Genomic DNA, 71,855 nt, shown 5'->3' with positions numbered 1-71,855 from the left:
ACTCCCAGCACAAACAGAACGGGCAGCGTAAGTGAGAAAAAAAAAAGTGGGGACCCTTTTCGTTTATGGCAACCAAAAAACACAAATTCGAATATTACTTTTGGGAAAATGTGCATAATCCTCAAGAAACTTTAGAATTCGCGGGAATGGTTGGCATTTACGAGGCATGTGCTTAAACATCCTCAGCTGAAGCTAAGCTACAAGAAAATTCTGAAGAATTCGCGTTTTATATTATAAATACCAGATTTCATTGAGAGAGGCACACGTGTAAAAGTCTCAGGAAACTTAAGAATTCGCGAGCATGTTTGGCTCTAATAAGAATTAGGACTCTAGACATCCTAAACTGAAGCGAAAAAACATAAATCCTGAAGAATTCGCGTCTTATATTAATACCAGATTTCATTGAGAGAAGCACACGCGTAAAAGTCTTAGGAAACTTAAGAATTCGCGAGCATATTTGGCTCTAATAAGAATTAAGACTCTAGACATCCTAAGCTGAAGCGAAATACATAAATCCTGAAGAATTCGCGTTTTGTATTATAAATACCAGATTTCAGTGTGAGAGGCATATGAGCTTTTGGAATTGAAGGACTCTGAAGTATAATTTGTTATAATAAATTTACTAAAATTATATTATATATAATGATATATTATAATAATGACCTTTTTCGCCCCGCATAAACGCGAGCTTATCTTTGACTGGCGCCTGCATTTGCGCCTTGGTCTCGGGACAGGCCCAAACAATTTGTCGTTGTCCTGCGGACTTGGCAGTGGATCCTGTTGCTTTCGCTGTCCTGTCAGCTGCTTTTCCCCCTTGTCCCCTTGTCCCCTTCACCCCTGCCCTCCGATTGTTGTTGTCCAACGGGAGCAATCGATTTTCCCGGAGCTTAAGTTGAGTAAGACTCAACCTTAAAAATGCGCTTAAGTTTTATTGTATTCCAATCTCATTAACTTCTTTTATTATTATTTGTGTTTTGCTTTCCTCTTCCTCTTTTGTTGTTTCTCTTTCGGATTTCTTGGGTTTTTTTTGGACCAATTTACGCGTCTTCAACTTTGTTGCTTTGCCTGCGATTGACGTATGTAAGCCATATTACATATATATATTGGGCTATATGGCCAAATATATGTGCTGTGTGTGCGTGCAAATAAAATGGCATAAAATAAAGCAATATCCTTCACTTATTTGACATTTTGGGCCTACATTAATGAGGCCCATCCCGTGTGACCGGGCCGAAACTTTAGCTTGGAATGAGGATGAGGGGGAATCGGTGGCAAAGGTTAGGGTTCTGTATATATAAGAAGGGTTTTTCCGGTTAAGACACTAATTTTGAAGCACTTGAGTGTGTGCAGAAATAATCAAGATTATTTGGATTAAAGGCACTCTCTTTAAAGTCTCAGGCCGCCCTTCGATATATTTATTAGGCCTCTGGGTGTCGATTCATTGAGACTTGGGAATGTTTTTCGTAGGCAGTGTATTATGATTAATGAGCATTCTGGCCATGACCAGCCGAAAGGAATGGAATTTAATCAGATTGCCATGAGTTTTGATTTGAGCTCGAAGGCCAGGAGGCTCTTAAAGCTGAATATCTGCACGGGATTATGCCTTCTCCATATCATTCAATATGTATATATATACATATGCGTGCCTTCCCTTTTCGTTCTGGTCCTGCTCAAAGTCCCTGACATCATTAATGTCACACAGCTCCCACTTTTCCCCCAGATCGGAAAAACCCGGAGGTCAGGGGGCCTACACATTGTCAGTCGTGTCAGCTAACTGTTGACACACCACCCAAACCACCCATTCTGAGCTCTCCTGTTTGCCTTTTGTTGCATTTTGCATGTTGTACTTCGATTTGCATAATCTTAATCTTTTGCACTCGCCAGGGATTTTGCAGGAAGGAGAAGGCCCATGTACATCGAAATCAGAGAGACGGAGAAAGCCAGAAAACGGAAAACAGAGACATAACAAAGGGAAACTGACTGCGATATCATCATCTGGCTAAGCCCATTGAAACACTGTCCGGTTTCGACTTGGCTAACAGGGCTGGCCAACTTTGCGTACATCTCGTGTGGGCAGTGCAACTGTTTTTCTGACCAAATGAAGACCCAAAATTCCTGGGACCAAAATCTGGGAAAGTGTTTTCCATTAGGAGCTCAAATGGGATGTAGGAATTTTGGTAAGTTGCAGTCGGAATGATGATTATATCGATATGGTGAACATTTTCATGAAATTCAGAACAAGTTCCATCTAGATACGGGGTGTATGACTTTTATATGTTCGCCATCTTACTTTTTGCTCTCTTTTACTATATCGGAAAGTTTCGAAAATTGCTGGGTCTCTCTATCGCAGAGTAATTTTATGTGCCATTCACATCATTCTCTCTTCTCAAGAATTACCATTCCATAATTTAAAATTGACATAACTTCATGGTAAAATCTACACTTAATAAATTTACCATGCGAGTGTTTAATAGATCTTTACGGGTTTTTTTTCTGTGTAGGTCTTCTATGAGCGCATTTGCCCTGGACAAACAGTATCGGACTATATTGGGTCTTCCGCCTTGGAGTTTTGTCTATGAATGGAGTGGCATTTAGTCACAGGCCAAGGAGTCCGTGTGGAAAGGACATCAAAGGCAGACTCCTGATGCCTGCTCATTCCAATTGGGTGATGATGAGCCTTGTGTCTGGGAATGTGTGTGCGATGGGCCCTTTGGGTTCTCGGCATATCGGTCTTGTAGCGATTGGAATCCCCTTAATTAATGTGGGCGGGCGGATATGAAAGAGAAACATTACAAGGAGCTGAGAATTAGCTGCAATCCAGAGCAGACAAAGGCTGCCGCCGCCCACGCTTGTTCAACATTTAGACACGGCGGCCTCATTGTTTTCGTTTTTCCCCCGTCCTTTTTCCCCACTCCCCAGATTTTCCCCACCCCCGATTTTCCGACGCCTCAGGGCTGCGAAACGAATCCTCTTGGGTGCATTCGGAAATTTACTGAGCCATGCGCTTTGTTGGTTTTCAATCAAGAGTTTGTTTATCAATGTTTTGCTGGCAACAAAAGCTAATGGCTAATAACAAGCTGGCAGCAATAATCCCCGATCCGATCCCCCTGGAAATATGCTGCAATCATCGTGCATCGCAGGCAATGAACTTCATCGGTACCTCGGAGCCCCAATGCCAAGTCGATCCGAAAGCGAGGCGCCCCCGTTCTGCGTTCATCTGCACTTGGGGAAAATCGATTGGAAAACTCTAGGTAGCATATTGATTAATTTAATATTTTAAAATATAATTTTAGGACAGTTTTAAAACTTGAGAACGAAGAGATGCGTAAATTACATACACATTAATGAGAAATATTTGAAAACACCCAAACATACATATTTCTCCCTGTGTATCCAGCAATCAATTTTCGAAATGTGTTTTCCTATTTTGTGGCACTTGGCACTGACCCAATCCCAATCCTGTGGAATCTGGAGCACAACTTTGTTGAAAGTTTTATGCTGCTCGTGGGAAAGTTGGCAGTGAATCCTGGGTCGCAGGGAGTTTCTCCAGTTCTCCAAACTCACGCTAATTACTCAACTAAAGGGGCAACTTGGCGATGGCATGAATAGTTGCAGTTTCAAATTGCATCTAAGAGATACAAATGGTTGCATGCGAAAACGTAAAGGTCAAATATGTATGCTGCAGCCAACATTGTTGGCTGATTAAAAGGAATGGCTGATTAATTTTAATGGAAGGGTGGGCAAGATTATTTTAAAGCACTTACCCATTTGGCGCTTTGCGAAAGTTCTTGTTAATTTTAATGGCCGTTTCGGGTAATGAAATATGCTAAGTTAGTTTTGAAGTCATGGTAAAGTTTACAACATACAAAATTTAATTTATATGAGCGGCTTTTAATAAATATGTTTACCGTAGTAATATTTTCAATTATTCAGGGGTTTCTTGCAAAATTTTTTTCTTTATTTTCCACAGAGACTTAAACCCTTTCAAATTACATGTTTTAAATACATCTTGCGACAATCATTTTTCTTTCAGTATGCCTTTATACAAATTTGCTACTTTTATTATACCTGTATGTTGCTTGTTCCTTAAGAGTATTAAAAAACGTTCAAGTTGTCTTATGACTTCTTAAATTGTTAAAGATATGTTTGAAAAATATTTTCTCTGTGGCATAAATACATAACTGATTTAAAATCGCATGTTTCGTTTTTAGATTAAAGCAAATTGTTGTTTGACTTCTTTAATCCCTCGGGAAAATCCCAAATTTATCACACCTGAGCGACAGTTGTTGTTGGAAACTTAGCCTGCTGAGATTTGGTCGGTAATCATTTATCTGTATCTATGAACATCTTCTATTTTCAAGTTCTACGTGGGCTGGCCGTAAAAACCTCGGCAAATTACCATAAAGAAAAGTTTGAAAAAAAAGTTGAAACAGGAATGCGGGATAGGCCGTCGCCTGATCTGGAGCCATATACGGATATATGCATGTACATACTTTATTTATATATATGTTTACGTCCACAAAGAGGGAGTCTGGCAGTGAGTGCTGGCACGCAGCTTTCAAATCACAGTGGCATTTAATGGCAGCACGCAACCACGCTCAAGTACACTTAAACTTAACTACGATTGAAAAACTGCACAAAAAGAGTATATTTTTCTGCAAAAAAGTCAGTGTTTTGGCTGTCAAACTGCAACAAATGGTCAGATTAAGGAATGTCATACCTCGTTCAGCTCGTCATTCAATTTCCAATATATTGACATTCAAACCTGGAAATTTTTATATTTTTAAATTTTTCGCAAAAAACTGATGTTAGCCCTTATAAAAAATGCGAAAATTAGTCAAAAAATAAATTTCCCGAAAAGTGACGGGGATCGTTAGCCTAGATTGTTAGCTGCTCAAAACAGTCGGTCTTTTAGGTGTACGCCTTGATTTGGATAAACTACGATAAAAAAAACGCTAAAAAAAGAGTATTTTTTTTTACATATTTCTAGGTCCTGTTTTTCTGCAAAAAAAGAGTTAGTGTTTTGGCTGCCATACTGCAACAAATGGTCATAATGAGGAATGTTATACCTCGTTGAGCTCGTAATTAAAATTCCAATCGACTGGCACTTAAGCCTAGAAATTTTTTATTTTTTCCATTTTTCTCAAAAAAACATTACAAAAAATGAAAAAATCGTTAAAAAAATTAATTTCCCGGAAAGTGATGGGGATCGTTAGCCTAGGATGTTAGCTACTCAAAACTGCCAGTCTTTTCATTCTGCGCCTCGATTTCACTAAATTACGACCGAAAAACGGCTTGAAATAAACGTATTTTTCGTCCAAAAAATGCTACTCCCAATTTTTCTCCAAAAACTATCAGTTTTTTCGCCGACATATTGCGAAATGGAGCCAGAATAAGGAATGTCATACCTCGTTGAGCTCGTAATTAAATTCCCAATCGATTGGCATTTAAATCTAAAAACTTTTTTTTTTGAAAATTTTTCGAAAAAAAATATGATGCAACCCCTTAAAAAATGCAAGTTTTGGTCAAAAAATAAATTTCCCGAAAAGTGATTGGGATCGTAAGCTTAGGTTGTTAGCTGCTCAAAACAGTCGGTCATTTTGTTGTGCGTTTCGATTTGACTTAATTACGACTGAAAAACTGATAAAAATAAGGTATTTTTCGCCCAAAAATATATGCTCTCTATTTTTGCCAAAAAAATATCAGTTTTTTTGTCGACAAATTGCGAAATGAAACCACAATAAGGAATGTCATACCTCGTTGAGCTCGTAACTAAATTTCCAATCGATTGGCATTTAAACCTAAAAATTTTTTTTTTTTAATTTTTCGAAAAAAAGATTGTGCAACCCCTTATAAAAAATGCGAAAATTAGTCAAAAAATAAATTTCCCGAAAAGTGATGGGGATCGTTAGCCTAGATTGTTAGCTGCTCAAAACAGTCGGTCTTTTAGGTGTACGCCTTGATTTGGCTAAACTACGATTGAAAAACGGCTAAATAAAAATATATTTTATTTTTATATTTTTGACTTAAAACCTCAAACCTAAAAATTTTTATTTAGGAAATATATAAATGTTTAATTATAAATCTACTGCCTAATTTGGGAAATATACATGTTTTTTAGAGTGTAACCACTTTTACAGGCACACAGACAGCAGCTGCGCTTAATGTCCTAGAATCTTTGAGAGTGTGTGTTTGTTAGGGGACGTTTTAATGGAAGGTATGGCGAAAACTTTTTCGGTCTGCCGGCGAAACAATTCAATTAATTATTGTCAAATTAAATGCGAAATATCAAAAGTTTCCCACGATGCATACAAAAATTTGATTAAACAGATCGTCTACCAGAGGGGGGGAGGGCGTGGCAGCCGCCCACCTGGCGGAAGCGGAAGCAGCCGAGGAAGTCGTTGACATGTCGTCACTGTCACAAGTTGCCCAGGAAGCCGAGCAGACGAGCACGGTGGCAGCGCATTCATCATCGCTTACAAGTGCCACGCCCACACAGCCGCCGCCCGGGGGCGTTCATCATCGGCGGCAACAGCAACAGCACCAGCGACACCAACAACATCCCACCATCAACGTCAACTCTTCTGTCAACGCGACTGAGTCCTGTCAACAGACTCAGCCAAAAGGCAACAGCCAACAGCAACAACAGGTGCCAGGGCACACGGAGAAAAATGTAGGTAAATAACTTACAATTAGGATAAAGATAATGCACCGTAAGGAAATTTTACAAAGGATTACACACGCTTGGATCAAATCATGGTTAGCCTTTATATGTTCGAAATTCTTCAGTTCGAATATCTCTTTATGCTTGTTTCTTAGAGTGTTTTCTTATTTAAAAAAAGAAAAATATTTATTAAAACTATAATTAGTGATCTTGTTGTCTTTAAACCTGGTATATAAAATTCGATTTTTTATCACAGTTACTAATGCATTTTTTTCTGTGCAGAATACCTGCCTTGTCAGCAGCAAAATATGGTCATGTTCCCATGTTGCCCCATTGCTGTTGCACTCAACGAATTTTGTGGCTTAAAGCTCGGAAAGAAATAGTAAATAAAGTCTAGAGCTACAAGGTTTCTCCCAGCACTTACCATAATTTACAGGATAATGGAAACTACTCTAGTTTAACTTAAAGTTTCCTTTTAAGTTGTATTCAAAGATGCTATTAAAAATGCAAGTATAATTATAATCCCTTTTCCATTAACCCAAAAGATTAACAAATATATAGTCTATACTGATTGAAAGTTTTTTAAAACCTCACAGATTTTAGCTTTAACTTTTCCTGCTGAGGCAACCTAGTAGGAGCCCTCCAAAATTCATAGCTGATTGTAACACCCTAGTTTCCGCACAGACCCTAATTTGATTAACCGAAGGAGTAGCTCCTCGAATTTCTTGAGTGTGCTTATTGGCCTGATTGCTCGGCGGTTCGGTGGTTCGGATGCAGCCAGGACTCATAACATCGATCTAATCCCTCACTTTGGCTCTATTAGCGCTAATAACTTGATGTAGTTAGACACACGGCGGTGCAAGGGGGCGTTCTAGTGGGTGGCTAGTGGGGCACACATGCCATTTGCATGCCTGCCAAATGGGGCGGTGAAAGGTGAAAGTTCGAAAGCCATGCACGCATGTCGGACGGCTTTGCCCCCAGGCCTTTGTCCACTGTTATTCGAGTAAGCGAGTGTGTCGTATGACAGTTGAAAGCGGCTATTTAGGGGGCATGCGGATGCTGACGTGGATGTGAATGTGGCTGTGGATGAGGCTGTGGCTCCGGCTCACTCGCCTTTAATTATCTGGCTAATTTGATGAATGAAAGACAGGCGTTTCAAGCTAAACAAAAGGCAGCAGGCAGCTCAAATACCATGGATTCAATTTCAATATCGATTGGAAATTATCATAAAATGAAGCTCACTGAATGTGGATTTTGATTTTCTTCACACTGCTGAGAATAGCGTAGTAGATCTATACATTTCATTTCATCCATTGCGGTTTTGTATATGTATATTTATTTATACTTTGAATATGTTGATGAAACACATCATGTCTTATATATTCCACCTTGTCTAAAATATTTTTAAATTAAATTATGCAATTACGTTTTGTGCTGAATATTATGTTTTTGTATTAATTTCAAATACTTGGTAAGAAGTTTTGATCTTAATTAGCAGATATTTATTTAAATTATTCTATTTCCATATCAGTGTACACTATAAGCTAATAATATGTCATTAATTAATGTTTCCTTCTCATTTAATTCTATAAATCTTCAAATAATTCCTAAATCCCAACCGAAAATCAGTGAAGTCCCCAATTGATTTAACCAAAATGTGTATTTAACGCTTAATTAAGGTCTTCCTTGTGAGCCAACTGGTTTTCCTTTGTTGGGCAACTAACTCGCCCACAATTGATTGGGGCACTTACAACATTGCTTGTGTTTCCCGCCGGACTTTGAAGTTTATGCAAAGGGTATGCTCTCTTTTTTTGTACTGCCTTTCCAGCAGAAATTGTTAAAGGTATGGTGGCGTGGGGACTTCAAACATCCCGCCATTTGTTGGCCCTCGAAAAGTTTTTGTGGCAGCGTGTTGCCTGGGGCATACTTTGCCAAATTGTTTTGGACCAAGAATGTTTGCCCTCCCCGGCTTCCATGCACTTTTCTTTGGTCTTTTTGGAGCTGCTCTTATCGGTGGTGCAACTACTTTTTGAGCTGCATTTGAAACTGTCTAGTGGCTGCTTACTGCTCACCATTTATCAACACACGCGGCGTATGATTAATGCGAGCTGATACACAGGAAGAAAAAAGTGGATTTTAAACATTATTATTTAATTAAAAAATATTTAAAGTGAACAATGTTAAGTCTTTATACTTAAGAATATCTATTTAATAATATAAATTCTAAGTGAAGATAAATATCCATTATAATCGAGGGAAGAAAGAATTTCAAAATGTTTATCTATCTTTATATTATGTATTCCCATGTCAAATAGATATTAACACCGTGAAAATCAATTTTTTTATTTCTGTGCTGATTTCGTTTTGGCAATTAGATTGCGTTGCGTGCCGCGGGTGGTTGAAAGGATGTCCTGGCATCAATCACGGACAACGCGGCGTATGCGTGATGCTAATAACATGCAATAAATTATTTGAGGGCGTGCGATGCTGGCGACAGCGATTTGTAAGCAGAGGGATATCAAATCCCTCAAGGGATTTGGCGCGACACCTCGTCCTCGTCGTCTGACCCCATTGATTCGCCATTAGTCACCTGGCCGGCAGAAAGGTAGATAGGTGGAAATGAGGGGAAATCAGGGGAAATCAGAGAGTACGGGCGGCACAGGATATGGGGGATACGAGAGCTGTACAGGATATATGCACAGGATATCGTTAAGGACAGCACGAGTGGCTGCCTAATTACACATTAGCATTTAGTCCTGGGTACCTTGGTATTTGGCGATTTGCTCGATGACATTGCCTCTCGCTCCATTGATGGTTCTTACACTGCAAAAACATATCTATCCCATTTAACGAAAATTTAAATAAGTTCTTTATCATAGGCTGGTTAATTTTTTAGTTCAGATAATAGTACATGAAACATATTGTTAAATTTGTGTATTACTTGAATTTATAAATCACTTATAGTTATTTTGTGTGTGACCCAAAACCCTGTTCCCAATACGAAATGCCCCATGCCCCATTTTCCGTGTTCCCTGTTCGAAGTTCGATGTTCGATGATGGCCCCCCAAGAACGTTAAGTCTACAAATGGGAAACAATTCCGCCTTTAGGGCGTACTTATGCGATGAGAAGCTGTGGATCCCCCGCAGCCCGAACACACACACTGGTTACAGGGGTCCAAGTGAGAGGCCTTGAAAGCCAAGTGAGTGCTTAATGTTTCTAAAAATAATTACAACTCCGTGCTGGAGGTGTGTTTAATAAAATTGAAGCCATGCCAAATAGTGGTTTCATTTTTAATGGTCGGTTAATAGACCAACAGTTTAAATAGCACGGCAACTACTAATTACGCAATCTTAATTTATTACCGCACGTATTAGTTGGTTTTACCTTTTATTTCGTAAGTTTATGGACAACGGCTTAAGTGCTTTTATCACAATCGCCGTCGAGCATGTGAATTGTGCACTCAATGCTCTCCGCTTTCTACCCTCGAGAGGCGTAAAAGAGTGCTTTTTGGCCCACTGTGCACAATGGGCTCCAGACGGGACACTTTTGGGCCTTCAAGCCGAAGCTCACGGCGGTGCTTAACGTCCTTCGTCCTTCGTATCTCGTATCTTGTCCTGGTATTCTGCTATTTGGCTTGCAGCTTGGCCAAAATAAAAGCCTCATCCTGCCACTCGAACCACCACACACACACACACACACGCAACACCATTTGGAAACTGCCGGAAATGGCTTGTTTGTACGCACACACACATAGACACACGCAGACAGACACACCTGGGAGGAAACACTTACACTTACGCACACATGGCTCACTCGAAGGGGGCGTGGCCCACGCCTTTTTGTTTTTTTTTGTTTCTGTTTTTTGGCTCTCCCTTCCAAATAGTCGGATATTTTGTGCTGCCTTTTTTCTGGATGATGTGCTTTTCGATGCCCTGCTAGGAAAATGGATATAACTGGAGATTAAAGGTTTTATATATATTTTAAATAAATATATAACTATTATTGATAACAAAAATATGTCCAAAAAGCTTAAAGTTCCTAAATTCAGAATCCCATTTTCCAAATAATCCATTATTCGAAAAAAAATCTAAAAATAAGTGAGGGAGCTAAATATATTTTGAAGGTAATGAAATTGTATTATAATATATTGTTTTTATATATTATTATCAGATATAACTTCTCCACAGAAACATGCTTAATTTATAATGCAAAAAACAACAACTACCAATTCAAATACATAGCTCTGAAATATTTCCGCGAGTGTGCTGTCTTCTCCCCCTTTTTCGCAACCCCAATCCCGAAACCCACTCTAATATCGGCTTTTCCAGGACTAGAGACACGTGTCCAGTTTAACCGTGTTTTCTCCTTTCGCTGAGCCACGCAGTTTGGCGCCCCAACTTTGGCCAAATCGCTCTATCATCAACACCTGTAAGAGATAGCCATAAAAAAAGGCAGAGAGAGGGTAGATATAATGCTGGCCAAGTGATATGGGATTTACCTTCCTTTTCGGGGTCCAATTTTGGTACTTGGCATCACCTCCCCCCCACCCCCCACGATTTGCATTGATATGTTTGCTCAGTGCTCCATGCGGTTTTTTTTCGAGTGTATGCTTGGCGGTCCTTTGTTTGCATATTTCTTATGCGCATTTCCACGCGCCTAAAATAAACGGCAAAAGCCGAAGAAAGCGAAAAAAAAACGCAAATTGCACGCAGTCAAACAAACAAACAAAAAATGGAATTCCAATCATCAGTCCCCAGCAAAAATTCCACCTTTTCAGCCCACCCCATCAGAACTTGCCATCTTTTATCATTTACATTTAGAGGATGAAAGGGGGTTTCAATTTTCGAGTGTCATATTTATTTAGCGTCTTGCTCACGACAAATCCCAATCCCTTTTTCTATCCCCCCACCGAAAAAGACGCGGAAAACAAATCCAAGCTGATGCCACAAACGACTTTGGAATTTAAAAAGGAAATTGGCATGGGCAACTTAACTTGGCTCAACTGACTGAAATCGAGGGGAATGGGTGATATAAAGTAGGCAATTAACTAAAAGACAATTGAAACAATTGGCAATAATTGAAATTGGTGGGCTTCAATGGCGGGCAATTAGCTTAGCCGAAGAATATCTTGGCTAATACCAAGGTAAAGAAGTTCCCACCTACATAAAGCATTTGAATATTTGTCAAATGAATTAAAGAGAAGGAACCAAACACTTCACAAAATAAGACACTTGAAGTTCTGCAGCATACACACATCGAACTTAATTGCTCACATAAGAAAACTTAACCACAAACGATATATATTTACAAAAGTTATAATACCCGTGGGGTGGGGGATGTGTTGATTGTGTTTAAGGTAAATCCCCCGGCTTTACCGATTGTGCTTCATTACATTGTTAATTGAGAGTAATTGTACTTCAAAGTGATTTTGCGACCCCTACAAAGAAGTTTTCAAATCGATATAAAGATAATCACACCTGTATATGTTTTTGGAGTTGTTGGGGGAGGGGGGGATGTTCTTTGGGTTTTGGGTTTCGGGTCACCCAAAAGGGCAGCACGAAGGAAAAGGTCCCGGGGATTTATGGGGGTTACTTCATTGAGCAGGAAACTCGTAAAACAGGCGGACAGCAACCCGAACTTAAAGATACAATTTGGGATTAAGCACTCGAAGGTTTCCCTTCTCCCTCCTCTTTTTAGGTGGCTTAAAGGGAACTTCAACCTTTTGGCTGCCAGGGAACTTCAAGCCAGACTCTCCTGTTTGACTTGGCCTGTGAATTTGCGTTTTGCATTTTGTTTATTCTTGCAGTGGATACACCTGCACTTGCTTAAAAAATCAAAAAGGTAAAAAACGGAACGGAAACCACCATCTCTGCACTCAAGAGAGCTGCAATAAAAATTTTGTTGGCGCCAGGGAGTTTTTTGCCCCGCTGGCTTTTCCCGTCCATCCTTGGCCATTTATTTTTTTTTTATTTGGCCTGTGACCCAATGACTTGGTCCTCGTTCTTATTTTTGGCTTGGCCCAGACTCGCTGGCGTCGCCATTCAGTTCGTTGCACTTTTGTGCCCCAGAAATCGGTGGTTCGATTGCTTTCTGTATTTTGCAGTAGTACTTGGTACAAGCAGCGGGAAGGATAGGACATCTGTCGCCACTCAAACGAATCGTTTTGTATGTTCCAGCTGCGAATTAAGATGCATTTGAGCCAGGCGAACGGAGAAAGTGGGAGAAAGTGTGGGAGTGAGTGGGCACCAAAATCACCCACATATTCCCACATAAATTATGCGCCATTTCCCCTTTGCAAACAAATTCAGCATATACTTATTCAGCACAAGTTTATGCGAAGTCTTCAAAGCTTGGTAATTCGAACTTAAGCTTCGGTTTTGGTAGTTGTCGCTGCTTAAGACCCAAGCTTTATGAGCTGATAGCTTGGGTAAACTTTTGTGATCAATGTTAGAGGCCAAGAAAAGCTTTATCTAACGACCAAGTATTCGAAAAACTACTTAAGATACTAACGTTCTTAAGTATATGAAATTAAAACATAGTGAAAATCATCACATAAGTTTAAAATGGTAATATCTTTAAGAAGTATAAGTAAGGATTTGTAAACTAAATATTTGTAAGATTTATTTGTTAAAACATCTAAGTTACTAAATAGGTTTTTGGATGACGACCTAAGAATAATGACATTTCTGTATCAGCACGCAGAATGGCTAAGAGGTTTAATGAAATGACTTCCTAGAGGACAATACTTAATATTTTTTAAATCCCTTTTAATTGATATATCTTCTATTTATTATTATATTATATTCTGAATATTAAAATTTGGGGGGTTCACTGCTAGCATAATACTTAATATTTATTATATCCCTTTTTGTTGATATATCTTCTATGCAATATTACATTCTGGATACAAGAATTTGAGAGGTTCACTGGCTCCTACCGTTTTTTCCCATCCCGTGACAGCTAATTACCGGCAGTTAGCAGATGTTTGCTTAGCTCCCACATTGTGGCGACTGGTTATATAATGCCACAGATGAGCACCCACATTTGTGCATATAGTTGTATATACAGAGATAACTCCATATGGGTGTCCTAAACCTGCCGACTCACGTTTGCCGGCGAGACAGGTTGAGTTGCCCCATTAGCCGAGAGTTTCTTTCGGATGAAGCAATACTCGTAGAAGAAGTGTGCCTGTGCCCCACTGGATGCGGATTCGGATTCGGATTCGGCTTTTGGATTTGGAACCACCAAGGCACCAAGAGGCAGCACTGAACCCACTGAACCCACTGGATATGTGTGGTTGCGACTGCAATGGCGGTGTCATCATCATGGTAACTGGGCAAAAAATACAAAAATACCAGGCATAATTCGCAGAGCATGATTTCACGTGCTTATCTGTATATGGGCATCATTTGAGGCATAAATTTCATGGAATTATGCAAAGCATGCGACTTGTATTCCAACGGTTCGTGGGATATCTTATCCCATTATTTATGGTCATTTAAATAAATAAATAAATAATAGGGTTCTTTATAGATTATTCTTTATAGTTTGTTTTATCCACTTTCCAAATACTTCATAGATTTTCCCATGTACGTGTAAACGCCATTCGCCGGCTTCGTTTGATTAGAGCGCCAAACAAATTAATGACGCAAATTGGGCAAACAAAAAAGGTGGAAAATAGGCAGCTTGAAAAAGCCAAGGAACACGAGACCAAAAACCAACAAACATACCAAGCCATAGAAAAAGCCATAGCCACTTGGCTAGACCAAAAATTCAGGCTGTCGAGAGTCATTTGTGGCTTAGTCAGCGATCTCCGGGGGGAATTCGAATTTGGAACCTAATAGATTTGCATGCGATCATGCCAATTGCACTGTGGTGAGAAGTTTTGGCGCCAAACTACCGAAAAACACACACAAAACCCTGGTGAAATATCGATGGCAGTCAGGCGATGGGCTTTTATTTTATCTACACACAACTTAAAAACTACTTTCTCTTTCACAGCATGATAGTAAACTATAAAGTTTGGATAAACATTATTACACATGTTTTATGTTTATGCTTTTACAGTCGATACAAGACCACTCACAATTTATTTAGAAATTATATTTGAAGTAAAGCCTTTCTTTTGATTTTTTTTAATGGGACTTTCTCGATTTTGTTTCTAATACCCTATAAATGATCTACAACCACTGTGCGGAACCAGAGGCTCTGGGTAATTGCACTTCATCCATTCAACCATTGTCCGCCAAAAAACACATTGCAACAGGTTCTCGGATATTTTGGCTCCCTCTCGCTGACTTTTAATTATTTCCATATTTCCACAATTTACATCTGAGTTCTCCCCTTTGAATACACATATAATCCAGCCCCCAGACTTTAGATTTCTGCCAAGGGTCTCGAGTGCACAGTGGGCACACTTTTTAATTGCTTTGACAGCCATTCACTTTTCGCGTCCGAGGATCCTTTTGCAATCGCACTTCCCACCTGATTGCCCAAGAATATGTGCTGCAGTCCGGCTATATGGCTTGGCCTTACTATATCTAATATCTGGCGTCTCCTTGGCAAACACAACTTAATTAAGCTGCCTTGCTGTGGCCGCGGGCAATTGCTTAATTTGCATTTGTCTCTCGCAGAATTGCGCTTCAGCAGCCAGTTTTGGATGCCCAGACACCTAGATGGATAGATACGCGAACAGGGAGATGGATGAACAGACTCTAGACGTTATATAACTCGGAAAAAATAATCTAAGAAAATTCTGGCAATGGTTTTTAGGAATTAAGTGTTTAACCGCTAACCAAAAAGTTATATAAAAGTTAAAGAGACTCATTTGATACATTTTATTATAATATTTGTACTTCTTTTATACTTAAAAAAACCTTTTCTTTAAGTGCAGAAGAATGGATAGTCGGAGATTCAGTAGGTAGACAGTGCTTGAACTCGCCGATTTTCTGATGGAATTCTAATTGAATTTTCAACACTTTAAGTGAGCAACAACCGACAATCAGATTTTTTACATGTTTCTGGCAATTTGCAAGGAAAAATACATTTGTTAATTCTTTTTCTTCCCAAGAAAAATGTTTAAATATTGTAAACGACATCATGTTATATCTTATCCCATCACAATAATAATTCCCCAACGTTTCCAAGTAGGCCTGTCCCTAAACTGAACACTTTGAGCAAATGATTTGTTTACTTTTTTGAATCACTTCGCCTTGCCGAAACTGTCAGTATGTGGACTTAGTTCCCAGCAGCCAGATGGCAAAAAATCAGTAGTAAAATCGTCTCTGAGCACACAAAAACACACAAAAAAAACTCGGAAAAAATTCCATCAGAAATCTTGACAAAATTTTACCGATTCGTTCTCATTCAGATCCAAAATTTCCTTTCGGCTTAACTTTAAGATAGAGAGACAAAGAAACGGTGTGTCGAGTGTGTTTAAAATTCAAATCGCGTTTAACTAATTGGTGAGTGAAGTAAGATATCGCGGCAATTATACGCGGTTAGGTTTTGAGAGGTATACCTCGTGGTGTTTCTTGGTCGATGGCTTATTGTTGAGGTCGTTAAGCAGTGGCTTAGCTTATTTTATTGCTAGAATTCAAAGGTTTCTTCGGGTTCTTTTGGGCATTAAATTCATATATTTAAAAAAAAAATATTTTTAGCTGACATTAAAGCCTTAGCACATTTGGTTTTTAAGAGATGAACCTTTAATAAGCCATTATATATAGCTTTTATGTAGTATTTCTTGGTAATGCCAATTTAATTGTTAATCTATGAATGCCAATGCATAAAGCTAGTTTTAAAGACAATCTTTTGATATATTGATAGATTACAATCCAGCTTAAATGACATGTTCTTTTAAAAGCTTTGTTCATTCGATTACCTTCAGTTATTCATTATGCAGGCTATTAATTACATCTTATATATTTACTCAGCTTACCGAGTGTATTATGTGCCCCTTTGGCTCGTCGCTAACCATTTGCAAGTGATCGAAGGCGATTGCAGAGGCGTTTCCAAGTAATTCTCTCGGGATCTAGATAGTCCAGTTAGACCGGAAGTCGCAGAGGAGCCACAAGCCCCACCGCAACCATGGGCAAGAAGGGCAAGGGCAAAGGCAAAAAGGGCAAGGGAAAGAAGGGCAAGTCCATGATGGCGGCGGCCCCCATCGAAGCACCACCATGTCCGCCGTGTCCGGAGCCACCCAAGCTGATGCAGCCGCTAGACGCCTGTCCAGAGTCCACCGGGCCCCACGATGTGCTCCGGGCCCAGCCGAATCATTATCCGGCGCTCCTTCGCATCCCGGAAACGATGGCGGTGGTGGGTTCGGAGAATGGATGCTACGACAGCATCTGCAAGCTGCTGAGGGCCGGCTTCCGGTGTGCCGAGCGGGTCTTCGTGATGGCCCCATGGGGCAACTACGTGGTCTTCCGATATCACAACAACAATGACTTCATCTACTTCCTGTTCGACGGATGCACCTGCGATGTTAATCGGTTCCGATACTTGGATCTAAGCTGCGGCACCGCTGGATTCCTCTTCTTCGATAACATGCACGACGTCATCAGCTATATCATCCAGTCGCGAAAGACGCGTCTTTATCTGGAGAATCTGAACAAGATCGCCATTGATCAGATTGTGGAGGAGTATGGCGCTGTTACCTACACCCAGAAGGCCAAGTGCATGCGGTTCGCTTGAGCGGGGTCACCCGTGGTGACCCATACCTGACGAAAGGAAGAGGAAGCCCCAAAAGCACTACGAACTGACCACAGAACACCCCACTTTGTCTTAAACATGGCACAATATTTGGCACAGATATTTTTCAATAAATTATTCGGAAATCAGTTTTGGTCTCGGAACTTGTCCTTTCATTATAATAAATTGAAACTTTAAAATTAAGACTTAGATTTTGTTAACTTTGGAGATACGGAACATGTAAAAATATTCTGAATATTTGTATACAATATAGAAATATGACAGCTATGATATATTCCTCCAATTTTTACACAAGTTATGTTATACCCCGGAGTAGAAGTAAACAAACTACTATCATAGATCTTTACCAGAGCCCCAAACTGTTTAAGGAAACTACATATGTGTGATTAATATTTTAATTATAATGTAAATATTGCATGCGTATGCTGACGATTGGGCTAACAAATATGATAAGACCCATTGTACTCTCTCATTGAGCTCTGCTAAATATCCTAAATTTCTTCAATTTTCCAAAATAGTGATACGATTTTGATGTTCTGGTAAAACTGCCGTATACTCCTTGGGAATACAAACTTCTGGGACAGAGCACTTCACTTGGCCAGCCAAGCCGAATGAAGATTGGGCAAGAGACCAAAGCGCAAACAAATTAAACGGACTCTGACCACGATTGTTATCCAGATGGCTGCGCATTCGCTGAAGCATGGAAATGCAGCGTGTAAACTGGAAACACCGACTGCGATTGGGATTGAACCGGGAAAAGTCGGCTGATTCCGAGGGACTTCTACGAGAGTCGCCGAAAGCGCAGGAATTGCATCACGCGGCGCACCCAATTTCCATGAATCGAGTCCGGGTTCCATTGCTCTTCACCATCTTTCAATTCCGGAAGGTCCACAATCTCATCGATCTCACTGCTCGGTGTCCAGGGAATACTGTCTTCAAACATCTGGAGGCTCAAACGTCGTAGACTCTGAACTACGACCTCGGGCTCGTCCAACGGCTCATCCATGAAGCTCCGATCACTGTCGTGCATCCTGAGGACCTCGAGGTGGTGCTCCTCGCTATCCATGAGATACAACTTGCGTAGTCCAGTCACATCCTCAGCGCACTAAGTTACGGGAAGGATTTTTATAACTATATTATTGATAACTTCTGAATAATGCAACACAGAGAAGACATGCATAAGATATGATGATCATTTTGATGACATTCAGTATCAATGATATCTACATCGCATTATAACCTCTCTATAAGCTCTCTTTCCCTGTTTCAGAGAGTATCGAATACTCCTTTCTCGCTCTTACCCAAAGTTATTTCGCTCTTTTTTCTCAGAGAGAGTTTTTAAAGAGAGAAAAATGATTCTTTATAAATTAACCATGCAAATATCTAAATGATTCTTATGTGTTTTTTCCTGTGTAGGAATTCTTACCAGGATAAAAGGTGCCTCATTTGCTTGCTCATCTTTTTCGTGTTCTACTCGCTCCTTTTCTTTTTTCAGTGCAATTTCGGCACGTGCCATGTCCTCCTCCAGTTTCATCTGCTTCTCATGCAGGCTGGCCATCATTTCCATGTACTCCCCATAAGAAGTTAGCTTCTGATTCGGATTCTGGGTGGCCTCTGCCCGAAAGTTTTTCCCCTGGCGAAGACGAGATGGGGAAAATCTGCTTTCGTGGGTTCTCGCCGTTGATCGGAACTCCGCTTGGCGACGCAATCGATTTCGCTGGCGGGGATTATTCGCCACCTTATTGGCTCCGGTGCGGATTCCCCTCACAAAGTTCAGGGTGTGCAAGAAACTGGGATCTCGCCAACGGAACAGGGACATGGTTGATGTATATTGATAGTGGTGTATCGGGTTTCACCTTGAGTGCAGTCTAAAATGATTAGTCCAAAATGTTACGCTACACACTGTTTAAAATTTACAGAAATTTTTGTAATGCTAAAATGTATTCAAGTTAAGACGTTGAGCCCGAATGAGTTGACAGCGCACACTAACAGATCTTGATTTAAAACGGAGAGTTCACAGTTCAGGGACTAGTTCGACATTCGCACGAGTAATATCTCTATCTCCATTAGCTGGCAAAACAACAGCTCATCACCTCAGATCTGCAAGCATTTGTTACTAAGACGGCACTGGAAAAAATAGTCCAGTACTTACGGTAGAGTAGACCCCCAAAGACTATTATAACTAATAAGCTCTTCAGAGCGATAAATACATTTTATGTTTGTTTTCTTAATTTATAGCATTAAATTTAATTTAGTTTAAATTTAGTTGCTGTGCCAAGTATCTTATCGTTTCTTCTTGTGTACCTGCAGCTGTATCTATATCTTTGGCTCCGCCGTCGATGCAAGAACAACCTTGAATCGGTTAAAGTGTATAGTGTATGTGGTGTATTTTTTTTCTGGGACAGGGACAGGGACAGACAGATGGCTGCGTTATGTAAAACCTTAATAAATAATTATCCAAAAGCGAATGCCGAGCGAACAGGCGAACTCGCATTTGGGCTAATAAACAAGCTGGCACAACTGGCAACCGTATTGAGCATTTGGAGCAGCCGTGTTCAATGTCTCTAGCAGATCGCGGAGACCCCAGATTAGACAGATGAAATCCAAGCCGAAGTGCTCAAGTAGATCAGCCCCATCAGTAAAAAATACAAGAAAACAAAAACAGTGGAACAGCAGCAGCACTTGGAAAAAATGATAATCAAAATGTCTTAGTTTCTAAAATATTTATAGACTAAACTATACATATAGAAAATTTTCACATCACATTTTTTGTGGTAAGCTAAAATTTATTGGAGTGCTTTGAGAAAGTTCTCAATTCCATTTCGAGTCTGAAAGCCGTATCAGCCATGTCATCATCACAAACTGAAATCTTTACACAAAGCGGTGCTATCGAAATGATGGAAATGGAGTTGGAAATGAAGGAGTTCAATTCCTGCGCTCAATCGGAGTCCAATTTGGATGACCAGCAGAGACTTTTGGATACCCAGGCCCAGGTGGACGAGGTGGTCGGGATAATGCGGGTGAATGTGGAGAAGGTCCTGGAACGCGATCAGGCGCTATCCGAACTATCCGAACGAGCTGACCAACTGGAACTGGGAGCCTCTCAGTTTGTTCGACAGTCCGGGCGATTGAAACGCAAACACTGGTGGGCCAATGTGAAGATGATGGTAATTCTGGGCATAATCACAGTAATTCTACTCGCCATATTACTGGTTTACATTTGGCCAACTGGCAGTGGCGAAGTAGCAAAGGTCATCACCAAAGGACCTCAGAAGTAACTGCTGTTGGATGAAGAAAACGGAACACAGCAGTCATGTCATTCTTAGAACTTTATGTTAAAACTAACAGATCCACACAAGTGCTCATATTTTTCCCAATTTGAAATACAGAACCATATTACACATTACACTAAACAAGATGAGAAATGATCCGTTTTTTTCCGTGCAATGGTGCATGGCTGTGGAAGCAATTGATTTCGAGCCGAGCTCGTTAATTAAAACAACAATCACTGCACACACAGAAGACAGAAGACTGAAGACCGAATACCACAGACCCCAGAAGATGGGGACAGAAGACCGTAGACAGTAGACCGTAGACAGGCGGTACTTGGGCAAGTGGAGAACTTGATTGGGATATTCAATTTGGAAGAGGCATACGATTCTAAGATGCGTGGGCTGCACTGCAAGAACACTTGTTAATGGCATTCATTTGCCGCACCGCCGAAAACCTTTATGACCACAATCAAAATGCAAATTTGTGACTGCTGTTTTTCGGATCGGTTGTTGCTTTATAGCGACGTTCTGTTCTGGCAATCAAATGGAATCCGAATCCAAATGCGAATCAGATGCAAACAATGTCAAATGTTTGCCACTTGATTTAGATGGAGAGATACGGCTGACATGCGCACGAATAACTTGATTATGGGGTAACTAGAGGCAATCAGCAGTCTGTTTTTAGAGATCCAAGATGAAGAACTGGTTCTGTTTTGGAATCAAATGTGCATTTGACTTGGAGTCAATTCCAAGTTAATTCGCGAAGGCTTCTTCGGAAATCTTTGGGCGACTTAACCCTTTATTATTTCACTAGCTTTCCCCCGCTGCGACTTTGCTTGCTGAAAAAAAAAGGCACTGGAAATACGGAAAAATCGATAATGAAAATGGGTTAAAATTACCTTGAGAGTATGGTTTTAAAATTTAAATAAAATAAATCTAGTCCTAACATTTGCTGATTCCAAACTAAAGATCTTAGCCTTTAGATGGCCCTGCCAATTAAGCTTTTCTCTTGGGCTTTTTTCCCAGCCCAATTTACAGACTTGGCCAAGGCAAAACGGAAGTTCATTAGGCTTTGTTTCTCCAAACGATCATCGGATGAGATGAGCTGTCGTAATGGGCTAATTAAACATTAAAATTCGTGGCTGGCTCCCATGCCGATAAAGATACTCGCAATAAAATGGCAAATATTTACGCAAAGTCCCCAGAGAGACATTGAAATGCAAACAACAAAAGCTGGCAGCAAACAACCAACAAATGCTGCTGTTGCAAACAAGAAAAGCAACAAAAATAAATAAAATAAAGCAAAGAAAAAATACGAAAATTATTCAGCAGCATATTGTTACAAATCGCGATAAGCGGTGGTCCAAAAAACAAAAAACACGACGTTTGGATGGCGACAGAGTTGCGGCGCTGAAATATGAAGAGCAACATTGCCGCTGGCAACAAGCAACATGCAACAAGCGATGTTGTTGCAGTTGCACTCCAAGAAAATACTCGTCCACAAGTGCTCCTTTTGCAGGAGTATGAGTCACGGGAGTTGCACTGCAAAGAATTCTTGTTTGATATTAAAGAAACATAAAAAAATGTTTGTTTTTAGTTTAATATATTTTTAAAATATTTAATATAAAAGAGAATAAATATTTAATATTTTAAAACTGGAATATACATTTTTCTTTAATATATTTATTTAAATTGCACTGCTTTTTTTCCCAGTGTCTTTTAATGCTTTGAATGCAATGATTTGCAATTGTTCGCATTTCTTGTTATGCAAATTTATGCAGCAATTCTGCAGCAGTCATCATCATCATCATTTTCGTCCTTGACATGTGACAGCGAAAGATATATCCTCTGGATCGGGGAATATGCATGGCTATATCTGGGGATTGTTCAGTCAATCCGTCAGCCAATCAATCAGCGCATAGGTGTCGCTTGGCATGCATAATAATAAATAATAAACGATTGAACGCGATTGCGCCAGACGCAGAAATTCTTGGCTTGAATGCCCAATTTTGCCATGGAACTCAGGGGTTTTTCTACCCTTTTATTTTACTTAGTTTTTTTTTTCGGTTTTTGCGATCTTTTTGATTATTCCCCTGACGCTGCGTTGGCGTTGCGCATAATTTGTCTGCGAATTTGCGAGTTTGGAACTCTGATTTTTGCCCAGTTCACTCGAGTCGCAGTCTCGCTTCGTTTCCTCACTTGAAACTCTGTGGCTGGAAAAAAAGAGAGAAGCAAATTGCTTCCTTATTTGTGTGCAGCATACGATCCGAGTTCGACTGCGACTTTGGCCACATGCCACATGAGTGTGTTTAAATGGGAAACAAATTGAAACCAATCGACCGGCGACGCCAACACACAAACTCCTCGGGACACAGTGGCTCCGGGAAGTGTGTGGACAGCGCACAGTCAGCGCAGGAAGGAAGCTGTCGGCGGTAGATCGATGGGGCACTGGGTGAGCCAAGACAGAAACTCGAAAAAAAATATAAAAATCATTAAAGAAAATATGAAAGAAATGTAGAGAATGCCAAACCGGTATTAAAATTAATAGTACTTTAACAAGCATTGTAATTTTCTAGTTGTCAAACTTGTCAAAAACATACCGATATTAAATGAATAATGAACCACAAGCCGGAACTAATTCACTGAATAAGAACCATTGTTTAAGCATAATAATCCTATTTTCGACCACTGTCTGCCTCTGAACTATGGAATTTTTTGGCCCAAACTTCTGGCTCCGTTTTTGCCAACTTCTGCTCCAAAACTCGTAGTCGGTTTTAATTTTCTGTGTCTGGGCCTTTTGGCGTGGGCGTTTTTGCTTTGCTTTTGGAGCTCCGTTGTTTTTGCCCAGTTCAGTTCAGTTCAATTGGCCGCCCTCTAATCTTATCGCTCGAAATTGATCTCCATAAGAACTGCTGGTTTTTTTTCGTTTTGGGTGCGCCGAACTATGGTAGCCCCGTCAAGCGTCTCATTCCGCGGATATCTTTCAGCCGGATAATGGTTAAATGGACAATAGATGCTGTGGGGATTGATTATCAAGCTCTTTGAGTGGGCCTCTCTGGGCTGTCTTATCGCCGCAATCTTATCCATCAATCAATCACACTCGACTCCAAAAAGCTGGGGACATTGGTCCCTCCGAAAAGTGATTTCCAAATATGTGGCCGATTAAGCGGCAATTGTTGGTAATTTGTTTCAGCTGTTTGTTTGTCTGGGTTTCAATAGCTGATATTGGGTGACGAATCGCATTGGAAATATAAGTCGGGAGACTTGAGATTGGGGTCACCATTTGGGTCACCAAACATCATCTTCAGAGCTTTATACCTTTTGTTGTACCTTTCAAAAAATTTACCTTTAAGAACTTTATTTTTCTTAAAAATCCATATGATATATAACATATATATATTTTTAAACATTAATAATATGTGCTTATTTCATATAAAAGATAAAGCTACCATAAATATTTAATGAAGTCTGCGATCGTCACCAGATTTTTATTGCGGTAAGGAGTGTTTTTTATAATTCTCGCCTTGAGATCATCGATGGTGTGGCTCTCATTGAACAGCCCCGCCCCCCCTGATCAGCATTATGCCCCCACCCATGCCCCTAACCCTCCCCCCCCCCCTTCGAATCATTTTGATCCGTTTAAAATGTACAATTTGTACGACTTGTCCAATTGATTGACTGCGAATGTTTTTCTGTTTCGCTGGCTTCTTTTGTGTGTCTATTTATTTACTGACTATTGTCTTTATTTTTTATTTATTTTTATTATGTGCTTTGCATGTCCAAGTCATTCCCCTCGCTGACATTTTGGTTTGAAAGTCAAGGTTAGGTTATCGAATGCGGTCCATGTAAGCCCCCAATAATAAAAATTGTCAATTTGATTTTGTGACTGGGAATCCGAATCGATTCTCGGCTGGTAATGCCATTTGACCGATTCGATAACCGAACTGACATTTCGATGGCATTTGACAGTCGTAGGACATTTATTATGCGATCGGCGATCACTGATCCGAGATTTGAGATCTGAGATATACGATCTTTAATCTTAAGTCCAAGATTTGCAATCTGTGTGGGGCGGCTGTCAATCGGTGTCCAAATGCCAAATCGGATTGATCAGCAGCATTCGATCGATTCGATTCTTTTGAAATATGATGATCGATTCAATTCAAATTAATTCGACGCAAAATCGTTGCAAAAACGGCAATGACTTGCAACATTTGTGGCATTGATTGGTTCAGAAGAATTCATCAGACGATCCCAGCTTGGAATGCAAAACAAAGCCCTAAAGCTATTACTTGCCATAAAAAAAAAACAAATAATAAAGAAGAAACCCAACAGAAACAAGGTGAACCCACCAAATAAAGGGTCAATTTTTTTTGGAGGCCCGCGAATTGCGCAAACCGAAAAACATTTGCAACAAAGTGCCAAACAATTTGCCAGGCCACACGATTTTTCCTCAGTTTAACAAACAGTCGACTGGTGAATATCCTTCGAAGGTTTTTCATTAAAATGGGTATATTTCAAAGTTCAAGCAAAGGATGGAATTACTTATATTAATATATAAGCAGCCAATTTATCTAAGAAAACATTTTTATTAATAAAGAATTCAGTTCAACGTTTAAATTTCTAACTGAAATTAAATGTATCAGTTCAACAACTAATATTCTTACTGAAAAATACCCAAAAAATCATAAGCACCCTTGCTACCCTCTTAAATTTGATGACTTACCCAGGGCACCGGGTTTTTTTCTGAGTTGCAGGGGCAAGCAACTGTCTGTCTAATAACCCATTTTGTCTCGCAAATGTTTGTGCCACCGTGGAATGCAGCTTTGTTTTTCGGCGTTTATGTTTTATATATATTTTTTTCGTATTATTTCACTGTGATTCTTTGGCAATATTTTTACCTGACATTTGGCCGGGCCAAGAGAGAAGGCTCGGCTGGTAAGGCGAATGCTTTGGCGGTGTGGCAAGTGGCAAGTGGCCGGTTCTCCTCCTCCGAAAAACCCACTCGTGCACCCTCTCCCGTACTCCTCCCAAGACCCCCAGACCCCTTTAACTATCCAAGCTCCTTGGCCAGTCTTGCCTTTGTCTTGTCCCATTTAACATTTTGGCACGCCGAGTGGCGCATCGAAGTGGCAGCGCGGCATTTTGAGGCCCAATCGATCGGAGGAGCGAGATTAAGACACGCAGAGAAAATATATAAAATGTTTTAATGATCCTATTAACTTAAAATGCATTTCCATTTTAACAAAGAATGTCCAAAAGCTAATAACATAAACAAGAATGCCTAAAAACAATGTAAGTATATCAAATAAATGGTAATAATGCTGCTCAGAGTGTACCGCAAAATAGAAACTTACCATGTATAGGTGTGTTTTATAGAAGATCAAGCATTAGTATTTAAAATATTTTTTCCAGTGTAGCTTGGGGGGGGGGGGGGGGAAGAGACGCAGGTTGACAGACAACGACGAATGTTTCTATTTTCGGAAAAATGTCTGTGTGCCCTTTCACGTTTGCCGACAAATGTCAGGCTACCATCGTTATAAATGCACACCCCACCCACTCAAAAATTAATCGCAACTCCCAAAACTATTTACCCGTCAGAAATCCCCGCTTTTTGGAACCCAATTCAGCCCCTCTATTGAAATCCCCCCTCAGATGACCCTGTTTCAACCTATTCACATTTCGAAGATGTCTGCTGAACGGCTTTAAATTATAGCCGAGCCATCAATGCGGGGACAGCCGTTACACTGCAATAAAAAGGGTTATTTACAGATAAGATAAAATAAAAATACATTTTCATTCACATAAATGTCTTCCATTTTATGTACTTGCTGAAATCTATATAAAATACTTGTTTTTTTGTTAACTTTTAAATGTGTGGCAATTTTGTTTGCTTTGATTTCTTTCCCAATCAATGCTGAGTGCCAAATTTTATTTATCCTTGCTTTTTTAATGAATACAATACCGAATTTTTTTTATGTGTGGGGCTGGGCTGTGATCATCCAAAAGTTGGCAAAAAAAACTAAGAAAACGGCAGCAGCAACTTGCAACTACGGTTCTATTGTTTCGGTTTCGGTTTTGGGCTTGAGTTTCGTTTCCATAGATTGGATTTTTGGTTATTGTGGTTACCTTTTGCCAGCTTTATGCGCTTCATGCAACATTAGTCAATGACACTCGCCGCTAGTTGTTGATGTTGCTGCTGTTGCTGTTGCTGCTGTTGCTGTTGCTGCTTAGCTGCCGATGTTGCTGCCAGCTTGCAACATCATCTTGCGTCAGGCGCTGAAATGATTATATATATTTGGCTTGATCCCTCCTCCTTCCGCACTGTGTGAATATTTATGCAATATCTCATTGTGTTTTCTAATCTTCTTGGGTTCGGTATTCATGTTAACAAAATCGTTCCTTCCAAAATAAACATATACACTTTAAATCAATTGCCTTTATAAAGGGTCTCTGGGTGGCAATTTGTTAAACCCACAACAAAGGGAGTTAGGAAGTAATAGCATCCTATCCCTCCTGTTGTGAAAATGCTGTGCAAACATTTGTTGGCCAATCTCCTGGTGTGGCAAGCAGCAACAGCTAATTAGCAGTAGCAACAGCAACAGCAACACTCAGCTGCCACAGCATAATGCAAATTCAAATTAATTGCACATTAGCGAAATGAAATCAAATGACAGGAAGCCATCGACATCAGCAGCAGCAACAGCAACAGCAACAGCAGCAATTGCAGCAGCAACACGGGCAACACCAAGCACAGCAGCAACATCCAACTATGACAACGTGTTGTCGTCGTTATCGTTTCTCGTTCGCTGATGTCATCGAAGAAATTCAATAATTGCAAATTGTGAAAAATTGCTAACCAACAGCAGCAACAACATGCAACCAGCAACAGCAACAGCAGCAACAACCAGCAACATCAGCTTCGAAGGAGGGGGCACTTTACGCGCTTTCGGCCAACAGGAAACTCGTTTGACGCAATGCAATCGAAGCGAATTGCATTGCTTTGAGTTTGAGTCGAATGCAATTGCAACTCTCGCTTCTCGCTTTCCTTTTCGTGTTGCGCATTTCACTTGTTTCTTCTCTTCTCGCGTGCACTTCGCGAAACTAATAAAAAAACAAATTGCATCTATAACTTATCCCGAAAAATCAATTACATAAATGAACATTAAATGAAACTATCGATATCAACTCTGAATGAACTCTCAATGAATAACTTAAAATGAACGATGAATTCTTGACATAACTAATAAATAAATGAACCAATTAATATTGCATGAATAAGAGATAAATATCAATAGAGAGAGAATGAATCATTAAAAAAGAATGAATTCTTATCGAATAAATGGCTTATGACTAAAAATTATCGATGAATTATTATAATAACGATTAGAAAGTAATGAAAAAATAATCATTGACTGAATAAACAATGAATAGCTATGATTGTGAGTGGTAATGGCTTATCATTAAAGAAGGAAGGAACCATTATATAAGGATTGAATGAACTCTTAAAAAAATAAAACTAAATGGATAATAGGGAACAATAAATACTATTAAGTTAACCATGAATGAGTGATCGCATAAGCAATAAATAATAAATGGAAGTAGATAGTAAAAGCCATAATCAATAGGTGCTTAATAGTAACCATCAACCATTTAGCTCAAGTCACTCTATTTTAAATATAATTTTTTCCAGTGCAGTGTCTGGGTTGACACATCTTGTCAATTGCCATGATTATGTTGTCTCTGCTGCTCTCGTTGCAGTGGCTGCCTGTATTTCTATTGCTGTTGCACTCATAACTACGAAACTACAAAACTAAAAAACTAAAAAACTACGAACTCAACGCAAATGTATCTGACTTGGCCGGCAAGTGAAATTGGTTTCGCTTTCCAGCAAAAGCGTGTGACTTTTCTTTTTTTGGTGTCGACCGCTTGTTGCTTTTGTTTTTCCATTTTCATTTTCGTTTTCGGTTTTCGGCTCTCGGCCGACGGTGCAACATTGATTTCCTCTTTCATGGCCGGTTGCGGAGATCCGCGATCCGCAATTCGCAATTCGCGACTCCAAGAGCCGCAAAATGTTTCCTGCTCCGCAGCAAATCGTGCACTGCGGGGAAAACTTCAGCCCCAAAACACGGGGGCCTGGAAATTGTCAACATTCGGCGAGTATTTTTCAATTTGCATGCCGACAACGACAACGAAAACGACAACCATGAAGACAATTTCACTTTCGCTCTCTCCAATAACCAGCATCCAACAACTTCTGCTGGCCAAATTGGCAGTTTTCTTGCTTTCGCCGACATGAACACAACCCTTATGGTGCTGCTCCATTGGATAACCCAATTAGATTACCAAACGAAAATCTTGGTAGAAAGTTAAATGCGAAATGGCAAGGCCAAAACTATTTTAACTCGAATTCTACGGAGTTGGGAAAATGATATAAAATATTTAAAACATCTAAAAATTAGATTTTAAATTTTAAAGAATTCGGAAAACAGAAAATGGTATTTTTAAAAATATTTGAAATATCACAACTGAAGATTTTCAACAGATTATAAACAAAATATGATTTTACAATGGCCTATATAAAAATGATTCCTTCAGATCCATCATTTTACAGCCTATCAACAGCAATAAATCGCTGAGCAAAGGGAGATAAATAAGGGACAGTAAAGCTCACAGGTAATTAAGATCAGGGGCGATAAGTTTTATGGCGCAAAGCCACAGAAGTTCGGCCAGAAACAAAACCAAAGTTCGTGCCTTAAGTCTTTCGTTTTGCGAAATTTCCTCTGTGTCGTTGAATTACAGCAGCAATTCCCCCAAGCAAGTCGAACAAAAAACGAGAAAAAAACCGATGGCAATAAAGCACAGCGCATCTTCAATAAATTTCATGCAGCTGCCGACAAGATAAAGCTGTAGAAATTATACAACAAAATCAATTGCAGTTCGGTTGCCTCCGTTTCGCTGTTTTTATTTTTTCTGCTTCTGCTGTATTTTTATTTTTTTTGTATTTTGCTGGCTCTTTGAGGCTTTCGCCGCATGCCGACAGCTGTCTTATATAATAATTGACATGAGTAATCATTATGATCGCTTGTTTGAACAATGACCATTAACACTTTGCTGCCTCCTCTGCCTTTTGTTGCACTCCGAAGAACTGGAGAAAAGTTTTGCGTAATGGGTAAATTTTCTATATTACAAAAAAATCAAAAAAACATAACAGAATGGTTATTAAATGAAGGATTGTTTTACTGACTGAGATATTTTTAAACACACTTATGTCATTTTTTGACAGACATATTTCTTGACTCCAATAATCCACTTAGAGCAGCTGGTCAAACGCACTTTTTTCTCGACACGTGCTGCCAACTAAGTTGGCAATCGATCGAGTATCCGATTGACTGATTGTCCGATTGACTGATTGACTGACCGACTGCGCGCCTGAGTGACTGACTCATCGAGCTGTCAGATGGGAAAAACTTGTGCAGCCAGCGAGTCATCCGAACATCTGCGACATCTTAAATCTACAATTCCAATTGCACACAAAAAACACAAAGTACAATACAGAAAACTGAAAACCGAAAACAAACGATGGCAAATGGCGGCCGACGAACAACAAAAGAATGTGTTGCAATTGAAAATAATTGTTTATGCTTGGCATTAAAATCATTACAAAACGACAAATACAACGCAGTCGCGTCGGTTGTTGAAATTTTTCAAGTTTCCAGCATTAACATTGACAGTTTGCCGGAGAGAGGAAGCCGTGCAAAAATCCAAATGAGAACGGCAAACAATGAACGGTAGCTGCAAACACTTGCAAAAACCGAAGAACACGCCGAAATTATCCTTAAAAGGAGCTGCCAGTTGGTTGCCCTTCTAAAAATATCACTTAACGAGGCAACGATTATGTTCAAGCAGTGTTGGAAAACGGTATTAAAAGCTCAGATGATTCTAGTATGCCTATAACAATTATTTTATTTATATATTCTTTAGGTGCTAGGCTATGAATGCTGACAAAATCAATCTAGTGCATTTGCAGAAAAGTTAAAAGCCCTTTGAAGGGCTTGAGAAATAGGCAAAAATAATTTTTCAAAGTGCATTTATGCAATGAATGCACAGGTTACATCCGCCACAACATTATTTCGTTTGAGGGACACACAACAATCGCTTCCTCGGCGCAAAACGGCAGTCTCCTCTAGGTTTTTCTGCCACTTTGGTGGCATAAAAAGGCAGCCAAGCCGAGGGACTTGATGAGCCCGCTTGACAGGTGACTGCTCACAATTTATTTGCATTAGTTGGCAACTGTGAAAGGCTAAAAGGCTGAAAAGCCACAGACTTCAAAGTGGTTAGGCAAACAGAAGCCGCCGGCGGCAAGAAAAGTTTGAGTCGATGATGGGTTCGCAGAAGTTTGATTGTAAATATTTGGCCACCAAATAAGAAAAGGGTCTGACAAGAACTCGAATCGATGGTAGTGGTCATGACTCACCAGTGTTGGAAAGGGTACTTTGCATAAGTACCTAGGTAGGGTAAAAGATCAGCCATTAATACAATTCGAAAATAAAGAATTTCTTAATAATACAATTTAAATAAAAATCAATAACTAATGGTAAAACAAAAAATACCAAGGAAATACTGCAAGACTCATTAAAAAATAGAGAATTTTTGATAAATTCCTATACACAAGCATCAATCAACTGGAAAACTTTAATCATTCTGCAGACACTTTATAGATTGGCCAGTTCTGCATAACACATTCAAATGGCCACACATATCCACCCACCATATATCCACCGATTCTGTCACTCAGCCGTCGCCTTCTGTCAACTTAATGAGCGCTTAAATGCCAAATTAAAAATTGGCTCCCTTCTTTTGGCTGAGAAACTCGTGACTTCGGTGGGCGATTCGGTTCGATTCGAACTCATTTCGGATTCTCTGGCGTTGTTCTTTCGTGTCAAGTGGCCATAGTTCGGTGTACCGGCCATAATTTTGTTTTCATTAACAATAAATTTCAATTAAGCTCACGATTTGGATATTAATAAAGTTTTCAGCGGCACGAAACGCAAATAGCCCGAAAAAGCCGCACCGAAAATAAGGCCACAAACGGATGCCAAGTGTGTAAACCTTATTTCTATATTTTTTTTTGGCTTTTTGGAGGTGATTTCTGGTGATTTTGCGCTTGTCGCCAGATTTGTAGACCGAATCCGTGGCTTGTACAAATTTTCATGGCCCGCGTTTATTGGCAACACAGTTTAAGACAACAGACATTGGATCGTGTGGGTGCTTGACTGGATTTTCAACTCTCTGGATTGGTTCTGTTTTCGGTTTTGTTTTTTTTTTTACTTTTTGGGGGGGGCTCAAATAATTTTCTGATTTTCAGTTTCTAATTTCCGTCGAATATTTTGGCAGGGCGCGTTGACAAATGGCCGCGAAAAAAGATTGAAAGAGGAGTGCCAGTTGGCCATTCTTAGCCATGTGACATTTGTTTAACCTGCCACTTGATTGGCAAAAAAAAATTCCCCATTAAACCAATATACGTCGTTAAAAAATCATAGAAGACTTAAATTCATTTTTTCTGAATTTAATATTTTGTATTTTTCCGAGTGGAGTTCATAAGTTCGCCATTCATCATTTGCACACCTTTCCCACAGCCATAATTGCCGTTTATTGTGCATATTAATTAATTAAGGCATTTGCAAGTCGAATCCGATTGATTTGAATCGCTGGCCAACCCATTATTAATTAGCAAATTGCTTAAATGCCGCACATCAAGCATACGCCGCGTGGGCCCGCGATGAAGATGGCAATTTGCGGTTGATTTACAGCCAAATATAGTGGGCGCCCTAAGTCAGCTATTTATTGTAACTCACAGCTGTCGCTATTTTATTAGCCCGGCGATCAAATAAATTCTTTGTTTACCTATTCGGATTAATCTGAATATATAGTTAGATATGTATATATATTTTCCCACGATCTGCAAGGGGCGGCAATTGCCGCTTAATTGAATTTCTGTCAGTCCGGAGGCGTGTCAGGGAGTTTTTGTAATTAGTTTTCTCAGTTAATTAAAAATACTTAGACCAGATGTACATTGTACTCACATAGGTCCATTCATTACGCACTGCAAACAGATCTCTCTCTCTCGACTTTGGCATTCATTTATACCATGTATACCGCATATGCAGTACTCTAAAAACGACTGGGGGAACTAAGGTGAGGCCGTAAATTAAGTGCCAGCCTCCGAATGTCAAAACATATGCCAAAGTCGGGAATAGATAGACAAACGCAATGCAAAACCAGCAGCAAGATCAGTGGAGTCGGTAAAGTCGGCCCACAGCAACAAGAACCGCTAGCGGACAATGACCATGACTGCAGCGGTCGTAGAAAGATATATACGACTCGTATGTGAGTATATCTCTATAAAAAAGTCGGTAAGACCAGCAGCAAAGCGTTACCGTTAACCATGACGAACGGGGCACAGTGGGCCAGAAAGAGCAGCCATAAAAGGTTGGTAAAGGGGCTACCAAAAGCACATAAAATCGGTTAGTTTTTAGAGGGCAATGAATGGGAGAATTTAATGACTTTATAAAGGAAATAAAGTGCAATTAAGATGTATAGTTAGATGTAAGTTAGAGCAAAATAGGAAAGTTGGTTTTAAATATTGTGTGAGTATTTTAGTTGCTTAAAAATAGGTATCTCTAGTAAAGGTACTAAAATGTAAAGTTGTCTATAAAAATATTACAAAAATCTAACTTAAACCTATCTACCATAAAGAGTAAACACTCATTCCATCAATATTTCATATCAACACATTTTAATATTAATACACTTATTAGTATTTGTTTTTTACCTTACATATTATTAAAATATAATGTTTATCAGGCTGACAACATCATAATTATTTAAAGCCAAGTATGGCATATTCACTTGTATGAAATATTACTTTTAAGAGATCATAGATTGTATATTCCTATATTTTTAAAATAAAGTTCTAGACCCACGGTAACCAGCATATGAGTGTGAGTGGTGCGTTTGGCGGTGGTGCTGGGTGCTTTTTTAGACGGACAGTCGCCCCGGGCGTATAATTAAATCATTTGCTGGCCAAGCCGACCAGTTTCACTTAGCCAAGTTTCTCCGCTTGCCCGGGGGCGCTAAATTAACTTGTATTTAAAGGCCCAATTAGGCGACAACTTGAGTTCTGGCCAAAGTTTTTCCCGGCCAGCCCCCGAAAATGTTATGTTTTTAATTGAACTTCTTTGATAGGCAATCAACACCATCCTTAGTTTCCCAGCCCTCAGTCAAAGGCGAAATGTCAAAGCTAATCGAGGTGTTTCTGGGGAATCTGTGGACGCAGCGCTTCACCTTTGCCCGCATGGGCCTGGACTTGCAGCCGTATAACAATGGCAAAAAGGGCAAAGTTCTGCGATCTCCGATGCTTTATGGCATTATGTTTCTGGCCACCGGCTTTGAACTCTGCACCGTGTGCGCTTTTATAGTCCAACATCGCAACCAAATCGTGCTCTGTTCCGAGGCCTTGATGCACGGCTTGCAGATGATCTTCTCGCTGCTGAAGATGGCCATATTCTTGGCCAAGTCCCACGACCTGGTGGCCCTCATTCAGTTGATTGAGACGCCTTTTACGGACGAGGATCTTGGCGCTTCGGAGTGGCGATCCCAGAATCGCAGGGGCCAACTTATGGCAGCCATTTACTTTATGATGTGCGCCGGCACAAGTGTCTCCTTTCTGCTGGTGCCAGTGGCTATGACCATGCTGAAATACCATTCCACGGGGGAGTTTGCACCAGTCAGTTCGTTTCGAGTTCTGTGAGTTGTATTTCAGATTTTAAGGGTATTCACAACCCTTTAAATCTTACCAAAGAGTCTTAAAGTTATGTTCCCAAATGGTTAAGTTGGTATTAAGATAGTTATTTTAATGTGTTTATTCCAGTCTTCCCTACGACATAACTCAGCCGCATATCTACGCAATGGACTGCTGCCTGATGGTATTCGTATTGGCCTTCTTTTGCTGCTCCACCACCGGAGTGGATACCCTATATGGATGGTGTGTCCTGGGCCTGAGTTCCCAGTACCGTCGCCTTGGCAAGCAGCTGGTGTGGATTCAGGAGCACTCCGATCCATCTCGTTATGATTTGGGCTTAAGTGGGCTTTTTGCCGAGCATGCTCGTCTTCTAAGGCTAGTCCGATTTTTCAATGCCACCTTTATGGAGATGGCTTTCATTGAGATTCTCGTGATCTGTGTGCTCTATTGCTCCGTAATTTGCCAGTTCATAATGCCGCATACCGATCAAAATTTCGCCTTCCTCGGTTTCTTTTCGATGGTGGTCACCACCCAGTTGTGCATCTATCTTTTTGGTGCAGAACAGGTGCGTTTGGAGGCCGAGGGATTTTCGAGGCAGCTCTACGAGGTGATTCCTTGGCAAAAACTTTCACCACAACACCGAAGGCTTTTACTTTTTCCCCTTCAACGAGCCCAATGCGAAACTGCTATAAATGCCTATTTTTTCGTGCTGGGAAGACCTCTAATCGTCTGGGTAAGCATTTTAATAATATTTCAAATTTCCATTAAAACTGTTGTATAAAAATTTATTTTTTAGATATTTCGCACAGCGGGTTCGTTTACAACTTTGCTGCATGCACTGTATGCAAAATACGAGAGGTCTTAGACACAATAAACTTACTTTTATATTGGAACCCCTCCATTATAGACCAATAAAGGCATGTGTTATTGTTTTTTTTTATTTCGTTTTTATTTAGGTTTAAAATTACATTTAACATTTCTCGTTTTATGTACACACACATAATAAAATTATGCTCAATTAGACAAAAAATAATTACATTAGATACGCGTATAAGACATAAAGACACATATATATATATATATATAGATATAGTAGACTACGGGCTAAGTTTAAGAATTAACAAACGATGCGAGACAAAAAGCAGACAGACCAAAAAAAACACTGATATGTGGCATATAGTATGGGTATAGATTTTTGCAATACAGGTGTTTCTGTGGAAATGAACACTAAGATAAAGGGGGTGTGGCTCTTCTTTTCTTTTGTGGTGGCTTGCATTCATCTCGAAATAAAATAAATAAAACTAACAAGGGAAAACGAAAGTGGTGATGGGTGTTTTTTAGGTTTTGTTTGTTTTTGTTTCTATTTGTTTTTTAATAGACGCTTAACTGAGGGCCAATAAGGGCTCTATTTCCAGGGGATCCTGGATTTTGGGACCCGCCTTCTTGCGGTATTTCTTCTGCAGCTTTGTCTTGGACAACTTCGACTTGTTTTTGGATGAGGTTTTCGGCTGGGACTTGGCCTTCTCCAACTCCTTCTCCCTGTCCAGCAGCTCCAGCTGCTCGAATATGTTCTTGGGATGCGGATGTGAGTGCGGAGCAGTGGCATTCTTGGCCGCATAGACAACCACAAACTGCGAGAATGCCGAATCGGCGGGTGTATTGATGTCCGCAAAGTCCCGGAAATTGGCGAACTGCTCCTCCGGATAGGTGTACTTCTGCACGAAGCCCTCGGAGGGACGTCCGTGGCCATTGTTGGCATCGCCATAGATGTAATCACTGTTGTCCTCGGGATGGTAGGGCATCTCCTCCTCCGGATAGAAGGTACCGCCTCTCAGGACACCGAAATCCCCGCTACCCAGTATGCTGGCATCGAAGTTTCGCTGCTGGTTTGCCGGCTGAGGTTGCTGCTGAGGTGCGAGAAGTGGCAAGGGCAGGTTCAGGGGAGTGGTCTCCGAAACGGGAGGACCATGACCGAAGTAGGGTCTCGAGTGGCCCAGAGGTGGTGCCTCGTGGTAGAACGGTGGATAGAAGTTCTGGGCAGCCTGCGTATGCGAATCGCCCACTATTTTCGTATTCGGATTGGCAATGGGTCGAAATTGCTCCTCTTCGTCGGGATTTTGTTGGGTCGCCACTTGAAATTGCCTGGGCTGTGCTCTTGGCTGAATTCTGGCCTGGACTTGGGGCTGAAGTTGCGTAGTCGGCGGCATATGAAAGTGTTGCTCATGCGATCTGAGTACGGTGATTGGCGAGAAATCATTGGGCTCCATCAGCATGTCGCTGTCCTCTTCCGGGAATTCAGCTGAAAATATACAAAATGAAGAGGAGAAATCAGAAATCAGTCAAAGAAAACCACTCGAATGCTTTGAGGGCTTCGGTGTTTCGAGTTTTTGTTTTTCAAGGAGCCCTTGTGCGATGTTCAGACATCGAGTGGTGAAATGTGTTGCCGAACATGCGTCTCGAGCTTATCAGATCACTCGATGGAGCAGGAAATGCTGCAGAAGATGACATTTCCTCTGGCAAATGTCGCTCAGGAACCCTCTACTTAAATCAATAAACTTTGCAAGGTTTTTATTTCCAAAGAATAACTCATAGCCACAGAAATATTTCTAGTTTTTTATAGCTTAAATATATTTATCAAGCATAAAATTAAAAATCATTCAAGAACATAAATTCAAAGTTATATAATACCATTATTTCACGCATTTAATAACCATATAAATACTAAAATTTAACAAATTTGTTCATAATTTTTTTAATTATTAAAAAGCTTGAAAATTATGGTTTCTGAGTTTGCCAACGGTAATAATAATTTTATATTATTATTTTCTGTAATTAAACATGAGGTTAATAGTTTTCGAAATGCGTTAAACACTTTTGCATTGGCCTGCATTCTGGCACCTTCAATCTCCACATCTTTCAGGCATTTCATTTCGTGGCCACTGGATTTTTGGGCCAGATTCAGTTAACGCGATGCGAAGTCGTATGCCAACTCAATTACACTCTAGTTTTGGCCCGAGTTTTGGTTTTTGAGGTCTGTTTTGCAGTTTTTTGTCCATTTTTTATTCGTTTCTTATTTTTTTTTGGGTCTGGCTGGGCAGTCAAATGTCGTATCGATAAAAGTCGATAATAATGTGAGCCGGGCAGCTGGCATAAATGTTGTGTGCTTTGGCCTGTGTTCTAGGCATAAATGTTTTGGCCCCTGCAGCTCCCGATCTCCCCCATATAATAGCATATATTTAAGACCCCACCCTCATCAGCCAAAAGCCTTTCGTACTCGCATGCGATTTTCGTTTCAACACAATTGCTGCTGCTGCTTGTAAATATTTTTTTTTTTTGGCTTTTTGAAATTTTTCAAAGTTTTCACTGCATGCTATTTTTTGTTTTTAGCCCAACACCCGCTGGTAGTTTTTTTTCTTTATCTTTCGCTTCGACTGGCAAATGCCGAACATAATGAGTTTGTTAAGTGTAATTGGGTTTCGTCGACTCTTGGCTCAAAGCAAAAAGTCTGTTTTCGTCGATTTTTGGCTCTTGATAGTGACTTGCTGCCAGAAATGGGTCAAACACACGCCGATATGTCGTGTGGTAAGTATAGATTACTTTATTATTTATTTGAGTGGGGGATATTTGGTGGCACGATTCGGCTAATTTACGAAATTGCCCCGATTTGCTGCTGGATAATCGATCACGTACCCAGGACACCCACAGCAAATGGGGAAAATTCACACTGATGGAAAAAGGTATGTGAATATCAATTGATTGATACTGATAGATTGATTAATTTATTAAGTCTTTTAGGACTTATTCAAGCAATGATTAGACTTTCGAATGGCCCATTTGGATATTAATATTTATTGATAGCTAAAACACAGAGATTTTTCTCTCTGCATCGGCAAGCGTTTTCCATACATCAATATCAAATGATACAAAATTGTCGAACAGCTCAACTCAATTGGCGGCGATTTGGAGTGTCTGTCCGTGGTTCATCAATCATCGTTTTTGAGCCACAGGCTGGCAATCAAAAATGAAATGGTCTCGATTTGGAAATCAAAGCAAATAAAATGACTTTCTCTCTGGCCCTTTGACTATTTTCAGGGCTCTTTTGTAACTCTTGATAAATAAAAAACTATGGAATACAAATATTTGATTTCGTTATTTTTTTCTCAATGGGTAGTGATCAGTTTTCTTAAATTTCCATTAAAGCACTTTGTATAATATTAAGAAATTAATGCACATACATAACTGATTAAAAATGGGAGCAAGTTTAATGAATCAACTTTTTTAAGTACAAATATGTTTACGTGTTTAGCTCTGTGCATCTTAATTAACTTGTTAAATTGAAGGTGACGTTGCTCAGGCATTTTGATGGATATTATTTCAGATTGAAAACAAAATTCCAAAGGTTTTATTTTTTTTATGAGGATTAAAATTGGTACAATCGTACATAAATTTTGTCACTCACAATGTAAAACCTGTGGCAATTGCTTTATTCATTATCCAATTAAAGTTGCCTTGCTCACTATTTTCTTTGTTTTTGCCTGCGAATTATGAAAGTGCCAAAAAGACAGAGCGCCATAAAATCAGCCAAAGGAAAAGTGGAGTGAACTAGCGAAATGAGATCCAAGGCAGATGATATATATGGTGGGTAAACATATATACGAGAGTACTCGTAACATGATGACCCTGATGGGATGGCGATGTAGATGTTCGGGTAGATGTCCATGTGGATGGTGTGGTACAATGGGGCGTATGCGTTAAATTGAGCGCGTCGTGCCCACAACAAAAACTCCTGGGTGTGTGCTCAAGTATACCTTATATACATGAATATATATATATACTTAACCATATCGGTGTGCGATCACCATGACATGAGCAAGTCTGCTTAGTCACTTACAACAAAATTGCACACTGCGATCGTCATTGCGAGTTTTTCTCCACGGCTCTTCTTTAATTTTTCAGTCCCCAGTCCCCGCCGATTGTGTCTGATTATACGAACGATTGTATCTGATTGCGACGTGGGCGTCAGCCGTATAATTAACACATTGTTACTGGATCCGAGTATCTGTGTGCGTCTGCCTCTGCGTCTTCGGCTGTTGCAATGAGTAATGGTAATGGTAATGGAGCAATGGGAAGCGTGTCTAAGTGGGCGTTAAATGGCCGCCTCAATGCGTCCATCATAATCATTATCATCATCGCCATCATCTTTTGGGTAGGCCCACTTATCGCGCCCCACCGAAGTACAAAAAATAATACGAGAAATAGCTGCCGCACGATAAACGATCGCTGTAAGTGCAGCGAAAAAATGCCAAGTGGCGATCCCAAGAGGCGGCTCTTCAATCAAGGCGACAAAAAGATGATGGGGCGGTGAGAAAACACGCTTAGACAATGTTTTTACAACACTGGTTGGTATGCTATTAAAAAAAAAGGCATTTTAAATTAAAAACAATACAATGTGGGTCATTGGCTTGTTATTAAGCAAAGCATCTAACTTAAAGTAGACAAAAACAAAAATATAGCCTATGGTTATAATGATTCTGGTATAGTGGCTTAAGTTCTGAGCATTACCAACACTACAAAGGAGTTTGGCTGTAACCGTTGTATAATAAAGCCATAAAAGCCATAATAAATGCCTTTAAATTAATTTCCAGGTTTCCTTAATAAATGCACATAAAAGATCTAACAGCCCACAAATATTCACCCAATCTCGCCCCGACTTTTCCCAAGCCCCTCGATCACTCACGGCACTCCACTCATGATATTCATTTCATTCCTTATCCATTTTCCCCATATTTTCGAGGCTCTGGGGCACTCCCCATTTCGCAGTCGCGACTCGCAGTCACCACCTATCCCCCGGGCTTCCCAAATCCCCATCTCCTGTGGCAACTCATCAGCGGTGCTATGAAATTTTCCGGCACTTTGTTGGCACTTACAGCGGCGCATGCGTGTAAACACAGATCGGGTCGTGGGTTGTGTTTCGTGTCCACCTCCTCAGCCTTTCAGCTTTTCCTCTGCACCTCATAAATTTGCAGCCAAATCAAAAACTGCAAGCGCCATTCGCCACTTTCACAACAGGTTGGATGCAATTGCTTTCGGGGATGGATTATAATGGCGGAGTCTGGGGAGATTGGTTTAAATCAAGTCTGTGGCTTAGATCTGACCCTTGGGTGTCAATGTCGCACAGAAAACTTTCTTTTTTTCGGGGAGGGGGACTAAATAAACAAAGGTTTCCTGTCACAACACCACAATATTTAATGTTTATCATGAAAAGTCTCTAAAGCAAACCGCAATCAAAATGCAACCTCATTCGGTCTCATTTAATAACCCTTTCAGTTCTGTTACCAACGTAAGTATTTTAGTAACCTTTGATATTTCGCTGGCAATCAGCAAGTGTTGAGGGTGTTGGATTTTCACAATGACAGTTGTCGTGTGGGTTATTTATGAGGTCGTTTCAGCAGCTTGCATACATAACTAAATGTTTGCAATTAGCTGCTTTTTATGTTACATTTTAATGACAGTTTTGTCTGTGTCTCTATTTCAATTTGCTGTTTTATTTCTGTCAGTTGGTTTTTTTTTTTTCGTTTAGTTATGGTAGCTCCCCGCCTTTTTGTCATGTTTTTCCGCATTGAGGCGAGGCAACCTTGGGGCAGCAAGCCAGCCACTTCATTTGTCTTCATTTGCAATTCGATTGCACTTGACTTGGCCGAAAAGAATCTGGCCAGCTCCATGGCATGTGATGGCTATGCTGTAAGCAAAATGCAATATAATGATGATGACTCAGCTGCAAGTTGAGTTTTTCGAAGTTTTCAACTCAGTTAGCCGGCCGGCGATGCAGGCGGTCAATGTCAGTTGTTATTGGGATGGAGATGGACATGGGGATTGCGGGTGTTGGGGAAGGGGAAAATCGTAGAACTTGGCTGAGAAATATCCACTCGGACGAGTCGCCGAGAATCGCATTTCAAGACTAACCACTAACCACTTGGCCAGCACATGCTGCCCATTAATTGTCAATACACAGATAGAAAAATTGTGTCATCTTGCTTTTGATTCCTTTTTTAATTTTCGGCATTTTTCATTATCACTTTAACATTTTTCAATTGTGCAAACTAACCGTTTTTGTGAATAACAATTAGTCTTGTGAATTCTAAATTCATCTCTAGATTTTTTTCTGTTCATTATCATTAGATTTTAGTATCAATTTTTCTTTCTGTGTAGTAATTGCGCGCAAAAGATGCTTACACGACTAACACGGCGTATACTCGATGCTATAAATTATCACCCGGAGATCGGGGGCCTGAATGGTTGGAGTGGAGATGGCGATGGCGATGGAGTGGGTGCGCGATCATTATGTTAGAATAAATGGTTTCTATGCCATGGTCTGGGACAGCTGGGCAGTGCCTCGTCGCAGTGACACCGAAACCCCAACAACAACGGCCAAATAACCAAATTAATGAAAAGTGCAGAAACAACGCTAGACAACAACGAACTAAACAAAACAAACAAACAAGTAAACTTGACTGCCATTTACAATGTTTGCTGTTGTTGGGGCATAATTAAATTTGCATTTTTCTCATCGCCTTTAGCTGGCTGAGAAAATCCGTCGGTCGAGGTTGCCACAAACTGATTTTTTTTTGAGGGGCACGCCCTAAAGTGTGATGAGCAAAAGCACGGATGGTAATAACTCATCGAAGATCTACCCTTGGCGGGAATATTGCAAAGTCAAAAAACTTTATGGCTTACAAATTAAATCCGAATTGGTTTTAAGCTAAATTCTAGTTCAAAGTTGTGGGTCTCGAAATAACGCTGGGCAATTAAGATTTTATGTGGGTAATACATAGTTTTTGAAATTGCTCGTTCCAATTGAGCTACGTTTTTGGTACGTGAGTGTCTAAAGACCCATCCATCATTCGCGTCAATTTTTAACTGGGTGTGCTCCATTTGCCTTGGCCCTGCCAAACTGCAAATAAAATTAGAATGGCTCTTCCTCGATCCCAGTTGAAGATGTATAACTTCCGCATTGGTCAATCAGTAGATAGATAGACCTGCGGGTCTGTGGACTAAATTCGCTTAATACCCAACCCATCTGGACGGGGAATATTAATAATAATTGTCGGGCCTTCTTGCTGCACACTTGAACTTTAAAGTTCAAAGCAAGCGGATGACATTTAACTTGACCAACAAAGGCAGAAGAATTCTGCAGCGCCAAATGTCAGGCCACCAAAAAAAAAATTGAGAATCCAATAACGAAACAAAAGACTCAAGACACGAACGGGCCACAAGGACAAATTTCTGGGGGTGGCGATTGGGTGGGAGTGGTTCAATTATGCCGAGCACACGGCAAACCGATCATTCGGCATGCAGATGGCAATTTTCAATTCAATCCGCTGCAAGCAAATGACATAGAATTAAAGTCTTCGCCAATCATTTCATTTAGAATGCCTTTGTTCGCTTCGGTTTTCAGTTTCGTTGTCGTTTTTGGCTTCGATTTCATTTCCATTTCGGTTTCAACTTTGAACACCAAGGCACTTATGGCAGAGAAGAGCCGTAATTGCGCCGCTTGATAAATGAGTTTGCTCCGATTTGAATAACGTGCTCTAACTTTAGCATTGGAGTTAATTTCTACACACAGCACACGTCCCTCGGCAATTAGCCATCTTTTAGCCATGAGCCAAGTCAATTTTGCCTCGCTCTCGGTTTCGGTTTCAGTTTGAGTTTCAGTTTCAATTTTCATTTCAATTTTAGCTTCAGTTTTGAGCCTGAGTTACAGTTTCGTGCCCGGCATGCCAACATGATCGCCATAAGCTTGGAGCTATGCATAAACAATCCAACTTTATGTGCACAGAGAAAAAATCAGCCTTATTTTAAGTTGTCAAGTTGTGAGTTTAGAAAGAGGAAAATCAAAAAAAAAATTGTTTTGAAATAAATTTTAAACATGCATCTTCCCTTTTTTATAAGTAAGTATATAAGTCACATAATTTTCACATGGCTGCTCAAAAATCACATGTAAATCCATCAAATTGATCATAATATCTAAAATAATACCCACTTTTCTCTCTGTGCACGACTAGGTACATTCCCGCTTCAGTGCTTCATATAAATCTTCCACTCAACGGTGTGCATTGCTATTGATTTATGGGTCTGCCGAGTGCTTGTCTTATAAATAGCATCCATAAAGTGTCGTCCCCCCGCCCTAAAATGTCTCCGGCTACCGCTTTTATTTATGACAACTTCACCGTGTACACCGCCTGAACTTTAATTGAGTTGCCATGCCTTGATCTAATACAATATGATAAATCAAAGTTAGTCACAGCACGATTTTTCCTTCATCCGGGAAATGTATCATGAGATGTTTAGATTGCTATCGCCATCTTTTCTCCGCATCTCAGCCAAGGCTAAAATAGAAGTTAACATGTTTTTGCCATCTACTGGCATATTTTTATAGCAATTCCAAGGAAACTACTTTATGTGTGTTACATATTCAGAGCTTTCATTGTTGGGAAAATACGTTTTTAAAATGGTTCAGCCAGTTAGGTCGCTTTAATTAAGACCTATCACAAATGGTTTACCCTTCTTAATATCTTAGGGCTAATCATCCCTAGATGCTGTGGTCTCTTTTAATTAATTTCATGTACCAATTTATAATTGGATTGTAAGTGTAATTACATTCTACCTTTTCAAGCCCAAGGTAAGCCTTAAATTGAATTTAGTTCCAGTAACCATTCTTGACTTAATCTCTGCCCTCTTAAAATATTTTAGTTCCAGTCTCCGCGTTCTCCCATTAACCTCTCGACTGAGTGTGTGTTATCATTAAGTTTTATTTTGACCCCGGCATTGTCATTGAAGTGATTCATTAAGCTGCAGTTTTACGCCAGACCGAGTTTCCCTTGTAATTAGAGCCCGTTTTTTGTTTTTCTTTCTGATTTCGTTTTCCCCCACCCGGAGGCCATATTTCCGGCTAAACATCAGGGCTATTGTCTGGGTTAATGGCTTACAATGCGTTAAGTGTTGTAATGCCCGAAAAAGCCCAGGGGCTTTGAGCCCCAGCTGGGAATCGGACATGAAAATGGGAAGTGCCACCTGTTCTACCACCTCCATAGCTCCAATTTGTTAACACCAATTCGCAGTTGAGGAGCCGCAGCTCAGAACTCTTCGCCTGACATTGGTCGCCCGATCGATCGACTAATTGAACATGACATTTTCCAATAAACAACAATTACTTAATGCCTGACCTTAGGTCGCTGTGAAAATGCCATAAATTATTAGCGGAGCAGAGCTGTCGAACGATCTACGATCTCCTCGATTTGGCTCCTCGATGAGCTTCAATGTCAAAACCAAGCCAAGAACAACAATGCCAGCCATATAGCCACGTTTAAATGCTTAAATGTCAAACATTTGGCTCGTGAATTCTTGGCCAGCATCTGGAAATAGAAATGATTTGTAGTGCCTTTTCACGAACATCACAAATGCCATCGAAACGTAACTGAGAACACAAGGCACATTAGCTGCTCGATCCCATCTGATAAGTCATATTTGTTTGTCTTTAAAAAGTACTTAAAATCGGAGGGGTATATATCTTTTTAATGGGGTGTGAAGATCGCTTTAAAAGCCAATAGCCCAAACAATTAAAGTTAGATAGGTAATTATTTTATCGAGGCCATCAATGGGGTTCTAAAAGGTGCAAGAGTTAAAAAGATGTAGAGAAAAAGGTATGTGTCGGGGTCACCACTGCTGGCAATATCATTACAACTTTACTATATATGATTTAAAAAACGGAATCTAAACATAATAGAACAAGAATTAAGCTAGGTAATGTCATTTCGATTGTAAGGAGAAAATTCGATTGTAAGGAGTACATTTTTTACAAATCGGGGTCACCAAAGTTGTTCTCTAGCTTCAAAGAATCCATTCCTTAGGAAATTATCTCCGAACTACCTTGATGATATGATAGTATGTCAGGATAAATCAGGAGTATTATGTCATGCCACAATAATTGAACAATTCAGGGTCACCCACCATTAATAACCAGTTATGATCTCACTCATAAATACATTGTACGACCAGGAAGTTGTAATCATTCTCTACCAATTGGTAATCCCCGAGAGACAAATCCCTCGATCTGATTGCAGGGTATATTGGCTGTTGGCAAAACGATGGCAGTCCGCTTGCCGAGCACTTGATCTCCATTATGTGTATTTGTTACCATTATTAATCTAATGAAACTGCCAGTTAGTCACTCACTCAGCGAGTTGGCGGTGGTTTGGTGGTTCGGTGGTTGGTTGGCCAAGCGCAGTTGCAGTGGTTTTGTGTGATTTTGTGTTGTAGTCGCACTCGTAGTCGCACAGCCGCAATAATAGCATTTAAATGGCTCTTTTAAATATTATTTATGACTCCGCTAACTGTTGCATGACATAAATATGTGTGTGACCCTCAGGGTCTTCCACACACGTAGCAAAATCATGCTAGAGACAATTACCTTATTTGTAAATTATGTTGGATCACAGCTCTGTGGTAATAATGGTGTTAATACACGGAGAAATAAGATTTTCATATATGATTTCTCACTGTGAATATTACTAAAAGGGACAAGACAATGGTTTTGAAAAATCATGATAATAATCAAATTAGATTGCTATTTTTTAGGATCATGTAAAATCATAAAATTGCTATCATATCATATTAGTTTTTCTTTCTGTACACTCGTGCCTTTTATGCAATAAATTACTCTATCGCAATCATTCTCGCTAGAACACTTTTCCCATCGTTAGGTCTTATTAAAGTCTTTGTCTCGTACACCCGCTAACGTTCTTCCCTATCGGAGCCTCATGATCACATCATGATCGCGGTGAATGAAGAATGAAGAATTTGTAGAAATAATTATATATAATGCTGACTGGCCAAGGACGGGCTAGTTAGTTGCGTTTTGTTTCTGAGGTTTTTCGCATTTTCCATACTTTGTTCTACTGCCTGACTGACTGACTGAATGATTGACTAACTGACTGACTGAGTGACTGACTGACTGGCTCTGCATGGCTCACTGATCATTGTGCAGTGGCTGAGCGCTTCGCTGGGCATCGTATCTCATGAGTGCCCAGGCATTGTATCTATTTGCACATAGACATATTTATTCTTGTACTGCAAGCTCAGAAACCCATTCATGTACTTCTCGACGCTTGTGCAATGTTTCGAGCTGCGCCTTTGAGTGGGTGCTGTCAGTCAGACATCGACTTCTATCTCGACTTCGAAGTGCAACTCTGCAAGCCTGGTGGGTGCGGTGATTTGGACAGAGGTAGGTTCTGCACCACCATATCGATATCCCTACGATTGCATGTGCCAGTCAATCAAGTGCTTAAATACGTGTTGATTAACCTTGCTATGGTTGTTAGTTAACTTGCTGAAATGAGCAGTGTTGCAAAAGGATATGTGTTTAAGTATTAGCTATTTTAGTTTTTATAACGACTACATTAAATACTAACAAGTTTTTCCAACTACTAAGTTTTTATTTTTTGTTTTGGTACTTTACGTGTTTACAACACTGTTCAACAGTGTTGGAATGGGCTAAGTGCATCATCATATTATAAGAAACTACAAAGTCAATGTGGAACGGTGAAAAAAGCTAAGAATACAGAGCTTAAAGCAAAAAAGGCATCTTATAACCAGCACGTGCTGTACAATCCACGTCCAAAGAAATCGCCACTGGCTAATTGCGAGCCAATAGAGAGGTAAAAGGCATCAAAACCGAATCAAAAACACATCACAATAAATTCCAAACAATCAGACTGTGCAAAATCCCGAAATGATTAACGATGCGGCTTTCGGATTCGATTTGATTTCTGCCAATTTTTGTTTTTGATTAGCTGCGCGAGACCCTTTCAAAATATTTACAGACAAGGGCGCACGCGCCCTAAAAAAACAAACTCAAGCCAACCGAATTTTTCTTGGCAATTTTTGGCGGTCAGAGGCGGCAAGTGAAATGAAATCAAATCAAATAAAGTCAAACGATATGAAATGAAATGTAATGTAATGGCTTTGTAGGTACGAGCATATCGCTTTGTGTGGCTGAATGGTTAATTAGGTTGCAATTGCACACTTGGCGTATGCGTGATATATACACGATATATCCATGATATATCTCATTCGCCCCGGCGGACAGTGAGCATTTGGGCATTGAGCAGTAGTAGTAAACATTGGGAGCAGAGCACACTGAGTCAGCAAACGCAAACACGTTTCCAGGCCAAAAGCCCAAAACTGGCAGCATTTTGGCCTGGAACTAGAGACCATGGCACGTACATCGGACAAATGGACAGGGGACGGTTTTTTTTTTCAAATGTGCAGCCAGTGTTTTCGCGCAATTCGTTTGGTTTTTGTTTTTTCATTTTGGCCAACAAGGTGAAGGTTAGGGGACAAACAAAACGTCCCAAAAACGGTGAAAATGCATGCACATTTATGGTTGATACATCATCTTCAGTTTAAAAAACATTAAGAAGTTTAAAAAGACAACCTTTGCAATACCATTTCATACATTTTGTATCTATAGTGTTAAATAAAAAGAATTTTTTCCTGTGCTTTAAGGAATCTCAAGAGAATTCGAAAACTGCTCAGTACCCAAAAGTGCCGCCAAAAGTTATGGGAACAACTCCTTTTGCGATACCACACACATGCAAAATGCCACCTTCTTGGCCATCTAGTTTTATTATTTTGCCACATCCGAAATAAATACGATATACTCGCACATATATAGTATACATGATATGATGGCCGATACCTTTTCCGCTTGGCCATTTGTCGCTCTGTGGCATTTAGTGGTAATTTGTTATGCAATTAATCTAATGGTCGAGCAGCTTAAAACGCGGCTAAAAAGACACGAAAACGCTGCAAGCTATTTTCGGCTCGAAAGTGTCAGCAAAAAGATCTTAATTTGACTGTATGGGTTGTTTTCAGATTGAAAATTGCGGTGGGAAAAATGTCTGTTAGGCGACTGAGAGGGATATGTTTTGAAAAAGCGATAAAGAAAAGTTGTTGTGGTTTCTACAGAATAAATAAAAAAGGCAAGGCAATATAATGATATTTGACTGTCAAACGTTTATTAATCAAGCAACCTGCTATTAAGTAAATCTGCACCATCAACTTGATTACTAAATAAACCAGACCCAGTGATAACCCCCATTTAATAATGATGTATTTCGGGGCTCTTTGGAAACATTGTAATCAGAGTGGAGCGCACTTGATGCCACCAGGTCGAAAGTGGGGGAACCATTAAAACAACACACTCGGACTCGGATTTGGATTCGGGGCCTCTCGAGTGGTGGACCCGAGAAACAACAAATCCTGAACTCCCAGCCCAGATCCCAAAACCCATCCACTTCGATGACGGCTGACAGCTGGCAGTGCAAACAAAAAACCCCAATGATAGTTGTTTACCCAAATGGTGTTGGCTCATCCTCAATCCTCAAAAAAAAAAAACGATCCCCAAATAACCGAAGCATTTTCGGCAGCTGCAAAACTGATGGCTGATTGATTTTCTGTTTCTGTCGGAAACTTTGGATTGGGAATGGGGGGAGGCGATTATTACAACACTCCCCACAAACCGATCATTATGTTCATAACGCAATTTGCATTCACCTCTCCAAAAGCTGCGTTTATTTTGTTTGTTGTCTCTACCGTTTTATTTTGTTATTTCGGCTTGGCTTTCGGGAAATGGAACTTTGCCGAGATTTGATTGATTGCAATGGCCAGCGGTGCGTGTCGAAAATGGCCAAAATGCTCGGCTCAAAGCGACGTTCAAAATAATGTCCAGTGGGCCAACGCACCGAGCAATTACGTTATATTCGTTTATCCATGTTATTTTCCCTGCGAAAGCCAAAGAAGACATCATTAAGTTCGAATTAGTCGATTGCCACACCGTTTTGTTCAACAAATTGCGCCAAATATCGCCGAAACACTGAAACACACAAAGGCACCAGTAAAATAAAATAAAATAAAATGAACTCAAGTTTAACGCTTGTAACTGCAAAATCGCAGTCGAAATGTTAGGACAAAAAGCGAGGCACACAAAACGCAATTAATCAGCCCGGAGGAAGTGCTTCAAATGGAAAGTGTGTAGTACGAAATTTAGATACTCTTGAAGGTAGATTATTATGGTTAAAGTTTCGCCAGAAACCCCAAGAGGAATAGTTTTACAAGCATATAGAAAAGAAACTATATCAAAGTATTTAAATACATATTACTCCACTTTAGGTATTTATTAAACCATTAAATTGCTTAAAGTATTCTTTAATGATTCCCATAAATTACCAGAACTAACTCACCATTCAAATTCGCATTACAAATTCTTACTTTATATGGATAATTTGTTAGCTCTAAATTTATAGTTGCAAAATCTATTTTAATTTCCGTTTTTTCAAGTTAGAACATTTTTTAGCAGCCATTAAAAAAACCTATTAAAAATATCTTGTAATCTGGCAAGCAATAAAACCAAAAGCAAAGTGTATCTATCGATGGGATTTGTGTAAAAACCTCCTGCCCAGCGTGTCGCACATTTTCATTAACATTTTTCATGTTGCAAATAAAATCGATTTGAAAAAAATGCAAAACAAAAGGCAAACGCGATATCAAATGTGCCGCATTTTGCGGTTTGCTGTGTTGATTTTGATTAATTTGCGCCACCACTTTCGCCCAATGTAGAGCAAAAATATTAATGAGCCGGGCTAATTATGCACCCACCTCCCATTCAATCCTCAGATTATGTAAACGAATCATCGAGTGAGTGTTATCGATAGCCCCATTTGCATAACTCAATGATCTACGATCTACGATCAGTTTAAATTGCTCGATTCGCATTTTTGGAGTTGTCGCTACCGTTTGGCGACACCATTTGTTTTCCCAAATTGATTGATGTGGCGGCATTTCTTTCGGCCTTTATTCAAGATCTTGCCTCCGAATTTTATTTCGATTTCGATGGCGATTGCGATATTGTGATTGCGATTTCTCACATTGCCCAATAACGAAACGCAAACACAGTGCCCCGAAAAAGTGTGTAATTACACTCAGTCTAGCGGTTCCCATTCAAACAGTTCGCCGAATTTAATTTTTAAAGGTTAAGACTCACCATTTAAATTTAACAGCCTCTAAACACAATGCGCGGCATTAACAAAGACAATAACAACAGCAGAAAAAAACAAACACCATCGAAACTAAAGCTAAACGAATTGGGGCTTTGTTCCAATTTTTATGTACTTATACTTTGCAGGCGGCATTTGGCCAAAGTTCGAAATGTTAATTGCTGGCAGAAGGCGAAGAAACGCCTTCGCGGTAAATGGGCAAAAAAGAAAATCCCCAAATTGCACACCCAAAATTAAGGCACACAAATCGATCAAGAAAACCACAAGCTTAGGGGAATCCCGTGAACATTTTTAAAAAAATAAAATGATTTAAAAATAAAGCAATACCAAAAAGGTCGAATGGTATTCCAATATTAAAATAATATTTTTTCTCAGTCTTAATAAAGAAAGCAGTTAATTAAAAACCAAACTCTTGAACCTGAAGGTCAAAATTACTTCGTTTTAAAAAATTTTAGAATTCTAAATAAAAATTTGAATGATCTAAAAATAAAACAAAACCCAAAAGGTCGAATGGTATTCCAATATTAAAATAATGTTTTTTCTAAGTCTTAATAAGGTAAGCAGTTAATTAAGAACCAAAACTCTTGAACCCGAAGGTCAAAATTACTTCATGTTTATGATCTGGCTTGAAATTGTCTAGGCTTTTAATGTTTTTCGTGATTGGTTGCCCAGGCTTATTGTTTATAAATCTAAAATCACTGAGTCATTTCTTAAAAAATATAAAATAATATTTTATAACAGCTTTTAATGTAAACAACAAAAAGAAGAATTTACATTGATTTTTTTTAATAATGTTTTCAATTCATTATTTGTTTTTACCACACAAATTTCACACAGCAATCAGTCTGTTCTATTTTGCCTGCAATCTCCAGTGAGAAATAACACCTCAATCAATTTTCCAATTTCAATTGATCAAATTGGGCCGTAAAAAACCCCGATATCCCCTCCGATCTTCTGTCAACCGCAAAACAACCACAAACGCCCACAACAACGCCCACGGCCCGGCTAAAATGAAAATACAAGAAGCCTAAAACCCATGTGGTGGCAAATTCAGTAGCCCCAGAAAATGAAAAAGAAGAAGGCGAAGATGGAGATAGAGATACAAAATTGGGATTGGGTAGTTGACGTGACCAGATCTCCTGATTTCTGTCTCCCTCGGCGATCGATGCTCGTTAATTGTACAAATAATAAATCGAATTTGGTACACACATCATGGAAGGCTACGGCTACACTGGGAAAAAGTTAAATATAATATTTAACTAGATTCTTTGAATATTTTTTTACAATTTTTAGATACTTTCTATTTTTTTGTGCTTCAAAGAATCTCTTTTTTATTTTACATCAAGATTAAACCCAAATCATTAGATAAAGATGTATAAATATTTTCGTGTGTACCAGATAATGTTGCATGCCACATCGATTTTATGCCTTCAGAGCTAGCTTTTCTGTTGTCGGCTCTTTTCTACCTCTGGTTATTACGTTATGGCCAAGATTTGTTTGTTCGTTTCGGCTCATTTTATTTTTAATTTTTTGAGCATGTATTTTCCTCCATTTTTTTGGCTATTTCGAGAGGCCTTTTCACTTATTATTTCGCGTACTTATTATTTGTATTATGCGAGGTGCGCTCATTAAATTTCATTCATTGTGCAAATGAATGGCAATTGTTGTACGCTCCGCTTGCATTTAACCGCCTCGTTTCCGGATCTTGGATCTCGGATCCAATGTGATCATTATATGGTTGAGAGTTGAGATCTGTGGCCCAAATTGGGGGCGTCATCATCAGTGCGCAGATTGTTCAGATCTTATATATTTGTATATACGTATATATCTCTTTGACAAGCCATAAGCCATATAACCATACCCGTGGCCTGGGAAATTGTCACAAGGTAGCTGTAACCGCGGTCGTGATGCAATCTGTGGTTTTTGACTTTGGCCCAATGAGTTGCTAAATATTAAGACACATCTGCAGCCACAAAAGATTGTTCCAAGCATTCGAAACTATAATGAAGATTGTTTCAAATTTTTGTTTGGGGTATTTCAAGTTATTGTGAAAAGAATATTGATGCCGTACTTGAATTTGCATAAGTAATTTTTGTGCTACAAGCTAAAAATAAACATCAAATTAAGATAAACATTTATCACCGACCTCAAGTGTTCTGAAATTACTTGCATTTGCATAAATAATAGTCAAGCAATGGAAACAATATGTAATGAGGTATGTTATTGAAGTTTACATGCGTTATAAATCAATATTAAAATCATTATTGTTCGTTGAAAATACATTTTTATGGGAACATTTTTATTAAATTTTAAAAAATAATATTTAAGTGCTTTCAGGTTCTATAAATCTTAAGAAGTCAGTGTAAATATGTAGTTTTTGTGCATGGTATTGTTTAACGATTTAAACAAATGCTTTTGTTTATATTTTTGACATCAGATCGTATCAAAACAGTTTGAAAATATTTTGAAATTCTCCTCGTCCCAGGTTTTTTGTGGCCCTTCTATTATTATTGTTTTTGTATTGTTTTGTGGCCAGGAAAATGTCACAGGGGAAATGTTTTTAGCGTCGAGTGGAGGGAAAAGGTGCATGGTAATTGGTAAATGGTACAGGCTGCAATGACATAATGACACACAGAGAGAGACTGGGGGGAAAAGTGGTTGGGAAAAGGCAGATGAACGGCCAGATGGAGTTGTCTTGCCATACAACAAAGGAAAATTAACCCAGCATACGGAAGCAAGTGGAAAATGCGGTCTGTGGGTCTCTTGTCCCCATACCCCATTTTTCCCCCTCGTTTCCCGATCTTCAATCTCCAGTCTACAGAGTTACAACTCTTCCAGTAATTGCCGAAGATGTCGTAAGAGCCGCGCGAGATGTCTGGGAAAATGTCTTTGGCATTGTTTTTTTTTCGGTGGTATCATATCCCCAGTCCCAGAGTTCCAGACCACCTTTTTATATGGTTTTTTTTACGTCTTCGTTTCTGCTGATTAATTTGTTTGACTTTCTTTTCGCCCTTTTGTTTTATATGGCTTACTCAACTGTTGCCGACAAATTAGCAACTCCAGCTGAGATTTTTCACATTTTAATTGAACCGAAAGCGAGACCGAAATCATTGACAAATTTTGTAATCGCTTTTAGCGAAGTGAACCACATGTGTGATTTTCAACTCTGCTGATAGAATTAACCTTCAAAAAATGAAAACTTGAGATGGTTTACAAACCAAATCTACCTTTAAACAAATTATTAGATAAAGTTAAAAATGATGAAAATAACTTTCGAGAAAAGAACTCATTTTTAGTATTATCCCCCATATTATATCTCTACTTCAACAAACAAGTAAGCGAATCAATTTTTTTAAGTGTTGTAGCCAAATCATAAGGATTTTCAGCAATGTAAGACATAACAAAATAATTATTGAGGTCCTAAGAGGATCTCTTGAAAAACATTTCAAAAGACAAGTATCTATATGTTTTTAAATAAAACAAAATTTTAGTATTATCTCTCTACTTCGACGAAAAGCAAAACAAAGGCTGGCAAAGTGAAAGCGCCGCTGCCACAAATCAAAGCCATCAGCAGCTGCTCAACTTGATCCCAAGTCGAGAGTCTTTGGCCATTGGCCGCCGGTGGATGTTGATGACTTTAAGCCCCATAATTCTCGGGGCAGCGAAAGAGTTTCAGCTTCAGTTTCACTTTCACAGCCAGCTAATTAAGTCACAGACACAGAGAGATACACATAGTGCTTACAACTTACCATTTTTGTGATGGATAGCTTCCTGATCCGGTGGTTTGGCCATGGTTACAGATGCCATGGAGATTATTGCCAGGCAACCGCAGATCACTAAGTGATTTAGTGTTAATCCTCTGTTGATTTGGCTCGTTGTATCTGCTGGTTTTTCCGATGTTGAAGATGGTGTCGATGAATTTGATGATTTTGGTCTGCTGCTCCTGCAGATTTTGCTGCTAATTTTGCTCGCTGCCATCTTAATATGTTTTTTCCTTGGTTTTTTGGTCTCTTCTGTGCGTTTGGTAAAATTCTAATAAATTATTAAGAAATCACTTCTTGTTTTGTGGGGCATTTATACCGCCCCGTAATGACAATTGTTCGAAATGAATTGAAAAGGCAGCTGCAAAACAACAAACACAGCAACGACAACTGCAGAGTGAAATTTCACTTTCGGGCATTCAAGTGGATTTAACTGGGATCAGGCTCAAAAGTTGATTTTTGCTTTTGTTTTTTTGTTTGGTCCAAGAGCAAGTCTGGCCACAAAGATACAGATACAAAGGTGCACAGATACAAAAAGCCACACAGAGGCAGAGTTTTTGGTGCCCATGTGAGCTGGGGGTCACGCACTCCAACTTGGCTGTAGAAAATACTCTAATAAATCAGGAAAGGTACATGGATTGGGAATTCACAATTTTTAAGTTATTAGTTTAAAACGTGTTCAGAAAAAAGTGCCTAGGAAAATCCTTTGGTCACTAGGTTTATCTACAAGTATTAAGGATTTCCAAGATAAGAAGAAAACGTTTTAATGTTGTACTATTCAATTAAGAAAATATTATATTAAATATTAATAGAAATTTAGTTTGAGTCCATCAATTTAATATTTTAATTACATTTTAGATGCTTTTAGAAATATTTGTGTGTCAGCCAATTACATTTGTATATACATTGCAGTTTAGATATTTATTTTTCATAGTACGAAAAACAAATGCAAACTGACAAATAAAGATGATATATCCTTTTATAAGGTATACCTTCCAATATAAAGAGCAACCCAGCTTCGATTTGCCTCCCAAATATTATTCCCAACTTGTGGCTATTGTGTTGCAGTTGCAGCCAAAGTGGTTTTTTTTTTGGCTGCCGCTGCTGCAGCCTAGTGTTATTGTTGTTATGGCTGTCATCTTATCGGCTTCGCATAAAAGTCATAAAAATAAAATTTATTTTGTTAGGTAGCAGCAACGGCAACAAGTTAACTTGACTTGCAGCAGCTGCTTTAGCTTTTGCTGCCACATGCAACGCAAAATAAAAATACAAAAAAAAACTAAACAAAAAAAAGACAAACACTTTCGCAACAATTTTATTTGGCCAGTTTGGTCAAAAGTTGTTGTTTTCATTATTATTATTGTAATCGCTGCTGGTGCTGCCGCCGTTGTTGTTGTTGTTGTTATGCAGGAAACTATTAGCGCGGAACCACAATACACACACACACAAAATCCAAAAAAACAAACTTATTTCATTCGATTATTTGTAATTAATTTGCATTTCGTTAGAGTTTCGAGGAGTAATTATTTCAAGCACATTTTTTTCCAAAATGCGGAAATGGCGCGCCATCAAAACTTTGAGCACTTGAACAAAAAGCGTTAAAAAAAATGAGGTAAAGTGAAAACTTAAATGAAAATAAAGGCGATGAAGCGTATTATTTGTTTCTTATATAGTAGGGTGTAGAAGTTAATCCATTAAACACTTCCTAGATGGAGGCAAACACAAAACACATTCGTTTAGGGGGGCTTACAGGGGTTAAAAAACGCACTTTGGCGGTTGGCGGTTTAAAACGCGCTGGCGGCTAAAAACGCGACGTGTGCCAAGCGGTCGCTGCGAACGCCATCAACGGTCTGAGCGGCGCGCCTGCGCAGTCGTAAACTTTTAAGCCAGCGCATTACAGCCCAACGAGAGAGAGGCGGAGAGAGAAAAGTGAATTGAAGAGAGCGAGCGGTACCGATTCTCTCCCGACCGCTGGCTTTCATGAATATGAATGGAACTCCAACTCCAAAGAGATCGCTTTCGATCAGCTGTTGGGCTTGGATGTATATTATTATTTTTTTTTACCAGCCAAACTGCGTGCCCCACAAACCGGTAAATGTTGTACAACTGTTTTGGCTGCCGCTAGCGGCTACCGCTTCTCAATGGCCGCGCTGCCACGGCGGCGCTTTCAAGGGGTCACCACGTGAGGCGGTACGAAAATGGTCGCTTTCAAGGAGATAAGTCTGTAGATAGGGACAGTAGGATGGATGGACAATGGGACATTGCACTGCTCAGCTTATAAAGATATTTTTTGTTCCTGCATCGCATGCCATAAATATCATCGAAAAGATATAGATACATTATCTGAACATTTAAAGTGGTTTTAAAAATACCAACATCAAAACGAAATAATAGCGTTATACCTTTGTTTTGATAATTATAACACAAACTTAAAAAGGTGTGTTCTTTTTTAAATACAAATTTATTTGTTGACTTTATTGGATTACAAAATGTTAATTTAATTTTACAAAATAGGTTAACAAAATTACAAAATGTAATACAGATTACAAAAGCCGTAGCTCAGTTCTGGTTCACACCTGCTAAGCTGAAATAGTAATCGGGGTCATCAATCATCGTCTTTGGTTGATCCAGGTCTATGGTTTTTCACCTTGAGGGCCTGACTTATTTTTAATAAAAATTCCTGACCCATCTGTTTGTAATCTCCTAAACTGCCTAAATTTCAAAAAATATTGCCTAATGGTAATTACCAAAATTCCCTAGTCTTTCGCCACTCGCGAGGGCATGTTTATTAATTGGGGGCTCCTCCCCGCCCCCGAACCTTTCTTCAATCGCTGATCAATCTTCTGCCCTGAAACCCATAATGGGTCCTAAGCGTTATTAGTCTTGACATTAGCGTTAAAAAAAACACGCAATGGATAGAAAACACACGCCAAAAGGGACAAGTTAACAGGCCTGCGAAACTTTTGCATAAGATAATGCTCGAACATCGCTCAAATCGATGGCCATAACGAGCTGGAGTTGGTTAATTAATCGATGTGGCCAGATGTGCCATCAAGTGCCTGATCCAATGGGTCTTATCGCCGATCATCTTAACGATGAGGTCGCGAAATCGGATTTTTTATTCCCCTTAGCGTTTAGTTTTCACGCTGATTTCACACTCCATATTCCACATCCTATCGCTGACGAACTTGGACTAGTTTGGTCAGGTTTTTATTGGTAATTATTATGCAGTTCTTTAAGAAAAGCCATGTATTATTTAAATTGACGCTTGTATGTAAGATACTTATAAAATGCCATACAAAGTATTTATGATAAGATATAGTTAAGGCTTTTAAAAGATCTAAAACTTTTTTATTTTCAATCTATACTTTATACTTTAAGTATTATTAAATATATTGAAAAATTCCCTAAAATTCATGGTTATGCTTTCTTGTTTTAAGTGAATTTCCAACAGAGTTATTATGAATTTGTCTTGGTTTTTTCTTCAGAAAAACTCCCTTTTTTCCTGCACTCTGGGACTAGCTTCATATGTGGGCGGTCTCTACATCGAAATGTGTATCTTTTTGGGATACTTACTTGGCCAACGACAAGGCAACGTCTCTTCCGCCAAGGCGCCGTAATCTCACAGTTTTGGCGCTCAGCTTTTAGAGCTAATAGTATGGCATTTCTTTTTCTTTTTTCCTTGAAAAGTGGGGGGCCACCAGGGCGTGCCTCAAAAATCAGGCTTAAAAAGCAATTACGCACTCTTCGCAGTTGTCGCCGATGTCGATGTCTGAGTTTGAGTCTGGATTTCGCGACGGAGTCGATCTGCAGCATCGACTTCCTGCTCCAGGCGCAGCAAATGCATTTCCCCCATATCTCCCCGCCTCTTTCACCAATTTTTTTGCCATTTTCGGCCTGTCATTAAAAAGATAGTTTTCTCTTCTGGCTCCGAATTTGTGGGTCTTTTTTCGACTTTTGGCTATGATTTCGCAGACAAGTTTTGACGCCCCGTCGCAATTGTCTTCCCGTGGGCCATGACCAATGGGTTGACATGAATCCGTGTATCTCGAGACACCCATTTGTATCTTGTCTGCCCTACGGATACGTACCGAGTGCTAAGTCCCGAGATTTATGGCACTAACCTGGTTATAAGACGCAAAACTGGGTGGCACACCGAGAGAAAATCGCTTAGGATGTGGCAAAAAAAATATTCTTTGAAGAGCATAAAAACAACGCTATTTTCCACAGATCTGGAACCTGAAATTCTATATTAAATTGACTTAATCCCGACCAATATAGACAAACCCAAAATAAATATATATGCCAATTAAGCTACAATTTTTGTACTGTGTAAAAAAAGGGAGGGGATCGAGTTGAGAAGTTCGCAATCAAAGGAGGAAATCCATCGAGTGCAAATCGAACGCAAATTGAAAATCAAACTGGAAATGGAAATGCAACTGGAATGTGTGTGGCATAATCGCTCTGCTCACCTAAAATCCTTTTCGCAATTGCAATAAAAAAAGTGCGAATTATTAATAATAATTGAGGGGAAATTAATGATAGCGATAGAGAGATACAATCGATTAACAGCAAAGTGGGCCGAAATTTATGAGAGCAGATCAATAAAATTAATAAAAACAGGCCGTGCGGTAAAGTCCTGCTAATGATAACATTCAATTAAACAAATACAGATCGTATCTTGATTATGATCGATGCAAAAAGAGATTAAAAATAATGCATAATTTTTTTTTTTAAATATTTTTTGAAGTAAACTTGATAATCTGGAATCGTTTGAGACATCTTTTTCAACACTTATCCAAATAAGCGCCAAATTTTGAAACTTGAATTTATTTGTTAAGCAGCACTTAAGAACCAGGGCTTCGTAAAAAAATCTCATTCATTATTTAAATTAAAATTATTTCATTTTTTTAAACTTTTATTTTACAAATAAAAATCATGGAAAAGGAGTTGACATTTCCGATTACCAATTCAAAAAAGCCAATACTTGTATATTTAATTTAAGGCTTAACAACACTAAACCAGGGCTCTGAACTATAAAATAAATGTACCTTGATTTCAAAAATTAAGCGGGAAGATTTTGTGGCGCCCTCTCACGTAGGTGTGTTTGCATATTGAACTAACGCTTAGTTGGGACACAAACCTGCACTGCTTTATCATGTTTGTAGTGCCAAGTTTCACGACTTCAAATGTGAAAAAAATGTAAGTAAACGCAAATGTTAGTTAATATATATATTCACAGCTTAAAGATTATGTACAGAGTCTAGCCGGTGTCACCGATGAACTGTTGATGACAGCCTAGCTGCTGCCATCGATGAATTGTTGATGACAGCCTAGCGAAGTTTTGCAAGGTGATGAATCGTCTTATGTCAGTCTAACTGCCATCATCGATATTTTGTATTTTAAAGGTGCGATCGTCACTAGTATTTTACCTTGTTAAGAGCAGTTTTTGTTAGATTTTTGTAAAAGGTATATTTAAACTTGGAACAGCAATATGATTTTTAGCTAATGTCCATAAAATGATATAAGTAAAGTCTACATCATCAACCCGTCATCTACTTATTATCTACACATCATATTCAATCCTCAGTTACCCAGTTAACAAATTTTAAAATAAAGGAGTGCTAAAAAGAACGACATCTGAAAAATCGTGTTGCCGATGATGGCTATTAACAATCAATATACAATATCAAACTACCTTTGAGATTTCTAAATTCGCCATTTTGGGGACATGCAGTTGAGAAGTATGATTTCACTATATAACCTTATTTGGCCGAACCATTTTAAAAACCGTTGAACTTGTGCAGAATTGAAATTCAAGGAAGTCTCTGCGCCAGAAAAGTAAGCAATTTGAATACCCGTTGACATTTAACTGCTACTCGGTTGTATTAACTAATAAATAAACCAGTTTAGGCATTTCTCTATCCCTCTTTTCTCGCCACATTGGACACTTTTCCTGCCGCTGACAAGTCCATTAACATTGCCATAGACATTGACAAGCGTGGCTCAGTCGATCAATCGATCAAGTCCCGTGACTCATGTGCCAACTGGTTGGCGGAAAAAGAGAAATAAAGGTAAACCAACCAAAGCCGATTTCTGCATACCCTCGAAAATAAAACTAAAAATACAAATACAGAGATATTGTGAAGGAGGGGCCCACAGGCAGCCAAAGACGAGATCCGCATATGAAATCGGGTAATAAAAACCGCTGAAGTAACGGCAACAACTGGCTAGCAGCAACAGCCAACCGGCAACATGCAACACATGCGACAGTTGCCAGTTGCAACAATTACAACATCAGCGATTCTGGTCGCGACTCGGGCAGCAGTTGTTACACAGAAAGAAAAGCTTGGCTAAAAACTTAATTTTTTGAAAATTTTTTGAAAAAAAAATGCGAAATTTGGTCAAAAAATAAATTACACGAAAAGTGATAGGGGTCGTTTGCCGAGATTGTAAGCTGCTCAAAACAGTCGGTCTTTTTGTTGTGCGTCTCGATTTGATTAAATTACGACTGAAAAACGGCATAAAATTAACGTATTTTTGTCCAAAAAATGCTACTCCCTATTTTTGCCAAAAAAAATATCCGTTTTTCCGCCGCCAAATTGAGAAATGGAGCCAGAAAAAGAAATGTCATACCTCGATGAGTTCGTAAATAAATTCCCAATCGATTGGCATTTAAATCTAGAAACTTTATTTTTTGACAATTTTTTGAAAAAATAGATGATGTAACCCCTTATAAAAAATGCGAAAATTGGTAAAAAAAATAAATTTCCAGAAAAGTGATAGGGATCGTTAGCCGAGATTGTTAGCTGCTCAAAACAGTCGTTCTTTTTGTTGTGCGTCTCGATTTGACTAAATTACGACTGAAAAAAGGCATAAAATTAACGCATTTTTGTCAAAAAAATGCTACTCCCCATTTTTGCCAAAAAAATATACGTTTTTTCGTCGACAAATTGGAAAATGGATCCAGAATGAGGAATGTCATACCTCGTTGAGCTCGTAATTAAATTCCCAATCGATTGGCATTTAAATCTTAAAACTTTATTTTTTGGCCACTTTTTGCAAAAATGGTAAAAAAATAAATTTTCAGAAAAGTGATGGGGATTGATAGCCTAGATTGTTATCTGCTCAAAACAGTCAGTCTTTTTGTTGTGCGCCTCTATTTGACTAAATAACGACTGAAAAACGGATAAAAATAAGGTATTTTTCGCCCAAAAAAATATACTCCCTATTTTTGCCCAAAATAGATCAGTTTTTTCGTCGACAAATTGCGAAATGTAGCCAGAATAAGGAATGTCATACCTCGTTGAGTTCGTAACTAAATTCCCAATCGATTGGCATTTAAATCTATAAACTTTATTTTTTGAACATTTTTCGAAAAAATAGATGATGTAACCCCTTATAAAAAATGCGAAAATTGGTAAAAAAATAAATTTCCAGAAAAGTGATAGGGATCGTTAGCCGAGATTGTTAGCTGCTCAAAACAGTCGTTCTTTTTGTTGTGCGTCTCGATTTGACTAAATTACGACTGAAAAAAGGCATAAAATTAACGCATTTTTGTCAAAAAAATGCTACTCCCCATTTTTGCCAAAAAAATATACGTTTTTTCGTCGACAAATTGGAAAATGGATCCAGAATGAGGAATGTCATACCTCGTTGAGCTCGTAATTAAATTCCCAATCGATTGGCATTTAAATCTTAAAACTTTATTTTTTGGCCACTTTTTGCAAAAATGGATGATGTAACCCCTTATAAAAAATGTGAAAATTGGTAAAAAAATAAATTTTCAGAAAAGTGATGGGGATTGATAGCCTAGATTGTTATCTGCTCAAAACAGTCAGTCTTTTTGTTGTGCGCCTCTATTTGACTAAGTAACGACTGAAAAATGGATAAAAATAAGGTATTTTTCGCCCAAAAAAATATACTCCCCATTTTTGCCCAAAAAAGATTAGTTTTTTCGTCGACAAATTGCGAAATGGAGCCAGAACAGGGAATGTCATACCTCGTTGAGTTCGTAATTAAATTCCCAATCGATTGGCATCTAGATCTAGAAACTTTATTTTTTGAAAATTTGTCGAAAAAATTATGATGTAACCCCTTATAAAAAATGCGAAATTTGGTCAAAAAATAAATTTCCCGAAAAGTGATGGGGATCGTTGTTAGCTGCTCAAAACTGGCGGTCTTTTAGCTGTACGCCTTGATTTGGCTAAACTACGAGAGTATTCCTTTGCGTTATTCCAAAAATCTTTTTTCCGCAAGAAAAAAATCAGTGTGTTGGCTGCCACAATGCATAAAATGGCCAAAATGGGGAATGTCGTTCCACGCTCAGCTCGAAATTAACCCTCACATAATTCTCAAATTTAAATGCATTTCTTTCCGTGCAGTTTTTGACGGTTTTTCCTTCGTTTTTCTTCCAATTTGATTCCAGTCACAAGACTTGGGCGAGTGCAATCGCATGCCACACTGCACCCACACAAAAAACCCGAAAAGAGACGGGGCTACTGGCGGAGAAAGAGACGGGTGCAGAGACTCCCCCATTCTCCATTCTCCATTCTCCAGTCCCCATTCTCCAGCTGCAGCTTTGTCCCATTCTCCTGGGCTCGCATTTTTTGCCTACTGTCTTCTGTTTTTTTGGTTTTTAGTTTTCGGGTTGCCTTTGCTTCTCTCACCCTCTCTTTCTTTTTCTGGTAATACCCTTGTGTGCAGGGTATATTTTTATTCCAAACAAAATAATTTTTTCAGCTTATTTGGGCTTTTGCGAAACAATTATGAAATTCTTGTGAATTTGAAGTGTTTAAAATCACAGTGAACATTTTTTAGGGAATACAAAAAAAGTGGTTTTCCATTATAAACTTTAAGGGTATTCAAGGCTTCGACTTAAAAAATCGAGCCTTTCTTTCTCGTTTTTCTTTTATTGTTTGCTTTTTTTTGTTTTTGGCTTTTCTGCCGTGAGTTTTTCGAAATTCGAAACATTAACGGAAAGTCTGTGGAGGTAATTGGACGCGTTCAACGTGGTGGAAGGAAAAATGGAGAGGGGCTGGGATGGATGACAGGATGGATCCATCCAGTGCATCCATCTGCAGTCCCAGTCCCCAACAAACAAACGAACAGGAATCGGCAAACAAAGAGCTGAAAAAACCTCTGTTTCACCGTTTTCGATTTGCTTTTTTTTCAGTTTTCATAAAAATTCAATCGATTTGATTTACAATTCGCGTTTGGAAAGTGAAAAAAGGGTGCAAAAAAGTGAAGTGACTTGGTTGTTTTTGGTTGTTTGACGAATTGTCGAAATTCCATAGCATAGAGGTAAAACTTAAAATTCCTTGCGTAGCCTATCCAGCTGACGAATTTGTGAACCACAATTTATTACTGACAATGGGAAAATAAATGGGTGAAAAATTAAAAAAAAAAATTCCCCCCCAAAATCACATTCCGAAATTCTTCTGAAAAACGATTCGGGCTATGTTCCTTCATTGGCCACGGAATGTTTAAAATAAAAAATCAAATATTCGTGGTATAAATTAAAAAATCTACGTCAGAGCTTCATAAATATTTAAGAAAACCAAAAGTGTGAAATAATTTAACGAGATCTATGTCTACTAATGCAAATTCGATTTGATAACTCGTTCTTAGCCGAAACTTGGTGAGACAAACATGGGACATTTTGTATAGGTGACATTTCCGAAAATATTCTGGTTAATTTCATTTTCTTCTAGCCGGAAGTCTGGTTTTAGATCATCAGATGAAATCTACATAAGCGTAAAGACGATATAACCATAAAAAACATCTTGGAAACTTGCTCCACTTTGAAAATAGAGTTGAAAGCTTACAGACTGCTGTAAAAATTCCCAATTTTGAAATATATATTTTATATTCCTGACTTAGGTTTCTATTGTCTGATTTTCGACCACTCTGTTTTATTACGTTTGATAGTTGGGTGCATTATGTTATATATTTATATATATATATAACACGCTCATAGCCACCAAAATATGCATGCTATGCTTTGTCGATTGTGATTGCCCCGATCATTTCTTCGACTATTGCCAATTTTTAAAAAAGAAAACACACATTTGGAACGATTGTTCAACCGGCAGACAAGTAATGAAAGTAGTCGCCTCTTCTGCGGTTATTTGTACAACAAGTTTTCTAATCAACAAGTGACAGTGGCCAATTGTTTGGAGGAAGATAAACAAAAGTCAGGTTGGCAGATTGAGGATGAGAGTGGTCTTGACTTTTGGGCCTGGTCTCTGACTCTGGTATTTAATCGATTTCGATTTCTTCGGGGAAATGAACGCATCGCAAGGCCATAAACGTGCGTTGGGAAATCTAAGTGATCGCGAGCATCGTTAATCGTTAATTGGCGATCGTTAATCGCAGTTATATTTTCACTTATTATGCGGAACTGGGCTTATGATGGGTTATCCCTAATCGCCGTCACCGCTTCCATCGCAATTAGATGGCACTTTCTTTGCCCATCCAATGCGATCCGATCCGATCCCCAGCCGAATCGATCACTCTCACCGACTTTCGGGCATTATCGGTTATAGTGCCCTTCATTTCGGGGCCTTACGTCAGAGAGCGGTCGCATAATTAGTTATCAGTGTGCCCCGCATGCCAAATGCATAACTGGATCCGCCGATCGTTGATCACTTAAGCCCACACAGAAAGAAAAGTCTGGGTCTGTTTACTTTCTAGCTCCTAGCTTGCCAACTTTTTGAAACATGCGAAATAGAAAGATGCTAAAGAATTCGCGCGTACAATTTTGTAGAGTGGGTGTACAACTTAAAACTGCAACCTTCTTCAAATACTTTTACATTTTCTCTTGCCAGATCTACCTTTTCTCCCTGTGCAGCCAAAATAAAAACCGAAATGAAACGAAACTGAAACCAAACCGGAACCACTCACAGCACTCAGAGATCCCAAGGCGTGTGTAGGTGTTGACAAGTAGATCACGAACACGATCGCGATCACGATTGCAATCGCTTTAAGCCAATCCAAATCGAAGCTTACTCATCGGACATTCTTGAATCCTCCCTAGAAAACAGAGTCAAAATACCGGATTCATAGCCCGCAGCTAGCCGCTCGAATCTAGTTCAACTAGTTAGTTAGCATACAGAGTCGTCTTTGGGCTTAAGGCTTAACCTTGAGCGCTTTTGCGCTTTTGCCGGCCATTAGGTTCGATCATAAAAAATAGACCAAGTTGTTTGCCATGCAAAATAGCAAAATATTTAATGAAGTTGTGAGGTGGTTCACTCGCCGGCCCAATGATCAATGATCAGTGATCAAAGACGTATGCTGTGGCAATAATGTCAAAGTGTTAAATGCCATCGAAAGACGGATCGAGAAAGGTGAGCAGAAATGCAGAAAAAAGGGAGGGGAAAATGGCGAGAAAGGGGGTATGAAAAAATGTTGTTCACCTTTCGGTCGGGGTCTGAAAAATAAAACAACAACAAAATAAAAGGGGTCTGACTGTCACTTGCAGCTCATGTTGTTTAATGTTCACCTGATCGCACCAGACAAAGACACGCGAGGCCAGCAAAATAGTGGCAAATTGTTTCAAAAAGCTAGCTGAATCGCAATAAAAAGAAATATATTTATAGAGACCTATTTTTAATTTTTTTAAAAAATATTAAAATACATTTCTTGCATTGTAAGAGCAAATCGATTTGTTTTTTCCATAAGTACACTGGAGCCTTCTTCAAAAAATATTTTTTAAGAGCTATCTGAATTACTTGGAATTAATTTATTACCTCTGGGGAATGACCTCTCTTTTTATGGAAATTCGCACTGAAACCCTTGACATTAACCCTAGTATTTTGCCCCCGGCTGTGCCTGCTCCACACACACTTGTATGCAAATGCCAAACGGTGGTTCGTCTCGGTTGCTTCAGGTTTTTTCTTTTTTGAGGCTTGAGCTTGAGTTTCGGCTTGAGTTTCTTGAGTCTGGGTCCGCTGTCCCTCTCGCTGACCTCCTCCCCATCTGCCACGCCCCCTTGCCATTCGATTATTGAATCGTTTTAATGCCAATTTATGTAACTTTCGGGCAGCGTTTCCACTTCAATCCGCATCTCCACTTTGATCTCTGCCTTGCGTCGCCGTCGTGACTCAATTTCAAGTTAAACAGTTTAAAATTAAACAAATTTTCGTAATAAAATCAAAAAGCCGCAGAGCAGCAACAACACCCAAAAAGCGAGACCAAAAGCACTTCAAAGTGGGTCACAAAGTGATTACAACAAAATAAAATGAAATAAAAATTAAGACTTAACAACTGCAGGCAAGTCCAGTCGATCATAATTTAATCAACAATATGTGATTTGGAATTTTTCGCTCTTGCTGCATAATTTCAATGGCGCCGTGATTGATGGATGGTTGGATGGGCGGGCTGATTGACAGATTGACACGGTTAAATGGCTTTTAATTCGAATGTAAATAAGACAGGGAAATGTTAAAGATCCAAGATTGATTAGTAAAAAAAAAAGGAAGACTTTTTTCTTTTTAAAAAAATAGATCTATATTGAACAACTTGATTTAAAAACTCAATGAATGGAAAGAAATGTAAGAAATTAGTTTTAAAATATTAAAGTAAAATAAATAATATGGAAACTGATATAAAGACTAGATACCTACTAGAGATTTTATTATTCAAGTCAGACCGCGTCTTGAAAATAAGCTTGATAAAATCAGACTGCAAAATGCTATTTTGGAGTTATCAAGAGCAGCTCGAAAAAACGTTGAACTTTTATGCCTGTTAAATATTCAAGTTAATTTCCATATCTCGACAAATAAGGAAATCTCATCCACCCACTGACTTCTGCCCACCAAAACGACAAATGATCGCGATGAAGTTGCACTTCAGATTCGCGCTTCATTATTCATTATTATGCATGTGAAAAACCACTCGTCACCGAAATTATAAAGCCCATATATACAAATTTATACATTCGAGCCGGAAATCTTCGGAAGGTCGTCGAAACTAAAAACGGTTTAAGGTTCTCGACGGGGAAAAAAATTGTCCAAATGAATCATTTAATTGCAGCCTACGTGGAAACCATTTCATGATGAAACGATGATGATCGACAACATCTTTATGATCGGCGTGGTTATTGAAATGTTTACCAACGCATAGCAGGCGTTGTCTTGAAAGGCCAACAATTGACGTACGTTGAACCGCTGGCGACACTCCTCAAAACTTGGGGACATATAAAGAAGAATCGGGGGATCTCAGAAAGAAGAACGACAAAAATATTCAGGAGGCATTAAAAATATTTTCATTAACCGCAACATAAAAGATAAAGCCAAAAGACAAAAAGAAGAAGCGGTAAAAAAAAGTTCTTTCGTTTAACATTAGGGGTCTCTGGGTTGGGGGGTACTATATCAGGGGGTACTATATCTGGGGGTACTACGTGTTTGGACTATGTGAGTGGTATGGTTGCTTTTTGGGAGGCCGAGGGAGGTGTTTATAACCATTAAGTTTGGGTATTTCCTGATTGCTCTGTGAGAGGAGTCTCTCCACCCCTTTCCGCTCCCCTCCCGTGCCACGCCCCCTCCTCCACTCTTTAACGCCCCCCTCCCCGCAACGCACACACACAACTCTTGCATAATAATTGACAGTTATAAATTTTACTCGGCTCAACATGCGCGCCCAGGTTGAAAATATAAGAAAAACTGAGAAAAAGTGAGTCGATATGCATACATTGTGGAAAATATTGGTAGCAGAAATCGAATAAAATATTGCCAAAAGATATCCGCAAGAATTTTGTCAATATAACTCGATTTTAAGTAACAAAAATCTGATAAAATCTACGAAAGTAAAAAATATATAGCTTTATTAAAAAATAACAAAATTACATTTATTCGGAAAACTTAAAGAACATTTTTAAGCTGTAATATAAATATTTGGGACATATTTTAGTTTGGAACTTTAGTTCTTCAAAGTGTTACAAGTTTCCAAATATTTTTTTTTATTTAAAAATATTTACTTAAACTTGGAAACTGAGTACAGTTTTTGTTTCCAGTGCACAGTCTTAAGGAGTGCTTAATTCTTTTGGCTCTTGTCCAGTTTGCCGGTCAGTTACAGCCCTCAGCTCCCTTCAAAGTTCACGTAACTCTCATCGGCCGAAGGAGAAAGAGACAGCACCTGAAGCAAAGAAAGAGACGGGCTGATGGTGTGCGAAAGAGACGGGGCGATGGCTGGGCCTACGTGCGAGTGTCTTTTTCATTTTTTTTTTTGGAGTGGATTGGGGATTGGGGATCGGAGATCTCGGCGACGCCAACGACTGCAGGCCGCATTAACATTCCAAGTTGGCCACTCCTGTTTGCGTACATCTGTATGCAGATACGGCCACATATAGCATATATATATATCTATAGCTCTATATATATACACTCTCGAACACTTGAAATGTTGGATAACAGTTGTTGTTTCTTTTCTTTTTTTCTCCCCTTTGCTGGTTTTGTTTTTATTACAATTTTATGAGTTTTTTACAATACATAAAAGAGTCGGTACCTGAAGTGTTTTTATCTCCCGGTTGGGTTCCTTTGAAATGGTACCGGGTATTTGGTGTTTTTATTTATTTTTTTGGCCCATGAATTGGCAAAAGCAACGGGCTTAAAAGCGTCGTTGTGATGTCATCGGTCTTGGCTTTTGGTTAAAACTCTTAAAAGTGTGATCTTGGGATTACAGCATTAACTTTTTCAAAATTTCGCACATAAAATTTACAATATTTTGCTAATCAAAAGAGAGTGATATATATTTTTTTGATGTACAAAATAAAAGCTTTTACAAATAGCTCACATATCTTTAGAGTTAACAATGGTAACTCGGTTGCCTCTCCTTTAAATTCTTCCCCTCGTTTTTGCCTTATGCAATTACCAAATTGCCCACTCCCCGACCTTAATCAGTGCCATTGCAATTATCATCGCCATCATTATTATCAATCATTATACCTCCATATTCCTGACTCCGTCCTTGAGACGCCGCCTCAAAGTGCCACGCCCTCAGTCGATTAGCACTCCCGTGCACTTTTTTATGACCATCGAAACTCGACTTCTGACCTCGAGGCACTCCCCACAATAATGCATCCTGTTTCACCCGATCGAAACCTGGTTTTCTTTCTTTATCTTTTTCTCATTTTCATGTACGTAGTTTTTTAGTTGGGTTTTTTGTATGTCCGTATCGTGGCATCCATAGCAATGTGCCCGAGTAACTTGATCAATGTGACCTCGGAATAGCTTGAGTCACTTGTGTATGCTTTTATATTCCTAAAAGACGTTCGGTTGAAATTTAATCAGTCCATGCAGCTGCTGCTGCTGCAAAAAAAGGCAAAGTCCACGGGGAAAAACCAAGGCCACATGAGGTGCCTAAGGATCCCTTAATTATGCACATATATGGCACTCAGGATCACTTCCCGGTTCGCTGCACTCGCTGCAAAGAAGGAAGCTCTTAGCCTCTTCTGTTTGCCCCTCTCGGTATTTGCAAATATTTATCATATAATCGAATTTTCAAGCCAACAAAATACAAACAAAAAGAGGGGGACCAGAAAAGTAAAGAGCACCTGATGAAAAAAAAAACACTTTTCGTTCCAGTTTATCGATCAATGCTAATTAGAAAATCGATTGATCAATCACTTGCAAAGTAAACAAAATCCAAAAAAAGGGAAAGACAGAGATGGCATAATACAGAGAAAGAAAGAGATGTTGGCTTCGGGGTACAGGTTGATTTTAACCACTTTGTGGGGATTACCAAACCAAACTCAAAGCGTAACTGAAGCCCAACTCAAAACAGCTGAAATATTTAGAAGAAGAAGAAAGATGCCTATAAGATATGTCGACCAAAAAATACCCCTTACATATATTTTTAAGCCATTTAAAAATGTTTTGCTGACAAATGAGAGCTCTGTAATACTATGGCTTTTATAAGCATGTTAATGAATCTAAAGAATTCGCGACTTAAGAATATACCATGGGAACATGTATGAATTGGTATATATTATAATATAATATATTTTGTATTAATTTCGACTTTTAAGTTATCGAATAATGGATATGGTTGTCTTTTGAGTTAGGTGTACATCCAGTATCATACTCTCCGTACCCTGGATGGCGGGAAAAGGTGTCAGTTGGACACTTGCAGGGAGCTCTGGTCCGCAGGTGTTTTTGTGGGGTTTTCGCCCCACCTTTCGGAGTCGAACTAACCATGTATGTATCCCCACCTATGGCGCATCCAGTTGGCCAGTTGGTGATCTCGCTGCTGGAATTGCATAAATACTCGGTAGGCAAATGAGCAGCGGTTAATCAATAAGCCCCACAGATTGGATAATATCACTCGGAGGCGGGAATGGGGCGGCCAGGGGCGGCCAGGGAGACCGGGGTGATGATCTGTCGGTTGGCTTGCATACGAGCATGTTGCGTGCCCTGCTAATTGCAGGCGAAGCGGTTAAAAAAGCGGCCACTGCGACCAACGCGGCGTATGTGTAATGCGGTTAATCAACGACGGCGACGGCGACGAACGAACGAGCGAGCAAACGGCCTTGAGACCAGCTGCCAACCAGTTTTGGCTTATGAAATCAGCAGCAGTTAGCTGAGACCGCGGCGACCAGAGAGCATCCCAAAAAATGCAAGTGAATGTCGCTGCTGCACAAAGAAAAAAGCATAAAGCATATCCGTATCAGTTTCATATTGATGTCTCGGCTTTTAACTATGCTTTTACCATATTTTGTGGTGGGAAATTTTTTTTTATTAGATGAAAACCCCATATAGAACTGGTTTATTTAAATAAGAACTACGCTTGAAAGGGGCCACTGTTCTAAATGAACTAATACATTTTTTGAGGGCAATGCATTTGCAATACTCAGTTTTGTAGGGATCTACTTAGGTAATACAGATAAATAACTCTCCAAAAAATAGAGATATATCCTTCCTTAATATTTCCTTTGCGTATAAACGTATATCACGAACTAAAAATGCTTACAAATTTAGAGCACCGGTTTATATTACTACGACATTTTACTAAAAACGCGAATTCTTTAGATCCTTGATTTCTTTTATTTTTTCGTGTTTGTCAAAAGTAAATAGGCTATCATATTTTCATAAATTGAGTTTAAGCTCCTAAGTTCATATTTTATTTATTTTCAGCAAAGGTGATCACCAATCTTAACTTTTTCTGCGAGTGTGGGTTTTTTTCTGGAGTCCCTCTCCGAACCGCCGAAACTAGTGCAGTTTTGAACTTCCTAGTGGCCGAACGCCATTGAAAAGCAACAACGATCGGCAGCAGGTGTGAATGATTTAGTGTTAACATGGTCGTAACCGAAAAAGACAAAAAAGAGACCAGCGCTCCTGTCGATCGTTCTGCGCTTCTGTATCCCTCTCCCTCGCACAGTCAAGACCCCAGGGGCCCCCCGAAACACCGATCCCCGATCACCGATCACCGATCCCCAATGCCCGATGTTACCGATATGTTAAAGCCGAAGTTGAAGTCGAAGTCGAAGTCGCAGCCTCTGCCGCAGTCGCTGCCGCGGTCGACGGCGGCAGAAT

At 39.3% G+C, this 71,855-nt stretch overlaps 5 protein-coding genes across 9 annotated transcripts; 3 read left to right on the top strand and 2 right to left on the bottom strand.

The window, feature by feature from the left end:
* Positions 1-15,889: 15,889 nt before the first annotated feature.
* On the top strand, positions 15,890-17,503 carry LOC119557005. The gene is made up of 2 exons (XM_037869536.1): positions 15,890-16,129; positions 16,598-17,503. Exon 2 carries the CDS (start codon positions 16,752-16,754, stop codon positions 17,355-17,357), a length of 606 nt encoding a protein of 201 aa, XP_037725464.1. The 5' UTR covers positions 15,890-16,129; positions 16,598-16,751; the 3' UTR covers positions 17,358-17,503.
* A 264-nt stretch (positions 17,504-17,767) lies between these two features.
* Positions 17,768-19,347, bottom strand: LOC119557137. Its single transcript, XM_037869720.1, has 2 exons — positions 18,802-19,347; positions 17,768-18,480 (listed from the first exon to the last, which is right to left on the bottom strand). Exons 1-2 carry the CDS (start codon positions 19,192-19,194, stop codon positions 18,157-18,159), a joined length of 717 nt encoding a protein of 238 aa, XP_037725648.1. The 5' UTR covers positions 19,195-19,347; the 3' UTR covers positions 17,768-18,156.
* Positions 19,348-20,145: 798 nt separating this feature from the next.
* LOC119556910 (synaptobrevin-like) lies at positions 20,146-21,691 on the top strand. Its single transcript, XM_037869397.1, has one exon. The coding sequence runs from the start codon at positions 20,222-20,224 to the stop codon at positions 20,651-20,653; it is 432 nt and encodes a 143-aa protein (XP_037725325.1). The 5' UTR covers positions 20,146-20,221; the 3' UTR covers positions 20,654-21,691.
* A 12,250-nt stretch (positions 21,692-33,941) lies between these two features.
* Positions 33,942-35,316, top strand: LOC119555926 (odorant receptor 1a). Its single transcript, XM_037867625.1, has 3 exons — positions 33,942-34,456; positions 34,581-35,184; positions 35,248-35,316. The coding sequence occupies exons 1-3, from the start codon at positions 33,942-33,944 to the stop codon at positions 35,314-35,316; spliced, it is 1,188 nt and encodes a 395-aa protein (XP_037723553.1).
* A 120-nt stretch (positions 35,317-35,436) lies between these two features.
* Positions 35,437-56,177, bottom strand: LOC119556434. Of its 5 annotated transcripts, none has more exons than XM_037868663.1 (3): positions 56,075-56,177; positions 54,313-54,576; positions 35,834-36,750 (listed from the first exon to the last, which is right to left on the bottom strand). In XM_037868663.1, exons 2-3 carry the CDS (start codon positions 54,539-54,541, stop codon positions 35,834-35,836), a joined length of 1,146 nt encoding a protein of 381 aa, XP_037724591.1. In that variant the 5' UTR covers positions 54,542-54,576; positions 56,075-56,177. The 5 variants fall into 5 exon arrangements, with proteins under 5 accessions (XP_037724595.1, XP_037724591.1, XP_037724593.1 ...); XM_037868665.1 differs by having other exon boundaries at positions 54,313-54,595; positions 56,075-56,166; XM_037868666.1 differs by having other exon boundaries at positions 56,093-56,151.
* Between the last annotated feature and the right edge of the window lie 15,678 nt (positions 56,178-71,855).

This window comes from Drosophila subpulchrella, chromosome X, assembly GCF_014743375.2.
Source record: "Drosophila subpulchrella strain 33 F10 #4 breed RU33 chromosome X, RU_Dsub_v1.1 Primary Assembly, whole genome shotgun sequence".
Taxonomy (NCBI): domain Eukaryota; kingdom Metazoa; phylum Arthropoda; class Insecta; order Diptera; family Drosophilidae; genus Drosophila; species Drosophila subpulchrella.
This window is presented reverse-complemented; position numbering and strand designations above follow the sequence as displayed.

Excerpts from the sequence above, each read along its gene's own strand:
- LOC119557005 (XM_037869536.1), top strand. The coding sequence starts at position 16,752 with ATGGGCAAGAAGGGCAAGGGCAAAGGCAAAAAGGGCAAGGGAAAGAAG.
- LOC119557137 (XM_037869720.1), bottom strand. The coding sequence starts at position 19,194 with ATGTCCCTGTTCCGTTGGCGAGATCCCAGTTTCTTGCACACCCTGAAC. Across the intron at positions 18,481-18,801 it reads ATGAGGCACCTTTTATCCTG|TGCGCTGAGGATGTGACTGG; the intron begins GTAAGAATTCCT and ends CCCGTAACTTAG.
- LOC119556910 (XM_037869397.1), top strand. The coding sequence starts at position 20,222 with ATGTCATCATCACAAACTGAAATCTTTACACAAAGCGGTGCTATCGAA.
- LOC119555926 (XM_037867625.1), top strand. The coding sequence starts at position 33,942 with ATGTCAAAGCTAATCGAGGTGTTTCTGGGGAATCTGTGGACGCAGCGC. Across the intron at positions 34,457-34,580 it reads GTCAGTTCGTTTCGAGTTCT|TCTTCCCTACGACATAACTC; the intron begins GTGAGTTGTATT and ends TGTTTATTCCAG. Across the intron at positions 35,185-35,247 it reads GAAGACCTCTAATCGTCTGG|ATATTTCGCACAGCGGGTTC; the intron begins GTAAGCATTTTA and ends TTTATTTTTTAG.
- LOC119556434 (XM_037868663.1), bottom strand. The coding sequence starts at position 54,541 with ATGGCAGCGAGCAAAATTAGCAGCAAAATCTGCAGGAGCAGCAGACCA. Across the intron at positions 36,751-54,312 it reads AGCTATCCATCACAAAAATG|CTGAATTCCCGGAAGAGGAC; the intron begins GTAAGTTGTAAG and ends GTATATTTTCAG.